Below are 72,089 nucleotides of genomic sequence, written 5' to 3'. Positions count from 1 at the left end.
CTCTGATAGAGTTTCTTCGTTCGGGAGTAACACCTGCCGATTCGGAAGAAGCTCGCCTGCTGTGGACGGTTCACCTTGATTGGGGACCAGCTTTATAAGAGAGCCTTCTCCAGGCCCCTACTCAAATGCGTCGGATCGGAATATGTCGAGTACATTCTATGGGAGGTGCACCAAGGCTCCTGCGGAGGCCATCCGAGCGCCCATTCGTTAGCTCGGAAGATACTCCTGGTCGGATATTTTTGGCCGGTCCTCCAAGAAGATGTCGCTTGGATGGTGACCACCTGCTTGTCTTGCCAGAAGTATCACAACCTTCCGCACCGACCAACCGAGGAAATGAAGGCGTCCACAGTATCTTGCCCGTTCAACTAATGGGGCATGGATATTGTTGGGTCATTCCCCATGGCGATAGGTCAGTGAAAATTTTTACTCATCGCAATGGACTACTTCTCGAAGTGGGTAGAAGTCGAGCCGCTTGCAAGAATAATCGAGCAAATAGTCATCAAATTTATTTGGCAAAACATCATTTGACGGTTCGGCATCCCACGATAACTCGTACCAAACAATGGGAGGCAATTCGCCGGTCAGAGGCTCAGAGACTGGTATGAGGGCTATTACATCCAACAGGCCTTCACATCGGTGGCCTACCCCCAAGGAAACGGACAAGCCAAAGTCGTCAATCGGGAGATCCTCAGAGTTTTACACGCTCGGCTTGACCACATTGGAGGCAGCTGGGTCAACAAGCTCCCCAATGTGTTGTGGGCCATTCGCACGACCCCAAAGGAGGCGACCGGTGTAACCCCCTTCCACTTGGTATACGGTGGCGAGGCAGTCGTCCCTGTAGAGGTCGAAGTAGAATCTGATCGGGTGCAATACTACGACGAGGGAAATGCTGAATGGAGGCTCATGGAGCTCGATTTGGTGGACGAAACATGGGCGAAAGTAGCTGTTCAGCTCATGGCGTACCGACAATGGATGAAACAGAACTACAATCGGAGGGTGATCCTGAGGTCCTTCCAGGTCAGCGATCTCGTCTGGAAGAAAGTGAAGTCGGTCGACGATGTCTCCAAGCTCGAAGCCCCATGGGTAGGACCTTTCAAAATTATCCAAAAGCTCCGTTCGGGCGCCTACTACTTGGATGACGAAGAGGGAAGGTAGCTCGAGAGGCCAAGGAGCATGAATCATCTCCAACCCTACAGGGTCGGATGAGAGGTGCGCGAGTGAATACCATGTATTTTTGTATGATTCCTGAACGCAGGGAAAAATGTGAATAAAAAACAAATTCCTCTTGAAATGTGTCTCCCTCAACGGTCAAGCGGCGACCTTAAACCCGGGTTAGCGTCAACAGTCGAGCGGCGACCTTAAACTCTTGTCTCCGCCAACGGTCGAGCGACGACCTTAAACTCTTGTCTCCATCAACGGTCAAGTAGCGACCTTAAACCTGGGTCTACAGCAACGGTCGAGCGACGACCTTAAACTCTTGTCTCCATCAACGGTCGAGCGACGATCTTAAATTCTTGTCACCATCAACAGTCAAGCGGCAACCTTAAACTCTTGTCTCCATCAACGGTCGAGCGGCAACCTTAAACTCTTGTCTCCATCAACGGTCGAGTGGCGACCTTAAACTCTTGTCTCCATCAACGGTCGAGCGGCGACCTTAAACTCTTGTCTCCATCAACGGTCAAGCGGCGACCTTAAACTCTTGTCTCCATCAACGGTCGAGCGGCGACCTTAAACTCTTATCTCCATTAATGGTCGAGCGGCAACCTTAAACTCTTGTCTCCATCAATAGTCGAGCGGCGACCTTTAACCCGGGTCTACAGCAATGGTCGAGCGGCGACCTTAAATCCCAGTGTTCGCCTAATCTTCCTCAACGGTCGAGCGGAGACCTTAAGCCCATGGCTTAGTGTGTGGGCAAGCGTCGATGAATAGCCAACCGTAAACTCGGGCTACTCAAAAAGCTCAAGTTTTCAAGATATAGTGACCGTTTGGCAATATTCTTCGAAATGCTCCAGGACCGATCGGAAGTTAGCATAATTATAATACCTCTGAATACAAAAAGGATCGATCATCTGGATAAACTAATCGTGGACGATCGGAGGCTACGAGTTCTCGTAATGCTCAAACAATGAGTTGAAGAAACATACAAGGAGATAAAGCTTGTCCGAACGGACAAGCATACATTAAAACTTCAAAATTTTCATAGAACTTTTACAGGGACTCTCGGCCTCACTCAAGGTAGTCTAGGGCATCATCAGGCAACAACGCCGTAAGTTTATCCCGGCTGATGATGCTACTGGTCAAAGCTGTCGGTAGGTATCCACCTTCTCTAAGCTGGTCGATCATCCCGTCAATCGCTAGGTCGAATAGGCGGAGTGCCCGGTCAATAACTTTGTCGTTGAACGCATCCGAGCGGATATAATACTCCTTCATCGCCTCGAACCAGCCGACCTCTGCATCTTGATAAGTTTTCAAGGCCGCTCGGGAGGCCTCCAGCTCATCCTTGGCGGTGGCTAGCTCATTGTTTTGGCCGCAAGTTGGACTCGAAGAGCAGCTTCTTTGGCCGACCGACTATTCGACTCGATGACCAGGAAATCCTCAGTTTCCTTGAGTTTTGGGGTGAGGGCCCGGGCCTCCTTATTCTTCAACTCGTGGTCTTCAATGGCCCGATTTTTCCTCGCTTTGGCTAACTCGATTTTATTGTCGAAGGTGACGACCTGTTTATTGAGCCAAGCCAGGAGAGTGACCTGCCTTGAACTCTTTTCCCGTTCGGCCTCGAGCAGTTTGGTGCTCTTCACCAGATCGGCTCGCAGTTTGGCCACCTCAACGTTTGACTGCTCTTGAGTGGCAGAGTATTGGTCACTCGACGCCTTCATTTTCTTTACTTCCTCCTCCAAAAAAGCGAGTCTTTAGCACATGACCAGACTCTCCACCCAGTACTGTAAGTAACAAAGAGATGGTAAGCGCCAATCAGAAATAGATTAAAAAGTATATACTAACTTACCCCAGTAGACATCTGGGTGTCGCTGTCCGCAAACGCCCTAGGAGGCATCATCGCCGCACGGACTCGAGCGTCCGCCTATATTTGGGCGAGCGACCCTTGGATGATGATTTGGTGTTCGGGGGCTCGGGATGAAGCGTCTGCCGACTCGCACCACTCTTCCGTCGGCAGGTGAAGAATCGTCGTAATGTGGCGTTGGCCGCTTGGGGCTAATTGTGCAGAAGTAGCTCATTCGAACGGCTTGGATGAAGACGTTGGACGGATGCCAGACTTCTGGGCCTTTGATTTTGGTGGCAAGAAGGCCACTGGTGGCGTACAGACTATTCTTTGATGCAGACCGGACAGGGAGGGGGTCCGATTTGACAACTCAGGAGCGGTGGACTCTTGGACAGGAGCGAGGGTCGACGTCTCAACCCGTTCGGCGGACCACGCCCCCGAAGTGGTGGAGCGCGATGAAGGCTCCGCTCGGCGCCTCTTGCGCCTGATCAGTGGCTCGGCTGAGGAGGTTGAGCCCGATGCCCCCTCAACTTCGACGACTGGGAGTCGTTCAGAAGGAAGTGGTGAGCCGCCAGTCGCTCCACCACTTGCCAAGGCAAGAGCCGCTTCGCTCTCATCCTACGGCTCTTCTTGGGAGCCGACCGGCTGTAGGCCACGGCTCTCCAATTCTTCCACAACAGCCGCATTGATCGCGGCATCTGCAAGCTTTGCCTTGCTGGTCAGACGGGCGCGTAGCATGACTTCGGCTGTAAAAGAGGAAGAAAAATCAGTCAGAATCAAAAGAAGGATTGAAATAAGTTTCATACCTAGGCTGGTCGGCAGCCAGGTGCGGATCGGACTCAGGCCGAAGATGTAGAGGGCACCCTCCAACAACAGCTTGTGGATGTCGTATTTCTGATCGGCCAACATCGAAGCTGCATTCAGGTAGTTCGACCGGCTCTTGTACTTCTTTAATGGAGGCTGCGTCGCCACGTCGAGCTACCAGGAGGGCCCACTTGGGCTTAGAAAAGAAAAGTCCCTAGCTCAGAAGATTTGGGATAATAAAAGTAATGAAAGTGTCGGGGAGTAAGGGGAATGTCGTGCAGGTGAAAAAGAACCACCACCCCGCACAGCAGTCGAAAGGAGTTCGACACTAGTTGATGAAGGGGGACTCAGAAATATTTACACACTGAGAAAAAAAAAAAGGTGGAGGGGAACCCGCAGACTGGTGGTAAAATGATCCCTAAAGAAGCAAATACAGTCGGGAGGCGGAGAATTTGGCTGATCGAAAAGAGAAGGAAGAACAACTTTGTATTCGGGAAGAAGCTCAAAAGCGGCTTTCAGACTCTCAGCATCGCCAGCGTCAAATCGGAACTCGGTAGTAGTGTACCAGAGCCTAGGGATGCCAGCGGAAGGTTGTGAGGAACTTGTCATCGCAAAACAAAAGCGAAAAGATGCCGAAAAGAAAGAAGGCTACTGGGCTATCGTCGGAACACTGAGACGCCGAAAAGTTCGGAAGATGAGAAAGTACATACGCCGGAAGATGAGAAAAAGGGGCGAGGGGGAGAAAGCTTACTAGAAAGGTTACCGGAGGAGCGAGAAAAAAGAACGTCGCCGGAGCACAGAGAGCGTTGTCGAAGAACTCGAAGAGACGTACGCAAAGGCGGCGACGCGCACTGGCTTATAAGCCTGAGGGTCGGCTGACCGGAGCCGTCCAATCTAGGTCGCAGAAACCCAGGCTGAGATCTGACCGTTGAATTTGAACCGTCAAACGTCACATCACAGTGGATATCTGCCTGTCACATCAGGCGTGGGGCGGCAGTGGGCAAGACATGTGGCGCATCACCACGGGTCGGCATTTAATGAGGGCATGGGGGCGTGCTCAGCCTTAATGTGATGAGATTTGCACGATTTTCCAGAAATTTGGGTGACGTAAGCCCGGCTCGCGCTCGCCCAAGACAGCCTAAGAAAAGATTTCATAAGTATAAACCTTCGTTGTGCTGATCGGATTGATGAAGCATACCTACAGCCGAACAACAGGCCGATCTGCAGGGAGCAATCGCATCCCGATCAGAAACCAAGTAATGTCGAAGGGCGATCGGGCGGAAAACTGCTTAAACAATTGCCCAGTCAGTCGGACTTGCAACCTCCTTCGACTAGACTTGAGGGGGAGGCATGTGATGCGGTGATGACGAGGGGCCCCACCCCGTGGCCACGATGGAGGTTAAAGTCAAGGCGACCAACGCACATATAGCATCGGCCGGTCGGGTGAAGCATACCCGACCAGGGAAGAAGGCCCCGATCCGCCATCACCTTCGACGCGGGGAGGAGTCAAAAGACCGACACTCAAAGGATTATTGGACGCCGAACGAAGGAGGAGACGAGGTGCATAAGCTGAGCCGAGCAGCTACCCCGCTTGGCCAGTCAGCAGAGCTTCATATGGGCAGAGTTCAACTTCGGCCGAGTGGCTACTCCGCTCGGCCCGGCAACAGACTTGACAGTGATAAAGTGGAGCTGCGATCGAATGGACACAGGCACAGAAGTAGCGAGGTCCTGGCTGACCGGTGGGGGTACCAGAGCGACGATATCCCGGCCGAGCGACCAACCCGCTCAGCCTAGCAGTACACTCCCTCTGATATCCAGCGACATCCTTTTGGGAGTTGGTGCCACTAACACCAGACATGGACAGCCAAAAGATAGTACGGCGAAAACTTCCACTGTCACTTCATATATATGCTCGGTCAATTAAGGTACTGTATCAGAGACACTTTACTGACAAGTATTTTCCCTATCCGCTCGGTCGGGATATCGCCGCTCTGGTGCCCCCATCGGTTGGCCAGGACCTCGCTACTTCTGTGCCTGTGTCCGTTCGACCGCAGTTCCACTTTGTCACTGTCAAGCCTGCTGCCGGGCCAAGCGGAGCAGCCGCTCGGCCGAAGTTGAACTCTGCCCATATGAAGCTCTACTGACTGGCCAAGTGGGGTAGCCGCTCGGCTCGGCTTCTGCACCTCGTCTCCTCATCCATTCAACGTCCAATAATCCTTTGAGTGTCGGTATTTTGACTCCTCCGTACGTCGAAGGCGATGGCGGATCGAGGTCTTCTTCCCCGGTCAAGGCATGCTTCGTCCGACCGACCGATGCTATATGTGTGTTGACCGCCTTGACTTTGACCTCCATCATGGTCGCGGGGTTTGACCCCTCTTCTTCACCGCATCAGGAAAGATAATAGATTTATAAGGGAAAGATATCTCTATTAGTATCATGCCTTTTGGGTTGAGTCCAAAAATAAAACTATGAGGGTTTAAGCACAAAATAAATAATATTATATCATTGTGTAGATATTTTTTTTTTATTCTAACATCTAGATCATATATGATAAATTAAAAAAATGATAACATTGAATTAAAAATTAACTTAGGTAATGCATGCGGGTTAGAATACTTAGATAATTTATTTTTAGTTCCTAAATTATGCTTAGAATGTTAAATTAATTTTATGATTTAATTTAGTTTAATTTTTATATTGTTAGTAAAATTAATTATTCCGTAAATTTTCTATTCATATTTTCTATTAAAAATTTTTTTGCTAACAAAATTTTTTTTACCGTTATATTATTTTTTTTTTTGATTTTTTATCGAAAAATCTAATTTTAATATTTAAAATTTTTTGAAGATTAATTTTGAAAAACTTAATTTTTTTTACTTAAAATCGTTATATTTTAAATGTTTAGAAAAATTAAGAGGATTTTTAGAAATCAAAATCTAATTTTGAGTATTTATATTCAAAAATAAATATTTTATTTAAAAATTATTTATTTGGGATAAAAGAAAAAAAAAATGTTTATGAAAAAATGTCTCTTTATTGGAATGGTTATTCTTAATATTGACAAAATATTTTATGATTTTTCAAAACTTAAAAATAATTATCAAATTATTTTTTAAAAAAAATATATAGAATTAATTGATAAAAAATTATTAACTTTAAAAATTAATTTCAATAAAAGATATGTTCTTGAATACATTGTTTAAAACCTCAGAAAAATCTCAATATTTTTTCTTATATTTTTTCATATTTTGCCTATTATTTTTTGAATGTAATTAAAGGGGAGAGATTAGGGATAAGTTGAGAGGGAGGTATATAATTTTATTTTATTTTTTTTATTTATTGCACATTTATTACTTGTAATAATTACAAATTTATTTGTTTACATTATTTTATTATTTATTTTACCCCTAATTAACTTGAGTTGATGCACATCAAAAATGAGGAGATTGTAAATATCCAGAGTTGATTTTGATGTGATCAACCGAGTTAAGTTGGCTCTGTGATTTTGATTCTGTGTGTCTAAGTGTGCAAGGACTTAGGAACACAAGAAATCGAGCGAAAAACGCGGCGAGCGAGAAGAATGACATAGGAAGCGAGTCGACGGGTTCGTTGCATCCGAGAAACGAGGAGCTGCGGAAAAATACACTAACGGACGAGAAGGATGCGCGCAGTGCTTTCGATAGACGAGAAGCAAGGAAGACTGCTTGAGGAGAATGTCGAAGTTAGGTTCTATTGAGCTCAATTCTGTACGACCGGAGAATTACCCAAGCGATCGAACAAGTCAACTTTTGAGTTGACCAGGTCCAGGCGCTCAGACCCAGGTGCCCAGACTCCAAGTGCCCGGACTCTGACGCCCAGACTTGATCCAGGCTCCCAGGAAGCCGATAACCTTTGGAAAGAAGTCATTATAGAGTGGATCAAGTCGACCAAGTTCAGGCGCCCAAACCAAGTCCGGACACCTGGAAGGTGTGACCAGTGAGCTATAAACAGAGATCTAGTGCTCAAAGTTTTAACAACACTCTATACTTGATTTTCATTTCTATTTCTAAGTGTTCATGCTTCACTTTATGTAAAAAACTGCTCTGCCTACAACGAAAGAAAATTTTAATAAGTTTTCATTTGCTTTGGATTAACAACTACTCCGATTATAACCAAATAAATATTCTCTCTTATTTTTATCTTTATGTTATTTTAGTTTAATTAACATGTGTTTATCCTGACTAAGCTCAATAACAAGAAAAAGTGCTAAATTTTTATTATAAAACTATTCATCCTTCTCTAACCGATCTACTAATAGTTGATGGGTGAGCTACCCTTTTAATTAAAAAATAAAATAAAAAAGAGTACCCCTTCTATGGTTCCAAAAGATAGGTACTCTTATAACTTTTGCCCTTAATTGAAAGCATACAAAGTTGCAAATAAAAGCAAATGAAAATACTAAATTCGTGCTTCCTATTTCTTCCATGTTTATCAAAGCTTTAGATGTCCACCAAATCAGATACACTATTGAGAACTTAGCTAGTGGAGCATTAATTATTTCAATGAGAAAAGCCTGATCCTTAGGGAGGAACACAATCACAAAAATCCTCCACCAACATCTCCACTATTGTTTCTTCTTCCCCATTATAACAGGATTAAAAGAACCATTCCATTTTCCCCATTCAAAGCAGTGGCATCAATCAAACGGTTGATTCAGATGTCAGAGTGGAATCCTAGAGTGAATTTAAAACAGTAAATAGCCCTTAATAAGTTGCAAACAGCAATCCAAACCTTTATATTACAATTACAAAGGAGATATCCAGAAATTCAAGTGAGCATAGTCTAACAGAACTTGGATCCTGACTTGAGCATCAGAACCTAGTAACACGCTTTCACAGTCTATTCAGAACAGCAAGCCACAAAGTATAACATATATGAAACAATTGATGACTAACAACCTTTCAACTTCCATTCACAACTACACTTACAGATTATCGCGTTCATTCTTGGCGACATGATAATGTGTCTAGTTCAGGTTCTTGCATTTCTCCATGGCCCTTGGAGCTAGAGAGAAGCATGGTTTTGTTAGTCTAAGATTTCGTAAAACAGAATATACAAGCAAAAGTAAGCAGCTTAATGAAAAGTTACCTTCACAAATTCACATGTAAGGATGAAACACATTGTACATCTGATCAAAAATCTAGAAAATGAAATGGCAAGGAAAGATTATGTACTAACCGACTCCAATAGCATCTGAACCTTTCATGATCCTCAGCTTCCTGCATGAGTTTGTGAACATCCTGAAATTCAAGATACATGGACTTAATTAGAAGCAAAATGAGGACACTTTCAACATAAAGCTTCTTCTGGGACATCTGAATATCTTCCATACAGAAGAAGGTGAATGGAAGTAAACAATTTTCCAATACAACTGACAATTCATGACCAAGTTTGCTTTCATTCTTCCAGACAGAAACACGAGAATTAGTGAAAAGGAAAATACATGGCGTGTAAACATATAGAGTCCAACATGCCACAGGTGGCCTTCCTTTTGACTAAAATTGATAACACTATGAATAAGCAGATATGGCGCTTACTCCCATGGAACATCACCCACAAGCATCCAGTCTCCATCCTTGTCTTCATAAGTAATGGCATAGCCAGAACCATTCAGAAGAACCATCAAATGATTCTCAGATAATCCCTCTTTGCCGGGTATTCCACAAGAACCACACTGACCTGAAAAACATTGAATGGAAAAAGAAGTAAACTCCTTCTAAACCTACAACATTATTAGAAACAACTGAGATGGAATTGAAGAGGAATTAGAAGGTTGAAAACACCGTAATATCATTCCCTCTACACTAACTTTCAACAAAACGAATTTGATGCGAGAAATGTCTAGATTCCTTCCAATATACTCTCCTGATAAAGGATGTAAGGAAAAAAGAGGGGAAAAGAAATCATTTGGCTAGACAGGCAGAATTCATGAATGATTGTATTGGTTTTTCATGGGAAAATTGAGTTAAGGCTTCGATATTTGTTATTACAAGATTAAATACAAAAGCAAGGATGAGAAATGTTGCAAATAAAGTGGATTAAATAACATTCTTAGTTAATATCTATTTCAAATAATAAGGAATAGCCAAAACTCACTAATTGTGAAGCCACTGAACATTTTCTCAAGTGCTGATGAAAGTTCCCTATAGTTTTTGTATATTTTCAGATCAACTTTCCTGAGATAAGGGGCTCCATCCATGCTAACCTTCACATAACACCCTAGCTCCTGTATTCCATCAGCAACATCTTTAATCTTAGTTGGATTTATAGTCATTGTACTCTTCCGGTAACTACGGATCGGTGGCCAACCAACCACCTGTGCCCTGCCATGAACATGTACATTGTTAACGCTTGGACTTCTTTCTGCATAACAGAAACTAACTAAAACTTCCATTTACATAATTAATCACATCTATGTCATACATGATCAATTAACTAGAATATAGATTGGTTAGTAGGCCTCTGGAAAAAATTATGCATCTCATATCTTTTGCAAGTATTTAAGCATACGATCCAAATAGTGACATCTAATGCTAAACTAGAAACCACATAATAAAATCTTCCTTTGCAAAGAGTGAAAAGAATTTAGTGAAAGACAGAACAAAATGTTCTAGGGTACAGCAACAAGCTTGAGTAAAGGCTTTCAGTATGATCAAAGCACTCGAGATACTCATTAAAATAAAATAAAATAAAAATGTTAATAACAAAGAGAATTTTAATATCTCAAAAGAATACACCATATTTTCCAAAAAATAGGAAAGAAAATTGCTTTAAAAGAAACAAAAAGAGAATAGCATGAATTAATGACTATTATGTTCATTTGTACTGTCTGACCAGCACAGCCATAGAACAGCAGCATAGAATTACATCCTTTCTTATTAATGTCATTTCATGGAAGAGACATTTGGAACCATTTAGAAATTAAATTTATGGGACTCAAAAACTATACTCTCTTCAATAGAAAGTATATTGATTTTCAAAGCAATATTGTATGGGTCGCATACTGTCATTTGTGTCAACACATGGTACAAGTCAACATCAATTTGACGTGACAACTTAAATTTCTTTGTTAAATTTGCAATTTATACATTATCTTAACAAAATTTAGTGACTTGTCAATTAACTTACTCTGAACTTGCTTTTTTGAACGAAAAAAAGAAGAAGAAGAATATATCTATCTATTATTTTGCAATTTATACATTATCTTAACAAAATTTAGCGACTTATCAATTAAGTTACTCTGAACTTGCTTTTTTGAAAGAAAAAAAACGAAGAAGAAGAATATATCTATCTATTATTTGAATTTATGATTTGCTTCATTAAGGTTATTGAATTTTTCATGATCACATAACTACTCCCATCAAATTACCAAAAGCTTCCAATTCATATGATATTCACAACCTCGCTTTTCCAGACCTGAAAAATTCCATAATTGATCTTAACTAAGCTACATACATATTTTATATATATATATATATATATATATATATAAAGTGAATTCAATTTGTAATTTCTGCTAAAAAAACTCATGTTTACTTTTTAAAACATATCAAAGATGTGGCGTCTTTTATATATATATATATATATATGATCCGGTGGTAAGACAAGGTCCGTCCGGTAGGAAATCAAAGTGATCAACATCCAGGGTAGGCGTCCGACCGGGCGAGATACCTTCCCGAGCGGCAGGAAGAATAGCCGACCCGGCATCTCGACAGCTCGGCCTGATGCCGAGTTTTTGACGCTCATACGGCAAAGTGGGAAGAGACGAAGGCCGAGCGGTCATCCCGCTCGGCTAACAAGGGACACGGCATCAACCCGGCAGTTAAGGCTCCCTCGCTCGCCAGGGTGGAGTCGGACATCAAATCACCGGCCGAGCGGACAGCCAAATCGGTCCGACCTTGGTGTCGCCTGGAGGGCGTTAGTCAATCGACTCCTTCGCTCGACCCGGGGAAGGCGATACCCGAGCGGTTCCTCCGCTCAGCCCGATAAAGGACAAAAGGAGCAGTTGGCGATATCTTCCTAGAAACCAGTGTCGCCGACAAGAGGCTTGGTCGGCGGCAGAAATCGCACGGTGGAAACTTCCACTGTCACGTCAGAGATATGCTCGTGCTATTAAGGTATGACATCAGGCATGCTTTTCTGATACATCCATTCCAGGTATGCTTTGAGGAGTGCGCGTGCCTCTGGGAAGCCTTATATAAAGACCCCCAAACTTCGACGGAGGTATGCTCACTTTTTTACTGTAGCTACAGTTCTCGTTTCTCCTTTGCTCTACTTTTTTCGACCGAAGATCTTACTTGAGCGTCAGAGGGCCATCGCCGGGGAACCTCTCCCCGGCTCAGCATTGTGCTTGCAGGTCCACGTCGGCAGAAGATCTACGTTTGCAGAGTCTTCAACGAGTCAACGGGAGAGCCACATCCCCAGCGTCCATCGACTCAGTTTTCGAACAGGAACAATATATATATATATATATATATATAAAGTGAATTCAATTTGTAATTTCTGCTAAAAAAACTCATGTTTACTTTTTAAACCATATCAAAGATGTGGCATCTTCATTTTCCTCAAATATCACTTTAGATAAGTATTTGAAAATTTGTTCTTGTGAAGTCCCAACTTTGAAGGAATCAAATTTCAACTTTGAAACATGAATGCAAACCTGACCATAGCTCGGAACCAACAGTTCAAAACCACTGGTTTGATAGTTCAAAAATTCTCAAAATCGCCGGTTACAGTTCAAAATTATTATTATTATTTAAAATAATATATTTAAAAATTTATAAATGTGAAAAAAATTTTAAAAACACAAATTTATTTAAGTTGTTGTCTATCCACTAAGGGTATAAGGGAATTAGAGTCACGAAGTTCATTAGTTTATGTATATATATATAATTTTACAAATTTATGACTGGATATATCATACAAGTCAAATAGTCTCTATAAACTCAATGTTGAATGGATAAAAAGATACAATAAGACCAATAAATAACCTAGTAAGAGAGTTAAATGAGATTAATAAATTTAACGAGTTAAAGGTAGAATAGTCCCACACTAGAAAATTCAAGGCAAATAGTTTGAAAAATTGACTGCAATAGAAAAGTAAAATAGTCCCGCGTTAAAAAATTTATAGCAACTGAGTTAATTTATATTGAACCATACCATTAATGTCACTAAAATATTATAAATATTATTAAATGAAAGGCTCTCATTGAAACAAAAAAATCTAAAACAAAATTAAAAACATAAATAAATAAATAAATACCGCAGAGACCAATTACGGGTTGGGCCACGGGTAACCGATTCCGGTTCTGAGTCAGGTACGAACCCGACCCATGGTCAGGTCTACATGAATGTGTAAGATTTCATTTATATTCTTCACCTATACTTAAACATATGAATGCGTTTGTATGAAACACATTAGATGTCACACATGCTTCCCTTGCACCAACCATATCTTCCAATTTGGCAAAAAATCTAAATCTCTTGATTATTCTTCCCTTCTTCCGTGGGCAATGGGTTGTTACCTAAATCACCATGGGAGTGAGTTGCAGTGCACTGTGGTTGTAATATGGATTGCTCCCTCAACAAATTTCGAATAAAAGATTGAAACTATGCATCCAAAGTCAAAGCACATGAAGACTTTTCGACCGTTGAAGTTCTAGCACACTAGGAGTTTTTTAAAATCACTTACTTGGCTGCAGGAGCAGTCGGACTATCGTTCCCGACGGAGCCACGGCCCTGCGTTGTGACCTTCCTCTCCTGCCCGGCCACTTTCACCGCTAGATCCTCCCCCACATTCCCTCGCCCCGAAATCTGCACTGCACTCTCTGCTGCGGCCGCAACCTCCCCTTTCTGCGAGAACAAACCACCTCCCTGTGCCAAGTTCATCCCAGATCCGCCCTCCTCGGCGGCGAACCCCCACTTCCCGCCCCCATCGTTGGCGTCGGAGAACCCCCTCTTGGAACCGGAGACGAAACCCTTGGGGAGAAAATTCAGGGTGAGCCCGACCTTCTCCTCGCGGTGGGGCGGCTCCGACGAGCCAGGCAGCCCCAACCTGAGCTCCGTCGCCTCGTGGTTGAGATCCCCTACCTCGACCCCGCCGGCGGAGGATTTCCGCTCCGAGCGGCCTATGTAATCGTGCTCCACCGGCGGCGACATCAACCTCTGCGTAGAGGACCGGAGATCATCTGAATGGTGGCGACGCAAACGTAGTGCAACAAACAAGGAGAAGGGCACGAGTAGAGTAAAAAAAGAAGACACTTCCGGTTTAGTTTCGGTTTATTTCGATTCGATTGGTTCGGTTCGGCTGGAGCAGCAGCTTCCAGAGGCCTATCATATCATGTCATAATACTTTGGGTCGGCACTGAGTATTAATTTAATATTTGAAATTTATATTAATGCGATCAGAGCAGAGGCAGAACGGCAAGTCGGCAACCCGGTACAGCCGGTGACGGCAGCGACGGCGACAGCGGCGAAGGCGAAGCGGCCAACCGGCACCTGTCGCGGCCGTACCGCCGACATCGTCTGCGTCTGCGGCCGCATCATTCCTTTTCCTCAATAAAAAAACCCAATACGGACAAGCACACGTGTAGGCCACGTGCGGCGGGCCAGGTGTTGATCCGCCAGGCGGGCGGCGTCGCTAAACAGCCAATGGAGCAAGCAAAAATTAAAAGTTACCCTAAATTAACAGGACAATTATATTAGAGCTCTGTTTTAAAATAATATAAAATAAATCTAATCTGCTCCTCATGATTTTATTCGGACGATATTCTTAAATTCAGTATTATTGCAGCAGTTATTTATAACATATAAAAACAAGTAAAGTTATATATTAATTTCTAGACGTTGAATCATAATTATATTATATTATATTTAAAATTATTATGATAGAAATTAACAACTAACTTCTGTATATTTTAGAAGCTACATATTGTTTTCAGGGCATAGCATAGATAGAAAGTACATGGTTCTATGGTTGAAAGGTTCAGGGGTCGATCCCCGAGGTGTCACTGCCTGGGGTTAACGTCTCCGTCATGCACTTTCCACCTGTGTACCTGTATTTACCTCCCTCCATATCCGTGAGACCGGCTCTAAAGAAGCCACTGATGTAACGATTCCACATTTTTAGAAGCTACATGCTAATTTTTTATCATAGTCAAATATATTCTTTGAAATGTAATAAATATAATTAAGTCTCACTCATTTATTTTACTTATTGAAATATTATTTTAATTATGTTGATCTTGCTTGAGAATGGAGTTGACTTGCCTACTATTGCTGCTAATTAAGAAAGTGATGTGGCATTCATTTTACAAAGAAGAAGAAGTACCATAAAATGAATTAGAATGATAACTAGGGAAATCTTTGGCGAAGTATTCCGATACTTAAGTCAGTTCTTTACAAAGAAAATAATGGTTACTGCATATCTTTGCTCATGAAAATTAACTACCTTTTATATGATCAAACATTTTCGACAGGAATAACATAATGCTTCAATGCTCTAATTTTTGATTGCTAGGATTGTTTTAGTTTAGTTTGAGAGAGCCTGGAACATGAGTTAAAAGTCAATAGTCATGAGCAATTAGGAGTTGGCCATCGAGAGTCGCTAAGAATCAGGAGTCGCTAGGAGTCAGGCATCGAGAGTCGCTAGGAGTCGAGAGTCGGGGGTCGAAAGTTAGGAGTTGAAGGTCGGAAATCAGAGTCATCTCTTGTTGACCCTGCACACCACATTGACTAGTTGTTGACTTTTTTGACCACGTAGCACTAAGGAAATACCTCGATATTACATATTATCACTCAAATAAGTGAAATCAAAATAATATAAAATCACTATCATAAAAGTTAATTTCTACACTATATATATACAAGAAGTTAGTTGCTAATTTTTATACGGTCAAATGATTAAATAACATATTACATAAACCAGATATTAACTTATACCCATTATAGAAATTAGATATTAACTTCTATTCCACTTAATAATCTTATAATATAAGAATATTTTTATCATGCCACTTTGAATGGAGTATTCATTTAACTTTAATAAAAAATTAATATAGCAAAAGAAGATTTGTTGGTCTTAATATTTCCGTCAATCCATCTCTAAGTTAACATAAATCGAAAGAAGTAAATCATGAATAAATATTAATCATTGGTGTCAGAGCTGACCTAAGGGTTATCAAGGTGGGGTCAGCGCACATAGCCCTACCTCTAGCGGGGCTCCTTTTTTTTGTAAAAAAAAATTATATATTTTTTTAAGTAAAAACTAATAAAATATATTTATTAGAAAAAACATTTATAAATTTTAAAATATTATAGATTTTTTTATAAAGGTATCACCTTAAAAAGAAAAAAATCAAGACAAGAGTAAACAAATCTTTTCCTATTTCTATTTCTCTAAATCTTAATCTTTCAGAATCCACTTTTGTTTATCCTCAAACTCTTTGCTTATACCGATAGTCATTGTCTAGCGTCGTCATTATCACATCGCCGCATCACCGCCTTCACCTATAGATACTATCTTTTGATTTAAATAAAATTTTAATCTTTCAGAATCCACTTTTGTTTATCCTCAAACTCTTTGCTTATACTGATAGTCATTGTTTAGCGTCGTCATTATCACATCGCCGCATCACCGCCTTCACCTATAGATACTATCTTTTGATTTAAATAAAATTTTCTTATTTAAAGAGGGATTTTTTTTTAACATCGGATCTTTTAAAATTTAGGATCCGCCCTGATTGATACAGTGGCCAAAGCATATGAAAAAAACTGTCCGTGCTAAATTTCGACCAAATAACTTAATACGATAACATTCCATGCATAGTACCGTTCCAAAGGGAAAACTTTAATAAAAAAAACTAGAACCTTCATCCCAAAAAAATATAAACAATTCTGCAGATCGTAGAGAGGGTTTACTTCCCCGTAAAGACAGAAGGACTCGTGCGAGGTCGATTGGCCTTTTCCATCTATTTTAATGTGGCTCGCTTCTCACTGTCTCGTGTGGGCCCACCCTGTCTCCTCACCCTCAACAAAGCGGGCCTCTCTTTAATTTCAACGTCGCACATCCACTTCGCTACAAGATAAACAAAGGACCGACAACTTGTCTTCCACTTTCACCTCTCCTCGCTCTGCCTGTACAGCTGACAAACACTGGTAACTACTCCGGCGGTGGACCGTGGACCACCCTACGACTAGCGACCTTAGGTGGAACGGCAGCTCCATGTAGGTGGTTTGTGGAGCAAAGTTAATGCACGTCCACTTCGACTTGCCTCTCCTTGTTTCCTCACTCATAATGCACCACATTCCATAGATCTTTTTTGTTCTTTGTTTCCCTTAATCTCGCGTGAAGATTCATCACTGCTTTTTGAAGATGGAGCAGCGTTCGATTTTAGTTGTTGCTTGAAGAGGTAAGTGCAGTGGCCGAACGTGTCAGCTAGCTAGCTCCATCTGGTTTACAGAACAAGCGAGCGACATAGTGGGCTCAGTTAACAGGTTCATGGTGGATAAAATGGTGCGAGGTCCGTTTGTTTGGATGGTGTGGCTGCAACAATCCTCCACCCTTCGGAGTGGCTTCTTGATTTCTGAAAAAGAAAACACTTCAATGGGCTCTCCACCACCATGGCATGTATGCATGCGCCACTAAGATACAAGAATTCCACCAATGATTCCACCAAATCCTCAATGAACAAAGAAAGAGATCATGAGTAATTAAGCATTTGAGAGTTCAGATACTGCATGCTGTTTCTAAGATGGCCTTAATGTCAGAGGAGGCCCAAGCTGCAAACATTGTAATAAAAGATGGTTATTTTTATCTCAAATGTCTTTCATAATTTGTCTTCAAATTTATAGAGATAAATTATATGATTAATTTATAGTCGACTATCAAATTAGTTAGAGGTGGAAAAAAAAAATTTTTCTCAAGAACATATGTCCGTCAGAAATTAATCCATTGTCCCATTATAGTAAAGCTATCATCCTTTAGTCATCTGGACATCATGTGTAGACACGAAAGCTGAAAATCGATTAATCATGTAGGTAATTAACTCGATCCTAAGAAAATTTCTTACCGGCCACCAGGATAAATCGATAAGTACTCATAGAAGCTTATCTAAGCAGCTATCTTTCTTAAGTTTGTCATCCCACTAGAGAAAAATCTCTACAGTGCGTCGTAGCTGAGATTCGAATCTTAAATATCTTTTATATATTATTACAGCAAAAAGGTGATAACTCTCACCCCGTAACCCCTCCAGGACAGCCTCATACGATCTATAAGAGAGGTAAATTATAAGATATTTCACCCAACACAGTGCCCCTTGCATAGGGTCAAGTGACCTGCGATACATGTCGTATATGCTGAGAATTGATTTCATAACCTATTACAGTAACACCAAATGTAAATATCAACTCATGGGGCACCTTTGTATATTCATGGTAGTAAAAGGTAGAATCTGTCATCCCAACGGCTTCACATGGTCCACCCCACAACTATATGTGAGAAGGAAAATAGAAAGATATAATTGACTATAAGTGCAAGGAGGGTTTTTTTCCTCGGCTTTGCCGAGATTTTAATCTTTATTTTATAGTAACAACTCTGCCCCACATTAACCAAGAGGGCTCTCAGCTTCACATGAAATGCATGCTCAGAGGTTGATGCAGGCCGCTGAGAGGTTGAACAAGGACAGAGTCTTTTAGATCAAAGAGATAATCAAAATCAAGGAGTGGGAAGAGAAATGACTTATTCATAAAAAAAAATTAAGGCAATTTGAAGTCAATAGAAATCCCAAGAGTGAAGAGAAGACTTTTTATTTTATTTTTAAAGTTGTACCAAGTGTTTTGGAAAATTCTTATTAGTTAAAATTTATATCCAAAGAATTCTAAAAAAAATCATGAAAATATATTGAACCTTTGGATACCAAAAGATTTTCATAGAGTTTTAAAAAATAAGTTTGAATACCACGTGACTTTTTAAAAGTCAATAAAAAACTAATTTGAATATCATTAGATTTTTATAAAGTTTATAAAAGTCTAGATTGAATACACCTAATTTAAAAATCCATAAAAATCATTCAAAGTAATTAAAAGTCATTGAATACACCCCTTTAGATTGAATGCTAATCTGGTCTATTTGTTTTCTCAATTATTTTTGGTGCTTGCAAATTATGGAAACAAACCTTTAACATGAATAATCATAGTGAAGAGCAAGTATAAGCAAAAATATCTTGGATATCAAGAGATTCATGCATATTAAAGAAGATGCTATAAAACAAATCACTCGATCACCTTAATAATAATAATTAAGAATAGCTAGAGAAAACTTTCTTAAGACCAGAGAAACTCCATGATACCAAAATTTATATTATAGGAATCATTTATTTAGTAATTACTTTTACTGAAGTAAAATATAGATACGAAAACTCATAAGGCGGGCTTGATAAAGTGAGTTATGATCTTTTACTTCACGGAAGAAATGGCAAAATTTTCTTTAAGCCAATGGTCCTAAACAATTTAGAGTTCATCTGAAAAGCCTCAACCGGTAGTCGCATTCATCAAAGTAAAGGGGCTTCATTAATGAAGAGGTGGTTCTTCCTTCTCTATAGAAGGTACCTTCTTCAACCAAAAGGTACGAGCAATCCAATGCACAACTACAAGGCACGCCTTGGCTCCGCTTCTAACCTTGTGTTGGCTCTTTTCAGTGACATCCGACTTCTCGGCCAAATTCCTGCCATCCAATTGTCCGAAAAAACAATCTGTTATCGGAGATAGATATATGGAGTATTAGCTAAATTTAAATACTCGAATTAAATTCAACTTAGAGATGAGCTGAGTTGATAATTTCAGACTACCAGCAGGGGTTGGTTTCTGCCAGGTGATGAAGACCGTCTGCACAGTGTGACAGAGCGAGCTGATCAGTCGAGCAGCAGAGCAACATGAGCGAGCATAGCAGATCAAAAAGGCCGGGCAAAGTAGTCATCCGATCAGAGAGACATAGAGTCTACAACGGCTGACCGTGATTCCACCAAGCACTGGCGGGCACGGTGAACTGAGTGACATCCGATTGTTATCACGGGCACTTCGTACAACAGAGGAGGAGGGAACACTAGTGGAGAGCTGCTGCTTTCTTTGTGTGTATTCTGCTTGTGATCGCAAGCTCTTTATATTGACATTCGACATGCGCAGGTTGTGCCCGCATACGAGTCAACATGATTCAATGCAAATCCGGGCCTTGGATTTGCACCCCCTGCGCATCCACGCGTGAGAAAGAGCCTTTCCTCATGTATTTGTTCACATCCTCTGTGAATCAATATAAACCAACCAACATGCCATGAAACTCCCAATGTGGGACTAAACTCCCAATGTGAGACTAAACTCCCATTCACAATGGAGTCTATTTCCTCTTCCACCTCTTCTCCATTCACATCACTTATATCCAACACCAACTTCTTGGTATCGATTTCTTAGCATCTGACTCAACATCCAACTTCTTAGTACTGATTTCTCAGCGTCTGACTCCTCGGCATCTGACTTCTTGGCTAAATTCTCGTCATCTAACTTCCTAGTACCGACTTCTCAATATCTGACTCCCTGGCATCCAACTTCTTAGCTAAATTCCCGTTATCCTACTGGGCTAAATTCTCGTCATTTGACTTCTCGGCTGAATTCCCAGCATCCAACTTTGAATGATGCTGATTTCTCGACATCCGACTTTCCAGCATCTGACTTCTAGGCTGAATTCCCATCATTCAACTTCTCAGCTAAATTCCCGATGTGCGACTTCTCGGGTGACCTTTCAGCATGACTTCTCGACTGACCTTCCAGCTTACTTGAGGAGAAAATTGTTGCTGACTCATCATCAAAGTCAACCGTCAAAAGGGTTGACCCATCTCTTATTCTCTGACCAGAACATTAGGGTTTGAAGTCGTGAACTTATGGATTTGAGAGCTTGGTTTGGATTGATTTGGTGCACTAGAGCTTAGGGAGGAGCTTAGTGGGCTCGTTGCTTGGAAAGAGCAGGTTGTGTGGACTCAAGAAGCTAAAGACCTAAAAGTATGATAAATATTACATTGAATGATTACAATCTATGTTTTTTTATAGGCATATAATATTATCTTATAATAAAGCTATAACTGCCTAGATAGTGGGTGATATGCTTAGGGCTTGATGATTGTGAAGCCTCGTGATATTAGGATACTCCCAAGTCATGTAGTTAACGTAGCTCAAGTCTTGAACCTTCGTATAGGTTACAATTGGTTGTAAACCAAGTGAAGGTAGACTATTTAATTTTCAATCCACTAAAATGAGATTCTAGTCAACGACAAATTACATGTAACTTATAGGTGGACATTATATAGTTGAGTACTTTCTAGCAATCAATTGCACAATCTTTTGCCCTTGTAATAGAATATTGGTCAAAGAGTCATTAACTTTCAATGATTATTTTTGGTACTCTAGTCAACTTTCCTAATTAGTTGGAAGTGGTTGAAAGGTGTTCACTTGGGATTTGTTTACAAGGGCATGATTAAGAATTCTATATAATTTTTGTTGGAGTCTCTAATATATCACCTTAATCACATGTCAAAAATATAAAAATATATCATTATCTTCACAATTAAAAAATCTTCCTATAATTTTTTTATGGGCCCTACATAATTAAATTTGTTTATATATCATTAATTACTAATTCCACCTTTATTATTAATTTTGAGATGACATAGTATATTTGAAATTTCACTATTACTCTTAAACTTTACCTCCATAATAGTTAGAATTTTTTTTCTTCAATTTTTTCATTTCACAAACCTCTTTAAAAATCTCCCATGGTAGATGCCCTAAACTCTTAGAATAACTTTTTGGACACTAAGGTTGAACAAAAACATATTCACACTCCTATGCATATCAACAATTTATCTCCTCTTCGGATAGCGGGGATCACTCTGGAGGAAATGTTAAGATGATGATTTCATTTTTTACTATTAATACCCTAACAGCATCCAAGAGCTTGAACAAGGATTGAATTGTTTAGGTCATCAAGATCTTGACAATTTACTTTCTTCTTTCCCTTCATATCTTTAGGAGAGGTACCACTCATTGTCAGTGAAATCCTTGTTAAGGGTCAAACTTATGATAACTTATGAAATCTTAAAGTTTTAATCAAGGTGTTATCCTTATATCAAAGATCAAGAAAGTAAAGCTTCCAATCAGATGTTCCTCTCCTTGTCCTCCAAAACACTCATAATAAATATACAGGAGCTTATTGTCAAGGTGACATGATATGTCTAACAGGATAGTTATTAAGAGAAAACACACTGAAAGACATTTGCAATAAGTGTGAAGTTATGGCATCAATTAGGTTGGTGTGGTCACTTGAGCTTCTCATGTAACTCTCCTTCACCTTTCATTAGTTGTGCAATTAAGGATATCAAAAATGAATTTGATTTATGGACGGAAAAATATCAGATTTTGATTAACTTAGGATTTGAGTTGGGGTTGGATTGAGATTGGAGATTTTTCTATTGTGTTAGGATCGAGTTGATCCGGATTAATCTGAATTTAGGATTTAAAGATTTTTTAGATTAAATTAAAATTTTATTTTAAAAATTAAGATGCTTATATACATCAATAATAGAATGTTAGTATAATAATGATGAAGTATTGAGATAAAAATGAAAAATTATAGAAAAATTAAAAAAAAAATCTTTTTTAATCGGGTAGATCGAGTTATTTAGATTAGTCGGGTTATCCGGATTCGGGTTTAGAATTTTGGATTGTGTTTGAGTCGGATTCGGATTGAGATTTTGTTATAATATTCTTGCTTCGACCCCACCCGATTCCATCAAACCCATCCAACGGTAATATAGTAAAACTTAAAGTAAAAAAAAATGTAAAATTTTTAAAAAATAATATGTATGGTTGATTTTGTTATTATAACTGATGGTAATATAGTAAAATATTAAACTAGGTTATCCATTAAAATTTTCAAACAAATAAATTTTTTATTACATTATCTAAATTAAACCAAACAATATTAGATTATATTTTATTCCCCATAATTTTAGTTTTGTGATTACTTGATAATCACATAAGTTTATACATCATAATTTGAACCAAATACATCCTTAGAGTTCATCTGAAAAGCCTCAACGGTTAGAGTCTAAGAGTCGCATTCATCAAAGTAAAGGGGCTTCAATTAACGAAGAGGTGGTTCTTCCTTGTCTAAAAAGGTACCTCACTTCTAATGACAACAAAGAAAATAGTTATGAAAAATAATCTCGAATTAATTTCAATCAATCGAAATTTATCATATTTGACATCATGATCAAAGATTGACAACAAAAGATAATATTTCTAAATTTATTATATTTACTACTAATATTCTCTATTTTTTTTAATTTCTATCATAGTATTAAAGTCGTGATACATTAAACCTATTTCTTTTCACTTGTTCCTCAATGCTTGTTTCTTCCCTTAAATATCTGAATTCCTCTTTTACTACTTCTCTTCTTTTAATTTTTTTCTCTTTTATTTTTTCTCCTCCATGTTTCTTTTTCTTTCTCTCTTTTCCTTTTTTTTCTTTCTCTGCCTTTGTTTTCTCCTTCTTCTTCTGTTTTTCACTTCCACGTTTCTTTTTCTTTTTCTTTTTCTCTCCTCCTTTCCACATTTCTTTTTTTTCCCTTTGTCGCTTTCTTTCCTCGACTGTCGACACCAAACAATAAGGGGTTTTGTCGCCACCCCTTCTCTGACTGTCTAACTCCATCGGTGAGTCGCCCCATCAATTGCCTTCTTGTTCCGGTGAGATATAGGCCTCAGACATCAATCATCACTGCCCAGTAACTCAGGAAACTGCTGGACAATTTCTGCCACTGCCCAACCAAGAAGTTGTGATCTCCTTGTGTTGCTGGACAGCAAGTTTCCAGCTGCCGAAAATTCTTTCAACAAGCCACAATAGTAAACAAGGTCTATTACTATCAAAGATGAGTTATTTTATTTTCGATGTCAAATACTCAACGACATCATGGTAGTCAAAAGTAAAATTTAGATCGATGTCAAATTTATCACATTGTTGGTTATAATAGTATTAATTTCTCTAGAAGATTTATTGGTCTTATAGTCAGAGAATATGTCAAATTTGTATCAAAGTTGAACATATTGGTATTCAATGTCCTAAAAGATTTGACTCAAAGTTTGCTGGTGGTATTGCAGCATTAGGACAACCAACTATTTCACAAAAAGAACCTGCATTTTCAAATCAACCACCACCTTCTTGGCAATCTACAACTCAGTCATGTCATTATTGAGCATTCTCACTTTCTATCTCTCCTAATATAGTTTCAACGACTCCTGAGAATCTAGGATGACATCCAAATTCTAGAGCAACTCATCATGTTACACTGGAGTATGATATTCTCACAGGCGTTTCGCCTTATCATGAACCCGATATGGTACAAATAGGTAATGGCGCAAGTTTGCAAATTACTCACCTTGGAAACACATCCATTCACTCATGTGGTCGAACTTTTTGTATGCGCAATACTCTTCATGTTCCTTCTATCACCAAAAATTTACTTTCTATGCTTCAATTTGCTCTTGATAATAATGTGTTCTTTAAACTTCATCCTCATCATTGTCTCATGAAAGATCATATAACAAGAACTATTTTACTCCAAAGAAGCATTAAAGACGACCTCTATCATCTTCAACCCACCTATACTAATCTTTTGTTGGAGAACGCAGTGATAAATTCTCTTGGCACGCACGTCTTGGTCATCTGTCTCTACTTCTTTTTCAAAATATCATTAATAAGTTTGATTTACCAATTTCTTTAGCATCTTCATCTAATCTATGTGAAGCTTGCATGAAAGTAAAATTTCATAAATTACTTTTTGTGTCTTCTACTCGCACCTCTAGTTTTCTTTTAGAAATTATTCATTCTGATATGTGGAGTCCTACTCCTATTCTATCTAATTAAAGTTTTCTTTATTATATTATTTTTATTGATAATTTTAGTAAGTTTACTTAGATTTTTCCTATGAAATGAATGTCTGATCTCTTTGATATTTTTTGTCATTTTTAAAACCATGTTGAGTGTTATTTTGATCGTAAAATACTCTCTCTTCATTCTAATTGGGGAGGAGAGTATCAATTCCTTCATCGCCATCTTACCTCCTTAGGCATCCTTCATCGAGTCTCTTGTCCCCATACTCCTTAACAAAATGGATCCGTTGAGAGGAAACATCGTCATATAATTGAAACTATCTTAGTTCTTCCTAATCATGCCTCAGTTTGGGATGATGTTATTCAAACCTCAGTATACTTTATCAATCATTTGGCCACTCTACTACTTCAAAACAAAAGCCCCTTGGAAAGACTTTATAATCGCTCTCCAGATTACTCATTCTTCCGTATATTTAGTTGTGCATGTTATCCTTGATTACAACCTTATTCTAAACATAAGTTAAACACTCAGTCTCAACAATGTATTTTCCTTAGTTATAGTAATTTACATCATGGGTATCTTTGCCTACATATATCAACTGGGCGGATATATATTTCTCAATATATTACTTTTGATAAATCTCTTTTTGCATTTGTAGTTGTTCCCTCAAACACTCCCTCAGATAATCAATACACTTTTATGATTGCCCCTAATAGTATACCATAACTATCACAGGTTGCTCCAACAAGACATACTCAAAGTACAAGGGAAGATGGAATTTTGCGCTAAGCTCCATCCCCACCAAATCTTGCAGACTCAACATATTGCAATGTTCCGCTCTCTAGTCCTGATTCCCATCAATCTAACCACTCATCTCCGAGTAGTTCCGATGATTATACTCCTCAACATATGCTTCCTCTAAGTTAGATTTATACTCGATGTTCACCAATTTCCACCTGTTATCCTCTTCCATGGGCTCTAATTATTTTTTCAAGTTTTGCTTAACCGACTAGCTTTACACAAGCAGTCAAAGACCTAAATTGGCGTGATGCGATGGCTACAGAGTTTGATGATCTTCTCCATAACCATGGACCTTAGTTCCTCGTATTCCGTCTATGAATATTATGAGCTCTAAATGAGTTTACCAAATTAAGTATCAAGCAGATGGATCTATTGAACACTATAAAGCTCGTCTTATTGCAAAATACTTTAGTCAACAACCAGGTATTGACTTCAATGATACTTTTAGTCTGGTTGTCAAAATTACAACTATCAGAGTGTTATTATCTATAGATATTAGCTCCAATTGGCTGATACAACAATTAGATGTTTCCAATGTTTTACTTCACAACCAACTTGAAGAAATTATTTTTATGGAGCAACCACCAGGTTTCATCCACCAGCAACTTTCAACATATGTTTGTAAACTTCAAAAATCTTTATAAGGTCTTTGACAAGCACCTCATGCATGGTTTCATCGTCTATCTAATTGGCTTCATATTCAGGGGTTTTCTGGATCAAAAACTGACTCTTAGCTTTCTATAAATGCAATGAAAAGTTTACCATATTTTTCTAATTTACGTGGATTATATTTTAATATTTGGTAGTGATCAAGAAGGCATCTCTTCTTTCTTCCATCTTTTTAATCAAGAGTTTCCGATTTGGAACCTCGATAAGGCTCATTTTTCCTTGGCATTGAGTTTCTTCCATTTGTTGAAGGTTGTCTTCTCTCTCAGAGCAAATATATCATTAGACTTCTTAAACAAGCTAAAATGGATGGCGTGCATCCTATCTCCACACCAATTATTGAAGGAGATTTTAATGCTCCTTCCTCTCCTTTAATGGTTAACTCCCAGATCTACCGAAGTATATTATTGGTGTCCTACAATATGTCACAATTACACTACCTGACATTGCTTTTGCAGCTAATCGTGTTTGTTAATTTATGCATTCTCCCACTGAGTGCCATTGGGAAAGTGTTAAGAGAATTCTTCGTTATCTTAAAGGCACAATTTTACATGATCTTTTTTATATCGTCAATTCTCATTAGAGTTGAATGCATATAGTGATGCAGATTGGATTGGATCTCCTGAAGACAGACGCTCGACTAGTGGATTTGTAATATTTCTTGGACGAAATCTTATTTCTTAGCTCTCGAAAAGTAATTTATAGCCTCTTGCTCTAGCACTAAAGCTGAATACAAATTATCGCTAATGCGACTTCCGAAATTATTTAGCTACAATCTTTTCTTTCGGAATTACATTTTTCTCCACCCGCTACACCCAAAATCTGGTGTGATAATAGAGGAGCAACTTATCTTGCGGTAAATCCAGTCTTTCATGCCCGTACCAAGTGTTGGTATCCCAAGGTAATTTTGATGTGATCAAAAAAGTTAGGTTAGGTCCTATTGTGTTTAACCCTGTGTCTAAGTGTGCAGGAACTTAGGAGCGCAGGACGTCGAGTAAAAGATGCAGCTAGCGACAAGGACGGCACGGGAGAGAGCTAGCGGGTTTGGTGCGTCTGAGGGACGAGGTGCTACGGAAGAGTACGCGGATGGACAAGAAGGAGGCGTGCGACGTTTCCGAGGGATGAGAAGCCAGAAGTGGAAGCTTGCTCAAGAAGGCTAGAAGTTGGGTTCGGCTGAGCCCTATTCCGGATGAAAAAAATCACCCAAGCGAGCAGAGCTAGAGCGGAAGACCCGGACTGATGCAAACGGAACCGGAGCAAGAGACTGGGACCGAAAGTCAACAAAATGTTGACTTTTGGTGCTCGGGGTGCCCGGACCAGTCCAGACGTCCGAAACCCAAGTTTTATCAAGATCGACGTGGCCTTTGATCGACACATCGGGGATAAGGTTTTATCCCATTCCAGGCGCCTGGAATGCTTCTAGGTGCCTGGAACGCTTCCAGGCGCCCTGAGCAGAGCTATATAAGCAGCCCTATTCCAGAAGCTAAGAACAACGAGAATTATTCAAGCAACACTTGTACTCGCTTTCTTTTTCTGTTTTAGCTTCATCTTTTCTGAGCTTCATTGCTGTAAAGAGGCTTCTCCACCTGAAGGAGAAATTAGCGCAACTTTATTTCTTGGATTAACAACCTCCTCGGTTGTAACCAAGTAAAATTCTCTGTGTCTCTGTTTTTTTAGTTCTTTATTCTTTTATGCAAGTGTTTATTTTATTTAAGTTATAAGTTCGAGGAAGGTTTGTTTTGCTTGATTTGTGCAGGGGCTATTCATCCTCATCTAGCCGACTGCCAAAGGCCCTAACAAGTGGTATCAGAGTCAGGGCGCTTCAGGAGGACTAACCGTCGAACTAAGCACACGAGATGGCCGAACCGAGCATCTACCCACCAAAGTTTGAGGGAGAGTTTGTGAGCTGGAAAAAGAGAATGGAGGTATTCTTTAAAATCGATTTTGAATTGCTTTTAATAATGAAATTCGGTTTTGTAGCACCTGAAGGCAAGGAAAAATACCAGTGGATGAAGAAGGAGCAGGTCGACTTCATGGCAAATGGAAAAGCAAAGTTTCATCTGCTGAGCGTCTTACCGCCACAAGAAGTCAATCGGATCGGCGCCTACGACTCAGCAAAGGAGCTTTGGGAGAAGTTGCTTTAGCTACATGAAAGGGCATCCGAAGCCAAGCTCGTAAGACAAGATCTGCTAAGGAACTAATTAAGTAACATCAAATTGGATGTAGAAGAAATCGTTGCACATCTTCACTCGAGAATGAAGGAATTCATCACCGGACTCATGAATCTCGGAGAAAAGGTAAACAACCGAGATTCGCTAAGGTACGCGCTAAATGCATTTCTTAGAACTATAGCGTGGGCATCATTAGTAGATACTTACTATATATCTAAAGATTTAGAATATGTTACCTTAGAGGAAATGTTTTCAATATTTGAAATCCATGAATTGAAATATGCAGATCCAAAGATGGAGTCGAAGCACAATGTTGCCTTTAAGGTAAGGATGGACAAACAAGATTCAGAATTCTCTCTCGACCACGAAGAAACGACAATGATGGTAAGGCGATTTAAAAAATTAGTTAAATCTAGAAAAACTAACCATCTGCAGGGTAGAAAGAAAAGAACAATAAGATGCTACCACTGCAATGAAGAATGGCATGTTAAAGACAACTGCTCTAAGTTAAAGATCAAGGACAAGGACAAAGTAAAGAATAAGAAGCATGTCCAATCGAACAAATACAAGACTCTAAAGGCGACGTGGGACGAAACGTCGTCCGAGTCGAAAATTAAAGTCATTGCCAGACTTGCGTTAGTGGCAAGTCATCAAGAAGACGAATACGAAGTAAGCTCGTCTGAAAATGAGCATCGAGAGCATCGATGAAGAGGGAGCTACATCGGAAGAAAGCAGCAGTTCAGGGGGAGCTACGGATAACGGGATCGACAAGGTAAGTCAGGTACGATCTCTGCCTCCCGATAAATTATTCAAATTCATTAAATTATTATCTAAAGATTGTTGCAAACTAGAAAAAGAAAATAAAGAATTAAAGTTAATTTTAGCCAAATCTTGTCTATTAGAAGATTTTGAAAAATTAAAATCGGAAAATGATAAATTAAAGACACAAGTAGAAAACTTGAAAATCATACATGTTCAACTGTTCAAACTCAAAATTTTAAAAGACTAAACTGGTATCTTAGATTTCACATGGGTCAAATTAGAAAAATACTCAAAAGTTATGTACCCCTCAAATTTCTGATTAATCCTGCAGGAAGGAACACCTATATTGGTCCCAAAAACTTATATAAATTAAAGTTTAATTGGACTTAGGGCTTTAATTCAGATAGTAGATTAAATGTTTGATTTCCTTAAGAAGCTTTGTCTATAAAGTGGTTGTTGCTCCAATAACCAAGAAGACTTAGTGTCTCACCATAGCCTGAAAGTCAATTAATGAAATAAAATGGTTAATTGACTAATTGATAAAGTATTTAATTGTAATTAAATAATACTTTAAAAAGTTACTTAAATATTTTTTTGGTGTTTTTAACTTAGAATTTTTTTAAAAAAAAACTTAAAGTTTTTTTTTATTTGTCTATCAAAGTTTTTTTTTTGAAGTATCAGTTTTACTTTACCTAAATTATTTCACCAAAATTACTCAAATATTTTTTTTGTTTAACTTAAGAAATTGTATTTGCAAAACTTAAAATTATTTACGTTGCAAATTATTTTCAAATTTTTTCAAAATTTTCAAAAACTTGATAATTTTTTTTGGAAAATCAGAGTTTTTTTATATTTATAACCATTTTGAAAAGTTACCCTTAGTTTTTTTTAGGTACCCCATTTTTGTTTTATGTGATCAAAGGGGGAGAAGGGAAGATTAAGTCTAGGGGGAAGTAGTTTAAATTTTTTTAAATTTTTTGTATTTTAATTGCAAATTTATTGCCTTAACTTTATGTTGGTTTACCCTAACTTAACTTGGGTTCTCACATCAAAAAGGGGGAGATTGTTGGTACCCCAAGATAGTTTTGATATGATGAAACAAGTTAGGTTAGGTCCTATTGTGTTTAACACTGTGTCTAAGTGTGCAGGAACTTAGGAGCACAGGGCGTCAAGCAAAAGACGCAACTAGCAAAAAGGACAACACGGGAGAGAGTCGATGAGCTCGGTGCGTATGAGGGAAGAAGTGCTGCAGAAGAGTATGCGGGCGGAAGAAAAGGAGGCGCACGGCGTTTCCGAGGGACGAGAAGCCATGAGCGGAAGCTTGCTTGAGAAGGCCGGAAGTTGAGTTCGAGTGAGCTCTATTCCGGATGGCAGAAATCACTCAAAGCGAACGGAGTCAAAGCGGAAGACCCGGACCGATGCGAGCAGAACAGAAGTAAGAGATTGGGACCAAAAGTCAACAAAATGTTGACTTTTGGTGCTCGGGGGGCCCGAACCAGTTCGAGCCGCCCGAAACCCAAGTTTTATCAAGATCGACGTGGCCTTTGATTGGCGCGTCAGGGATAAGGTTTTATCCCATTCCAAGCACCTGGAACGCTTCCAGGCGCCCCGAGTAGATCTATATAAACAGCTCTGCTCCCAGAATCTAAGAACAACGAGAATTATTCAAGCAACACATGTACTCGCTTCTTTGTCTGTTTTAGCTTCGGCTTTTCTGTGCTTCATTGCTGTAAAGAGGCAAATTTATTTTCTTTAAGTTATAAGTTCAAGGAAGGTTTGTTTTGCTTGGTTTGTGTAGGAGCTATTCACCCTCCTCTAGCCGGCCGCCAAGGATCCTAACACCAAGCACGTGGAGATTACTTTTTATTTTGTTCGTGAATGTGTGACGACTCGATAACTTTTGGTTTCTTACGTCTCTATAGAAGATCAAATTACTAATATATTCACCAAGCTATTATGTAGACAATATTTTACCAAGTTAGCAATCAAACTCAACGTTCGGACACTCCCATTAAGTTTGTCGGAAGGTAATGACAACAAATAAAGTAATTATGGAAAAAAATCTCGAATGGATTTCAATTAATTGAGATTTATTATATTTGGCTTCATGATCAAAGATTGACAACAAAAGATAATATTTTCAAATTTATTATATTCACTACTACAATTATTATTATTATTATGATTATATGTCATATTTAATATTTCCATTATTATTTAAAAATTTATATAAATAAGCCTTTGGCATCATCAATAATATCATCCAGAAATAGTTATTCTCTATTTTTCTTTATTTCTATCAACTTCTTCAACCAAAAGGTAGGAGCAATCCAATGCACAACTACAACATTGCTACTTTCATTTCCATCATTCTCTATTCATTACTCACTCTTTACCTGAGCGTCTGAGGTGTAATGCCAAGGCACGCCTTAACTCTCCTTCTAACCATGCACTAACTTTTTTCAATGACATCCGACTTCTCAGCTGAATTGCCATTATCCAACTTTCTGGTGTCAATTTCTTAGCATCCGACTCCTCGACATCCGACTTCTTGATATTCGACTTCCTAATACCAATTTCTCAACATCTGACTCCCCGTCATCCAACTTCTTGGCTAAATTCTTGTAATCGGACTTCTCAGTTGAATTCCCGTGCGACATCTATCTTTCTAGTGTTTTCTCGACATCTGACTTCTCGTTTGAATTCCCATCATCAGACATCTCGGCTGAATTCTTGATATCTGACTTCTCGGGTGACTTCACAGCATATGACTGTTGCAAGTTTGTAAAGCATGAAACAAATTCTATAAAGAAATTATAAATACTTACAGAGATCTCCCAAGACGACGAGCCAGACCTCTACAAGTTCTTCTTACTTATTGTCAGAAAAGTAATCATAAATCGAAAAGCTTTTTGTGACTCTTAATTGAAATAAACGTTGAGAGAGATGAATCAATCATCTCGTTGCAAATCTTTTGCAACGTCCAACAATGACTTCTCGACTAACCTCCTGGCTTACTTGAGGAGAAAATTGTTGCTGACTCATCACCAAAGTCAACAGTCAAAAGAGTTGACCCATCTATCATTCTTAGACCGGAACATTAGGGTTTGAAGTAGGGCCGTCTCAAGATTCCTTGAGGCCCTAGGCCAAAAAATTAAAAAAAAAATTAATATATTTTTAATTTTCTTTAACATTTTTCATTTAGATTTGGGACTGAAAATAATAATTAAAAAAAATATTTTTAAAATTAGTTATTAAAAAGAATTAAATATTATTTTTTTAAAAAAACTAATTTTTGATATAAAATTTTGTTTTCTGACGGGTATTTTGATAATAATTTTATTTTTTATTAATAAAATTATTAAATTATTTAATCTTTTTAGTTAGAATGTCAAATAGACTTTATTAATTTTAATTTTAAAAAATTTATTTTTGCTAATGCATTTTACTTTGTATTTTATGATAAAAAAAATCTCTAATTCACATTATTATCGAGAAATAAAAAGAAAAAATGAGGAAGAAATATTATCGGCAAAGGAAGAGAAGGACGTTTTCTCCTAGTATCATCGGTGCAGAGTAAGGAGAAACATACAAAATCGCTGATGAAAAAAAGAAAAGGGAACTATTAGGATTTTTAAGAAATATTGAGGAGAAAAGAATTCATTAGGTTTTATAAGAATAGTATTATTAATTGCAAAATAAAATGGGAATCGGAGTAATAATAAAAAAAGAAAGAAATATGTCAATTTAAAAATGAATTATATTTAAGGCAGAATAAAATCTCATATAAAATTATGGTAGGCAATTAATGAGGAAATAAAGATAACTAGGAAGTGGAATCGATAATGAATTAATTGACAAGGTGTCATTAATGAATTAGTAATACATTTATAATTAATTAATATTAATGATGCTAATTTAATTTTTTTTAATATCTTTAATTAATTAATTAATGGGCCTCAATAAAATTGGGGCCTAGGCATAGGCCTTAATGGCCTATGCCTTGAGCCGGCCCTGGTTTGAAGTCATGAACTTATGGATTTTGAGAGCTTGGTTTGGATTGATTTGGTGCACTAGAGCTTAGGGAGGAGCTTAGTGGGCTCGTTGCTTGGAAAGAGCAGGTTGTGTGGACTCAAGAAGCTAAAGACCTAAAAGTATGATAAATATTACATTGAATGATTACAATCTATGTTTTTTTATAGGCATATAATATTATCTTATAATAAAGCTATAACTGCCTAGATAGTGGGTGATATGCTTAGGGCTTGATGATTGTGAAGCCGCATGATATTAGGATACTCCCAAGTCATGTAGTTAACGTAGCTCAAGTCTTGAACCTTCATATAGGTTACAATTGGTTGTAAACCAAGTGAAGGTAGACTATTTAATTTTCAATCCACTAAAATGAGATACTAGTCAACGACAAATTACATGTAATTTATAGGTGGACATTATATAGTTGAGTACTTTCTAGCAATCAATTGCAATCTTTTGGTCTTGTAATAGAATATTGGTAAAAGTCATTAACTTTCAATGATTATTTTTGGTACTCTAGTCAACTCAAGATATTGTCAAGATAACAGTTTTATCTTTACTGTCAATAAGTATCTTAACTAATAGCATCCAAGAGCTTGAACAAGGATTGAATTGCTTAGGTCATCAAGATCTTGACAATTTGCTTTTTTCTTCCTTTCACTTCATATTAAGGATGATAATGGATCCGGATTAGGACGGATTTGGTCAAATCCGAGACCCGCTCCGTCTCTCTTTGGGCCCATCCCGTCCCGTCCCGTGAACCCGGCGGGGAGGATCCAAATTAGACCCGCTAGATCCATCATATTTTATTTTTTTTTGAAATAAAAAAAAAATAGAAATTAATTAAATATTAAATTTATTTTCAACATTTATTTTAATAATATTTTATAATCAAAAAAATATTATCACAAATTAAAATATATCAATTTGATTCAATTAAAAATTAAAAATTAATTTTATAAAAAATAATTATTAATTTTATAAAAATTAATAATTAATATAAAAATAAAAAATATTATATGAGACGAGTCTGATTAAACCCGAAATTCACCCGGATCTACCTTTAGATTTATTTAGACCGGTCTAAATCTATCCCATCGAGACATATTTATTATGAGACTGAGTTTCAACTCCTCCCATTATTATTCCTATTTCATATCTTTAGGAGAGGTACCTCTCTGTTTTTAGTGAAACCCTTATTAAGGGTCAAGCTTGTGACAACTTATGAAATCTTAAAGTTTTAAGCAAGGTGTCCTTAATTAAATCAAAGATCAAGAAAGTAAAGCTTCCAATCAGATGTTCCTGTCCTTGTCCTCCAAAATACTCATAATAAATATACAGGTGCTTATTGTTGAGGTGACATGATATGTCTGACAGGATAGTTATTAAGAGAAAACACACTGAAAGACATCTGCAATAAGTGTGAAGTTATGCCATCAATTAGGTTGGTGTGGACACTTGAGCTTCTTATGTGACTCATAAATAAGGATGTCAAAAATAAATTTGATTTATCATTCTGATATGAATTGATATAAAAAATATGAGATTAAGATTAGCTTCGGATTCGAATCGGGTTGGATTGGGACTAGAGATTTTTGGATTGTGTTATGATTGAGTTGATCAGATTAATCTGAATTTAGAATTTAAAAATTTTATTTGGAAAATTAAGATATGCAAAAAGTTAATATAATAATAATAATAATAATAATAATAAGTACTGAGATAAGAATGAAGAATTATATAAAAATAATAAGAAAAAAATTTTAATCAGGTTGATCGAATTATTTAGGTTGGTCAGATTATCTAGAATCAAGTTTAGAATTTTTGAATTATGTTTGGGTCGTATTCGAATTGAAATTTTTTATAATATTCTTATTCCGACCTCATCTAAATTCATCCAATTTATCTGAATTGACAATCTTATATGTAATTCTTATATACACAGTCTATTATTATTATTATTATTATTATTATTATTATTATTATTATTATTATTATTATTATTATTGTTTATTTATTTATTTATGAGTTTTGCTATATGAAACTATATTTAAACTCTAATTATACCCAAATATGGTTTCGAGAAGTTGGTTTTCATTATAACATGAAATAAACCTCATTTTTTTAATAATCATAATAAAGTATCAGGTTAGATCAAATTGCATACGTTTAAATTTAATTTCAATCACGGATTTTATTTAGTTTATAATATATTAAACATTCGAATGGAAAAAAAGGATCAATAGTGGAAAGATCCACTGTGAGAAAAAATATATTAGCTATGAATCAGCCAAAGAGAAAAATATATTAGGTATGAATCAGCAAGTAGGAAAGCTAAAGAAAAAAAGAAAAAAAGAAAAAATAATAAATAAAGAGAAAAAATCATAGAGAAAGACTGCAGCAAGTGTCGCGGCTAGCATCGTCGTTGTGGTCAGACCTCACCTATGTGAGTCGCAATTATGTAGGACAGCCAAGCACGGGCGGATCTAGCCGCCGGGGGACATCGGCGGTCGCCCTCCTCCTTACCGGCGGTGGAACCTTTAATATTATAAGGTTCTAACAATAGAGATAGAGGATATCGTCCCTTATTCCGTATAAAAATTATTCCTCCATACTTAAATTCTTGGATCCATCACAGCAACCAAGGGTAAATCTATGTACATCTGAGGGACAGCTACCCCTCTCAATTTTTTTTTTATCTGTATCATTATATTATAATTTTACTCCCTTTAATTAAATGTTTTGTTTAATATATGTTTAATAGTTTTATATATTTTTTAAATCCCCACATATACCTACTTTGCTACAATAAGATAATGAATCAATTTCTAGTGAATACATACTCTCAGGGAAAAAAAACTTTCTTCCATCCTCTAACTATTTGACGATCTGCTATAAATAGATCCTGTGATTTACCTCCCTTCACATATGATCTGGTATTTAAGATGCATCCCTCTAGGATGGGTCAAAGTCCAAGAGACCGACATATAGGAGTCAAAGTCAAAGGTAGTCAACATTATTTGGAACAAGAGATGACCCGGCTGAACCTTCGGGCCACTGGGCCATGAGTTCCAATCTTGTACGCGGACGGAGTGTTAAGCTAGGGGCTCGTCCGATCAGGTCCTCCGGTCGGTTTGGCCTTAAAGCCTGATTTCATAATCAATGATGAAGCATGGATCCAAGTATCAATTACTCCAACCGAGTGCTCCAGTCGATCAAACGTATGGTCTGATCGAACATGTTAGACACCTGGTTGCGTACAATTCAAACAAAAAAATTGAGTGAAAGCTGAATCGCCGACTGCATTCATAAATATTGACCGAATACTTCTTGGAAGTAAGCGTCGATCGGACTATACTAGTAATTCAATTAGTTGGTTAAAGTAGTCTATTATAGGCTCGTAGCCTAACAAATTATTATATTTTTTTTAGCATTTTGTGTCACGGAGGACAGAGTATATTCTGCAAATAAATCACACTTTCGAACTTCTAGTCTATCAAATCACAAAGATTTACGGACTCATTTTAAAAAGATATCAGAGTCACTTTATGACTTGTCTTTTCATTAATTCGTGCATAGACACAATAGTGACATTATAAAAAAGGGTTTTCATCCATATCTGGATGTATGCGACGCTATATAATTTTACACGCTCGTTGCTACAGGTTTTTTTCACTATTTCTCTCCTAAAATCGATTATTAACTTGAGCATCGGAAGGTCAACATCGGAAACCTCTTCCCTAGTCCGACAACTAATGTTTTTTGTGACATACAGGATAACGAGAAGTCTTCATCTGATTATCACCAAAGTCATGTTTCCAGTCAGCCACTTTCACTGCTTTCAAATAGAATTAACATAACCTGAAGACGAATTACTAGGGATATTTAGGGTGAACATAATCATTTTTTATTATAATAATTTTATATATTTTTGAATATTTGTATGACTTCATAAGAAAGATATTTTTAATGAAATTTACAATGAACCTATTATGTAACTATTTTATATCATGACTTCTAGTCAACAACTATTATAATTTCAGGATAATTTTTTTTAAAATATATTTATTGACTATTTTAAAATTATATATCATTGAATTTTTTCGATAGGACGGAGTCATAAATTTAATGTTGAAAGGTCAAAGATATTTATGTTTCGTTGATGGACAGCCGTGTCGTCCCCTCATTCGCTCTTTGTTTTTGTACCTCTACAATTCTTGCACTGCAAAATTGAGTTCGTCGCCATCGCCCCCGTTTCCTGCTTGGCCGCAATTATTTCAAATAAAAAATAGATGAATAAAAACTTTATATAAAGAAAAAAGATTCCCTAATTTGTCCTTCCAATGATTTCAAATAAATAGAGAAAAAGAATAATTATTTAATAATTATAATATTTTTAATAATTTAATTAAATTTATTTATCAATTGTTGTAATAATTTTAACTAACTACTGAATTACTTTAATTAATTTAAAATAATTTAAAATAATATTCATTAAATTATAAAAGAATATCTTAATATAGTAATGCTCTTTATACAAGAATTTTAATTAAGTTTTTTTTAAAAATATATTTTATATTTTAACAAGTTTAGTCAAAATGGAATCATAATAAATTTTTTATATAAAACCGGCATTCAAATTTTATAACTCAATTAATCTTGAAATAGACGATAACCCATTGATCAAATTGAACCATAATAACGGTATAGCGGTTAGACTGGTTAAGTAATTAATAGATCTATCAGTTTATTCGTTGAAGAATTAAATATATGAAATAAAAAAAATGGAACATAATAAAGAAAGTGGGGTAGGAGATTTTTTTTTTTTTCCTTTCTAATTTACCTCAAATAACAATTTAATAAAAAATAATCATTGGACCAAACATTGTACAATCTAATAAAAGCAACGTAACCTATGGGCTACGGCGGGAGGACTCTGCCATCGGAATTATAACGTAGCGATAGAGTATTTAGAGTGTTACTCATGTATCTATAGTTCTAGTCTTAATTATGATGAATTTATAAAATATTTTCCTCCAAATGGGATGTAATTAAAGGATGTTGAACTCCTGAGTTACCTACTACGAGCGCTTCCTGATTATCTTGATGACCGATGAAAAATTTTTATGAGACTGGATCGATCATCTCAAGTTTAATATTATTCAGCCTGATTCATCATTTTTCTTTTAGGACGAGAGGACTCTAAGTTATTATCTATATATTTGTAATTCGATTTTCAAGTTAGTTACGATATCTTTAGAGTAATTTTTTTTAAAATAAAGTATATAATTATAAAATATTGAGTTTTTAATTACTATGATAAGTATTTTAAAATTTATCTTAGTAATTAATGAAAAATTTTAAAATCATTATGATCATGTTTTTTTAAATAAAAGTAATCTATTTACTTATGAATTTACGATCGATTCTTAATTATAATATATTTATAAAAAAAAAATCTATATAAATTATGTAATTATACGAGATGCTAGATCTTAGATGGTGATAAAAGATGAATACGATAGCCTCCCTTTCGTTAATCCGTCCTAGGGTCAACACGGAAGAGGTAAATTATGGACGACTACTAGCCTTTGGAATAATGGCTAGCACATAAGGGAGATATTTATCTCAGTTTTATCGAGATTTGAATCTCAGACATTATGATGATAATACTTCATGCATTAATCATTAGATCGTTCCGAGATGACGGTTCACCAATATGGTGGCAAAAGACGAATACGTTCACCCCCAGCGCCCCCGCCAATCCATCCCAAGGTCAATACGGAGGAGGTAAATCACGGGTGACTACTAACTTTTGGAGCAGTGACTAACGCATAAGGGAGGACGATTCATCAATATGATGGCAAAAGGCGAATACGCTCGCTCCCAGCGCCCCCGTCAATCTATCTCAGAGCCAACACGGAGAAGATAAATCACGGCACATAAAAGAGGCATTGGACGTTCCCAAAACGGATCGGGGCGGGTGAATTAGAAAATAGACAGACGTCTGTTGGCATACGCATTTTTGCTATGCTACTAATACTTATACTTGCTCCGCTATTCTACCCAAGTCTGGCTGAGGAAGAGTTACGGGGAGTAAAACAAAAATATGTTGATTCCAGACTTTATTACTATATGTAATCGTAAAATCTTTTACGATAAATAAAAAGAAAAAGTAAAGTAAGGACATTCCATTTCGACAAAAGATCATACCAAGTTCAATAGCTTTAGATCCACTATCCCGATCATAATTTTTCTACTTCTACCAAAGGAAAAGGCCCTTCCAACAGAAAAAACTCGTGATATCTCAATTTTATCAAAATTCAAACACTAGAACTTACAGTGCCAATATGGTCCTACAACCGACAGAAAATTTTAAGTAAAATCGAATCCATTAATATGGGATGTGTTCATCAATTTTTTTGGTTAATAAAAGCAACGTATTTACTCGAGGATCTATCCGTACTGTTGGGAGATCCACCTAAATTTTACGGCATTCTCGAAGCCGCACGGCGCCTGCTCACTGACGCCCACCCCGTGAATCCATTATCCATGTCCGAGAGCGCACGGCGGAGTCAGCTCTCCTCTCCTTTTCGCTTTCCTCCGAGCCGCCATTCGACATGAGCACGATTCAAGCCGGTCGCTCCCCCGTCATCTTCACAACAGGAGAGTGATCTAACCGGCAGCCTTATCCACCGAGCAGCTAGGCGTGGCGGCTCCTCCTCCTCACAAGTTCATCCCCATGTAGGCCGCAGCGAATCAGCTTCCTCAGCCATTCATCATCATTGGCGAGTCTGTTTCAGGGCGAGAGGTAAAGTCAGTCCACCTTTAGCACGATCGTGGCCGCGGAGAGGGAAAGATAGCGCCGGGTTTGTCCATCTCAGCATTCTTGCACTTGCTCGCGCCGCCTCTCCTTCCGATGATCGAAAGGCCGGGAATCAGATGAGGGATGGAGGCGATATGGATGACAACGCGGCAGCGGTGGGAAATGGGGTTTTTTTTTTCTCTCCTTCCCCCGACCGTATATTCTGTCCTATTAGAGCGTTCTTTCTGTGCATCCGTCTCAGTGTGCTTTGCAGTAACTGCTGCTCGCCTAGGTCACGAGATCTTGGAAAGCTGCCTTTTTTATTCGTTTCTCTTCCTTTCCCCCCTTCTATCTGGTTCTGCTTTCGCCGAAAGATAATTCTATCTGGTTTTGCTTTTCGTTTTGTTGAAAGATTACAGATTGTGAAGAATTATCTTGCTTCCGATTCTTATATTGTCGTACCAATTCGTTTCAGGCCTGCTTGATGCTCCTAGCGTGAAAACTTGGGTAGGTTATGCCAAAGATTGATTTTGGGGATCATATCTGAAGACCTACATAAACACCAGATCTGGGGGTTTCTAAGTGCTTTCGTATTTATTGATTTGTTGCTGTTGTTTTCAGTTGTGCTGAGCTCTGAAAGTTCACATTTGAGAATGCTGTAGAGAAAGCAGGTATTTGTTCTTGATTGACTCTGTAATGGGGTGTTTCTATTCGAGAGGCTGTCTTGGGCAAGTGCCTCACTCCCCGACAACATCTTATAGCAAGGGAAATAGAATAAAGGGTGTGGAAACTGGTGATACTTCTTCAGATAGTGATGCAGAAAGTGAAGATCAATTGAACCAACTGAGCATAACTAGAGATTCTGATGTGGGCATCAATCGTCTCTCGAGGGTTTCATCACAATTTCTCCCCCCTGAAGGGTCAAGGAAAGTTAGAGTTCCTGGAGGTAACTTTGAGTTGCGATACTCTTACCTATCTCAGAGAGGATACTATCCGGAGGCATTGGATAAGGCCAATCAGGACAGTTTTTGCATTCACACTCCATTTGGTACAAATCTGGATGATCATTTCTTTGGCGTGTTTGATGGGCATGGAGAAAATGGAGCTCAGTGCTCGCAATTTGTGAAGCGGAAATTGTGTGAAAACTTGCTTCGGAGTAACAAGTTTCAGACAGATGCCTTCAAGGCTATCCATGCGGCTTTTCTTGCAACCAATTCACAGTTGCATGCAGATAGTTTGGATGATTCAATGAGCGGAACCACTGCAATTACAATTTTGGTTAGGGGTAGAACAATTTATGTTGCAAATGCAGGTGATTCTAGGGCTGTTATTGCAGAGAAGAGAGGGAAGGATATTGTAGCTGTGGATCTCTCATTAGATCAGACTCCATTTAGGAATGATGAACTTGAGAGAGTCAAGAATTGTGGAGCCAGGGTGCTGACGTTGGATCAGATAGAGGGCCTAAAAAACCCAGATGTGCAGTGTTGGGGTACTGAAGAAGGCGATGATGGTGATCCCCCGCGGCTGTGGGTTCAAAATGCAATGTATCCTGGAACAGCATTCACACGAAGTATTGGAGATTCTGTTGCAGAATCTATTGGTGTTGTTGCAGCCCCAGAGATATTTGTCATGGAGCTTACTCCACTCCATCCCTTCTTTGTGATTGCTAGCGATGGTGTCTTTGAGTTCCTTTCCAGTCAAACTGTAGTTGATATGGTGAGTAATTCTTTCTGAGCCTTAGTTACTTGCAGATTCCAACTTGCATTTGTGAATTTGTTATCATCAAGAATGGTAACGTCTAAATGTTATCTTTGTTAGTGAGAATCAAAAGTTAGTTGTATGGTTATGAAAGTTTAAATTAAATTTCTAAATTGATCCACTGCGTCATCAGGCCTCAACTTTAGTTATTTAATGAGTAAGTTGAAACTTTCTAAAACTCAAGCCCATGTGTTGTTCAATGACAATCATTTTACTCTACCAGCAGCGTGGTCCACAATAGCCAAGGTCTTCTGATTTTATTGCTTGCATATTATGGAAATGTAATTGATTATTAAGAAGTAAGACCATTCAGTAACATGTCTGATAATTTCCTGTACAAAGAACCTTTGATCATTCAGGTTGTGGCATTATTCTAATAGCAATACTCACTGTAGTTTTCTCCTTTGTACATACCCTTAAATATTTTTGCTCATGTTTCATCAATTTCTTACAGTCTCTTTCCTTTATTGTGAATGTGATTAAATTTTCAGGTTGCCAAGTTTAAGGATCCTCGTGATGCATGTGCAGCAATTGTTGCTGAATCTTATCGACTTTGGCTACAGTTTGAAACTCGTACAGATGACATTACTATCATTGTTGTTCATATAAGTGGGATTCCTAATGTATGAGGATGTCTTTCATTAGTCATTTGTGAACTAATGCTCGTTGGACAATTTGTATTTTAATTTGAATGTCTGCTTTCATCTCTATTTTTTTCAGGCAATGTCACCTAAAACTGGAGCTGATATGCCTCTGAATCCTTCAGAACATGTTCAAGATATAGGTTCTGAATCCCCACTCACTTTAAATTGGAACGCCAGGACTCATCGTGCAAAACAGGATCCGTCACGCACACGATTAAAAGCTATTGAGAGTTATCTTGAGAATGGATATGCTTGGGCCCCTCCCTCTCCATCAAATAGAAAAACGTGGGAAGAAGAGGTAACATCTATATGCTTGCCATAAAAATAGATATCACTTCATTGTAAGGTGAAACTTGCTTAATAGTTGGGTTGTCAATACTTCTATTCAGGCGCATATTGAGCAGGCATTGCATGATCACTTTCTCTTTCGAAAGCTTACAGATTCACAAAGACATGTTTTGCTTGACTGCATGAGAAGAGTTGATGTGAAGCCAGGAGATGTTGTCGTGCAACAGGTAGTCTTTCTATCTCAGTGAAAAATAACTGAAACTTTTGAATTGAACTTTTGGAAGAAAAATTATAGTTTTCAGATAACTTAATGATGTGTCTTCATTAATACAGGGTGGGGAAGGTGATTGCTTCTATGTTGTTGGAACTGGAGAGTTTGAAGTTGTAGCAATTCAGGTGCTTGTTCAAGTTTATGAATCTATGATGTCATGATAAGTACTTTCTTTTCTTTATAATTTGGACATTTTTTTAGTTTCTCTCTCTTTTGTTCAGAATTTATCCATTTCTATAACACACTAGGCATAGTCCAAGTTTCTCTTATGAATATCAAGGGTGAATCAAAAAAATGAAATCTAGAAACTAAGGGCATTGATGAGAGTTCTCAATTAACCGAGCAATGGAAGAAATACGTAATAAAGTGAGCATGGGAGAGGAGATCTTAAATGACTATCGAACTATCAAAATTGAAACATAATATGTTGGAATTCAAAGAGAAATACATGCAGTTGTAAAACTGGATGTAGAGTCAAAAGTACAATGTTCAAATTATAAGTTCCATACCTGAACTCTTACTACAGCCTTTTTCTTCTCCTTCTGCAATTGGAAAAATCCTTTCCTCTGTTTCACCTTACCGTAGGAAGTTCCTTAATTCATTGTTCTTTTATCATGACTAAGCTGCAAAATGTCATCACCAGGGCAGGATTAGTAAACAAAACAGACCTTATCATAGTTGTACATTGAGGATGGGATTACTTCTAACCTCACACTCCCTCACAGACTGCAACGAAATGAAATCAGATGGATCTCCTCGACTTATTATTTATTCATTTCTAAACCTTGCAGAATAAATTTGACATGACATGTCCATCAATCTTATGTCATGAAATACCCATGGTCTCTTCTATTTACTCAAGTCTTATCAGTCTTAGTGGGAAATTTTAAGTTAGCATGTATCTTAGCCAAAAAGAGAGACTAAATTTCAGATGTATCCTCATGGATCTCTATTTCTTGGTGAGGTCATCCATGAACTGGAACCTTCCTTTAACTAGAAGGAAATACACTTGGTGCAATCGTGTATCTGTCTAGACTCGATGAAATCTCATTTGTCCGGTGACAAATTTATTCATTTTGAGAACTTTTAGCCAGGGGCATCTTCCTGGTCATAAGTGGCGATACCCATTGTCCTACCTGCCATCTAAATAGGCTGCACCTAGTATCTAAAGCAACATTCTATTGCACCAGCTAGTTAAAGAGTGGGAGAAGACTCATGTGTTAACCCACCCAAACAAGAGAAAATGCATTTTTACTACAAGAACTTCACTCATTAGAAAGCATTGAAGAATCTACAATATCACTTCAATAAAATTAGTAGTGAACGACCTCCTTCAAGCCCTAGACAATCATTGGACTGCCAAAAGAATCTATTAGCTATACAACAACAACCAAGTCTTTATCCCACTAAATGGGGTCGATTATATGGACTTGATCCCCTACTATATTTTTATTTATATTTAAATGAATTTTATCTTATATTATCGTTGCTAACTAAATGTATATATTTTTCATGATTTTATATCGCTTAATTGGGACATTTATTGGACACCTAAGTACATGTCCATATTATCTTAAATGTATCTCTTGAAGGTTTTCCTCAATAAGCGTAATTCCGATTTTCTTTTTATTATTCGCATTTCTTATCTTGTCCATTCTCGTATGTCCACACATTCACATTAACATCTTCATCTTTTCAAGTCTCATCTTTTACTTTTGTGCTCGCTTTAAAGCCTAACATTCAACTCTATATGACATAGCAAGTCTAATTATCGTTTTGTAAAACTTTCCTTTAAACTTTGGAGGTATCTTACAATCACAAAAAACACTTGACGTCCTCTATTTCAATCATCCTATCTTATATAAAGCATCTCTATCAACCCCTCCATTTTTTTTGCACTCATCTCCTAGCTTAACAATCCTAGATATTTATGTATGAATCCATCAATCTATTGGCTATAAAGATTGCAAAAATAAAGTGGATCAAGCTGGGTGACAGACCCATTGTTCTTCCATACCAAAGCAAATGGACTAAAAATGAAAACCTTCAATGCCTCCTTCCTTAGCAAGGATTAATGATGCTTTCATGGATCATTTCATTTACATAATGGCTACATTCATTCAAATGGTAGAGATCAATTAGATTTTTTTTTTTTCTAAAAAGATGTCTCACTTAGAGGATCCATTATCTCATGTAAAGATTTAATCAGCAGTCTTCCACTTTGGAATTTGGAAAAAAACAATGTCTACAGTTTCAGATGGTTTTCTATCAAAAAATCTGGTGGTGATTTGATTTCACAATTGCTCCCTTTGATTGCAAAAATGAACTACCTACCCAAATAGCAGAGTTTCCTATCCTGAAAAAGAATTACAATTTAAACCTCTATTTGATTCATTTTGTAGTAAGATCACCTTAAAGTTTCGACAAACAAAATGAAACCTTATTTACTTAGATTGTTGAAAGATTCCAATCAACATTCATCAAGCGCATGTGGATTGGCAAGGCTTTCAAAATATCTCTCATGGTACTACACCTATGCAAAGAAAATTCACCTCCATGCTTTGCTTAATAGCAGACTTTGTCATGGCTATACATATCTTTTCTTGGATGCAGTCTTAGTATCTTTGTGAATGTTGGACTATGGGACAAGATTGTGTTTGCAAATCCTCTCGCTCTTCAAATTAGTAAATCAGTTGCACATCAGCAAATAGGTGGGATAATGGCACACTAGTTAAAAAGGACTTTTCAGACACCAGCTATATACTTCTACCTTTTCATGTTCTTGTTTTTGTTAGTTGGCACCAGCTATCCAACTTATGCTAACTAATCTTGGAGGTGACCAACCCGACCCTACGGAAGTTTTCCACCGGCCACCAAGGTAAATCGAGAAGCACTTGCGGCGCATAAGCCAAGCATTCTTAGGTCAACTGCCCATTAAGGGAAATTCATTAGCTAATTCGCCAAAGCTAGGACTTGATCCTTAAATGCCTGGGAAACTAAGAAAGTGCTCTGCCGCTACACCATTGTCCTGGGGGCTACCTTTTCATGTTCTTATTTCCACTGTTCATTGCATCCCTTAGATTTGTTGTCAACATTAAGTATTTATTCATTGTTGCAGAGATAGAGGGATTGACATTTCTAATGTTAAGTGTTGCTCTTTTACTCTGTCATTATAAAAAGAACCAATATGATGCTTAAAATCTTTGATATGGCTACTAGGTTACAAATAAACTACGCCAAGAGCATGTGTAATTACACTTGATAAGAAGGATTGATGATGCAACAAAATATCATCCATTTTGTTTGTTTAGTTAAGTCTTCCACAAAATCTGGGTCTATCACTTTCATCATCATCTCAAAAAAGAATAGGGCAAACGACAGACTTGCCTTTTAAAGTGATACACTCCCCCCTTGCAGACTGCATTTTGTTGATCAAGTGTTCCCTCATCCATTCTTCTTTATTTCATGTGTTCAAACTTACAACTTGGTCATCAATGCTATAACTGGTTACAGATGCACCCATTACTAAGCCTTGGTTGTGGCAATTCAATTCTCACCTTCTTGCACAGGTTCTTTGTCTCTTTGATAAAGTGATTACATATTACTTGGATCATAATAGCAAGAAAATGTGATTGGATGTGGCTGAAAAATTACAATATTTTGAAGGATTAAAACATTTTTTTTGCTTCCCATTGTTAACTACTCCACTGTAAACACCATCCTGTACATATCTATTAGTTATCCTAATGGGTAGGCTTCGGGCCTTCCTTCATAAAAACATTCATAGTGCCCTATATTTATTACCAAGGAGAAGTGCAAAAGGAACCTGACTATAACGATAGGTAAACTCTAATTTTTGTTTTTCTGAATTTCTAGATTGTAGGGTTCTCATGATCAGCTAACATTATTCTTGCAGTATTAATGTGGCATATTTACTTAAAATTGTATGCAATGAATATTTAGAAGTTATTTTTCTTGTGATTTTAATATTGAAATTAGGGTAGGCTCTAATCAGATATTGTAAGCAGGAAGAAGAAGGGAAAGAAGTCACCAAAGTTCTACATCGATATACAGCAGAGAAACTGTCATCCTTTGGAGAACTAGCTCTAATGTACGTTGCAGCTATAGTTTAATGTATCCTTCTAAAATCATTTCCACTCCCATCTGGATGATAAAATAGTATCAACATCCTCTAGGGATATTACTGAAATTCTCACATAAATGCATTTTTCACAACATACTCCCAATATCTAGTTATTAGGCAATCATGTTATTCAATTGTCCATAAGAAAGAAACATGAAACATTTTGCTTTTTCGAGATGTAGATTCACACTAGTATATGATCAATAACTGTCATAAGCCCCCATGAGACTTATGTAGCCTTTCACCAACTAGTGCAATTACAATAAAATTCTTATTCATAAACTTGAGCAAGATTATATGACTAGGATTTTGAAGAAGATTACAACCTTTAATAAATAAAACAGCCTGCTGAATTACTTAAAGAAGATAAAACTTTTATCCATCATTACAGAAGGAAAGCACATGGTTGGAACTATAAAAAAATATGTATATGGTTGGCAATTATTTTATTTTTTTTTTCTTGTTGGAGGTGCACGTGTTTTGCTATTAATATGATGTAATGAGAGCATGAAACAAATCCAATATTTTGTTATGTTATCCACCATTAAATAAAGGTCTTCTGTGTTGTCTTCTATGGAGTCGTAAATGAACTAAAGGTTCATGAGAAAGTTTAGTATTTGGCTTGGTAAGAACTTGTTTAAGTTAGTTCAATATGCACAAGGTGAGCTAAATGAATATCCTTGAACAACTCATTAAATAAAGTCAACTAAATGAACAAGCTTGAATAATTTATTAAATAAATGAACAAGCTTGGACACATATATACATATATGTTCAGCATGTCGATGATTGTGAAGAGATATTGTAAAATGATAAAATGTTCATAAGAAATGTCCACAAACAAAGCCTATGTACCATTTTTATCAACAAAGCTCAAATTAAGCTTATAAATATACTTGTAAATAAATAAAGAAACTCTCAAAAGAAACAAACAAGCTTGCAATATAATGCTCGTTAAACTACTAAACTGGCTTTCTTGTTGTAAGATCATTCGACTAGAATTTACCATAAATTGACTAACCTTAGATATGTCAACTATCTAGTTGATTGAGGCATGAATAAAAACATTTTGTTCACTTCCTTTCACTCTTTCTCTACTTAGTTTGCCTTCTTCCATCTGCTATCAACACTACGCCTCAATGTTCCTCGTTTTGTTGTTCCTCGTACCATCCTTCCCCGATCTCTAGTAGACCCTGAGCCATTAAGCCGACCAACTTGGCGTTCCAAGTCATGCTCCAATATCATCTCAATGCTTCTTATCTTGCAGTCTCTTGGATACCTCATGCACTCTCCTCCAAACTTCATCTGAACTCGAAGTCATTGAGCGTGTTGTCTCGGCCATACCAAATCATCATCAACACTTGACCTCGTTGGATCATGAGCTTTGCAAGCTCTACGTGTGTCTTACCAAGTTCGTGCACAACTTAACACACATGTGAAGTACAAATGCAAGACTAATTTAAAATCTTTGCATAAATATCCAAACCAAAGGTTGATATTGGCAACATAGGACAGGATTGCACTAGCATAACCTAAATAATACTAATTTCATTCTTCCACAGAAAATTATGTCAATCAAATAAAAATTATATCCCCTGCAAACAACCTCTTTCAAAAAGCAGGTAAGACTGCTTACAATGGATCCTTCCCGAGACCCTGCATAGCGGGAGCTTCGTGCACCGGACTGTCCTTTTTAAATAAAAATTATATTCATCATACAATGCAAAACACAAAATATACAATCAATGTTTATCAATCGTGATGCATTTATTTAAAATATAGATTGCTTATCACTTGCAAAACATGTGTTTAGAATAACACTTACAAGTTATGAGCTACCGAATAGGACACACTTTGGTTTTAAATCAATTTGGTTCCCTCTAAATTGGTCCCAATGGAAATTATGATATATTTTTTACACCACATATGGCTATATGTGGTCACACTTTTTAATCTGCATGAGCAACCACTGGAATCCAGTTCCAATCTGCCTAGCTGCTGCATTGGTGACTGAATTGACTACTTGTTAAAATCTTGACAGTAAGCACTGCTAAATTTTAGATTGTGGCCTCACATGATCATATTTTCCATGTCTCATTGCATTGTTAATTTCTAGAATTTTGCTATATTATGCTAATTGGTGCTTGCTTGGAAGTTGGACATGGTGTCATATTCATTTGTCTGGGGACTATGCACAATTATGCAACTCATCTTAATAAATTTTTATTGAATTTCACCTGGAAAATTTTCATTTTTGGAATAATTTTGTATTCAAGAATTGTGTGGATAATCAAGACATTTTTGTTAACCAAGACTGCTTCTCATTGTCATTCATCATATTAGCTGGATATGTCTTTGATACTTCATGTGCTAACCATCAAAATATATTTAATTAGGATATAACCCAATTTTGTGCTTAACTGTTCTCTCATAGGTACAACAAGCCACTTCAGGCATCAGTTCATGCAGTTACTGCTGGAACTCTTTGGTGCTTGAAGAGGGAAGACTTCCGAGGAATTCTTATGTCAGAGTTCTCCAATTTGTCATCGCTAAAGTTGCTCCGATCGGTTGACCTATTCTCCAAATTGACAATCTTACAACTAAGCCACATTGCGGAGGCTCTTATCGAAGTTTCTTTCTCAGATGGACAACAAATAGTGGACAAGGTCCATAGTTTTTGATCTAAAGTGCATCTATTTTTTCTCTTGTTGTGAGTTAAATTCTTTGGGGAATGAGCCTGCATCAATTATGTCTTAATCATGGCTATACGAATCTGTAAGCAGATGATAGATGGTTTAACTTGTACACCAAGCTGAAGGACACAAAACGCTTATTCAATCTCCTTTTTCTTTTTCTCTCATCCATCTATTCCCCAAGATCTGATTTGCTCCCGCACCTTTAGTATATTTTTTGTTTACTCATCGTCTCAATACAATTATATATCTTGCAGAATCAACATCTCTCTTCACTGTATCTAATCCAAAAAGGTAAGGTGAGGCTGACATACAGACCAGAGCTGTTGAGTCCAAACGCATGCAGTCTTCTTTCCACTCTTTTTGATCAGGGTTGTCACTTTCAAGAAAATGGTGAACATGTAGTTGAGATCTCGGAGGGAAGCCATTTTGGACAGTGGACTCTTCTTGATGAGCATATTAATTCTCTCACTGCAGTTTCAGTTGGTAAGGTGGTCTGTTCAGTTTTTACAAAGGAAAACTTCGATTTGATAGTTGCTCCTTTGACAAAAACTCAAAACAATCATCGCAAGTACGTATTTAACAAAATAAAAATTTTGAAATTCTTTTACCTGGTTATACGAATTGTGTTATGGCTTCTAGGTCGAAGGATTTCCAAGATTCTATGAAAGAAGTCGAACCAAATTCTGCTTCTGGTGCACACAATATTCAGTTCTCTGATTTGGTAAGCCATCAATAAATAAATCTTGGAAGGAAATTGTAGACAAAATGGAAAGTTTGAATGTTGAAGTTGATAACGGCATGTTATATAGGAATGGAAGATGAGCATATACTCCACTGACTGTTGTGAGATTGGCCTCGTCATTTTAAATTCATCTGGTAGGCATCTTTTTTGCAAAAAAAAAAAGAAGTAATTATTGTAGATATTCCTTTTCTGTTGATCACCAATTTGTGTCAAAACAAAGTGGATTTAACTATGGTAATTCTATGTTTGAGCTCCTATCAGATACTATGCGAAGCTTAAAAATGTTCTCTACGAGGAAGATCAAAGATCTTGGGAAGGAAGAATGTGTCTTGAAAGAGAGAGAACTACTGAAGAGTTTGAGCTTATTGACATTTGTGCCAAAGGTTTTATGTACATGTGCTGATGACTCACATGTTGGGATACTGCTCGATTGCTGTCTCGCGTGCCCGTTAGCTTCTGTAATTAACACACCCTTGGATGAACAATCAGCACAATATTTTGCAGCTTCAGTTATTGTCGCACTAGAAGAATTACACATGGTTAGACACTTCTTTCCTAGTAGAAAGTATTTTTATCAATTAAAAGGATCCTCCTTTTGTTTTTGCCTATTAAATATTTTATCTTAAAGTTAGAATAAATAGAATATTAATAATATCCGATATTGAAGATCAGAAGTCTATCCTCTATAGAGGTGTTTCGCCGGACGTTCTAATGCTCGATCAATCAGGGCGTTTGCAGGTAGTTTTTTTTTTCTCTATGATGAATAAGTCGCTCAATGTATGACATTTAACACTATTCCATTTGTCCTTAGCTTGTAGATTTCAGATTTTCAAAGAAGTTAGATGGAGAAAGAACTTTCACTATATGTGGCAATGCAGACTACTTAGCGCCAGAGGTTATCTTGGGAAAAGGACACAAGTTCGCCGCCGACTGGTAAGATACTCTTAATGTCTCAGCGTTTCACGATTCTGGCCTCAATTTTGTGATGCACTCAGGTGGGCTTTGGGAGTACTGATCTATTACATGCTTCAAGCTGAAATGCCATTTGGCTCATGGAGAGAAAGTGAACTCGAGACATTCGCAAAGATCGCCAAGGGTCAACTTACTTTACCTCAATCTTTCAGCATAGAAGTAGTTGACCTTATCACTAAGGTTTCCCTCTTTTTCAACTTGTTTTTTTATCCAAGTTGTTTTTTAGCCATATTTTGTACTTTAATAAGAACTTTTCATCAGCTACTTGAAGTTGACGAAGCTGCACGATTAGGAAGTGATGGTCCAACCTCTATCAAGAGCCATTCTTGGTTTAATGACATCGACTGGAAATTAATCGCAGATGGCACTTTCCCAGTGCCAGATGAAGTTATTACTCGTGCCAATTCGTACATCGAAACCCATGCAGAGGCTGCTACATTTCCTGTGTCCTCCCCTCATGATCTAGCTGATCTCAATACTCCAGAGTGGCTGGAGGGTTGGTGAAGCTTTCGCAACAGGTCTCATCCAATTCTTCGACTCGTAGCCGGATTTCCTGGACCATTTTTCAAATGATCCATCGGCTGCAGATGATCATGCTCCTCGTCCGTATCTTCCTGCAGCTAACATTTCAAATCTCAATCTCCGCTTCAGAGTCATGTTCCAGGTAACCCAAACTTACCAAGGATTTAGATTCATTCGTAGAGCGATACATAATGGAGGTGTACTAGTTTTTAGCTGTTAATAAGACTGCAAGCAGATGGGTTATGATGATTTGTGAATCCTGTTATATACATATATATATAGTTTTGAAATGTATAATCTCCAAACAAAAATCTTCTTCTATGGCATTCAGTATTAAATACGAACTCATGTATAAGATTACGAAACCGAATTATACGTTGTAATGTAGCTTTGTCGTGTGATATATTATCTTTTTAACTAAAAGCGCAAGTCTTTTGTTGAGTATTGTTACATTTGTACAAGACAGGCAGACAGGCAGCACATATACAAATGTGTGTGCAAACAAATCTTCCAATCTTTAAATGCTCGAAAGCACTGTGTTTGACTTGTTTAAAGATCTTGTCCTTCTCCGGAATGCATTGATTGAAGCTTTGTAACTATCTTCTTCTGTTTTTTTATTTCCTTCTTACAAATGAAAAAAGTAAGATGGGTTAAAAAAGAGAAAATTACATTTTCAATCATGTAACTTGTATCTTTTTTTAATTTTAGTCCTATTATGAGTTAATTTATGTTCTTAGTCCTGTAACTTGTAATATTTTTCAATTTCAATCTTTTTTCTTCTAAAATTGAAATTTTTCAACGAAAAATATCTAGTTTGTAGTTGAAATATAAAAAGCACATAGGTCATAACAAATTAAAATCTTCAAATTCAATTTACAACTCATCATTTTCTGTTGAAAAATTTCAATTTTAGAGGAAAAAAGACTGAAATTGAAAAATATTATAAGTTACAGGACTAAAAATATAAATTGACTCATAACAAGACTAAAATTGAAAAAAGTGTAAGTTACAGGATTAAAAACATAATTTTCTCGGTTAAAAAATTTCCAAGCAATACTTTCACTACATTCCTTTGAACCAATGAAGAAAGTAAATAAACATTTTAATAATCTTTTTCAAGATTTAAAATTTCGATCCGTGCCGAGACTTCGATCCTGGATCGGAATAATACGATTTTGGTACCGTATCGTGCCGTGTCGATATAATTTCGATATTTTTTAAATATAAAATATATTAATTAAAAATTAAAATATTTAACATAAATATTTAAAAATAAATATGAAAATAGATAAATAAATAAATAATTTATTATAAATTTTAAATTAAAATAAATGGAATATAAAATTAATTAGATAATTTTATTAGGGTTTAATAAAGTCTCTTTAGATTATCTCTATCATAACTATAAGTCGATTAAAAAAATTAACCTAAAATTAATTTTAAAAAATCTGAAATCTGATACCACTCGCGAACCCGCACGACTTCGGTGTTGTCGCAGGATTGCACGACCAACCATGCCCACAAGGATTGCATAACTCCTTCGATGTGACCACGTTGATCATACAACCCCTCTGTAATGATCACAAAATCACACGATGTCTCCACGACGACAACGAAAGAATTATACAATCTCTCCGCTACTGTTGCAAGATCACGACCCCTCTATTGTGACCACAAGATTATACAACATGTCACACTTGTCGTGAATATGGTGCCAAGGTCGTGCCGATACTAGTCGCCAAGCAAAACGAAATGCTTCATCCATTTCGACCATTTCGACACAACACTTTAAACTATGAATTTTTTTTATATTATTTTCATCATGAAAAACTTACTTTTGCTCATGGCATATTTTATCTAAGAAAAAAAACTTGTAAAATGAATATAAATTTGTTTTTTCTCTCCAAATCTTATAAAGCAATTAGACACTAAAAAGTTAGTACAAAATGAAGACTTAGATTAAACCTTCTGCATACAGAAATTTAACAGATGCAGAGGCGGCAGTGTCGGTTTCTAATCAACAACATAATTTGGAGCCACTGCTATAATTCGATTCTCACTTGATGATCTTTTTGCTTGGCCATCACCCTCAGCAGAAGCTGCTGCTTCTCCATCATCAATGACAATCAGATGACCTTCCCTTTGTATCAATCTCTGCATGACATGGAAAGAACATCTCTGAAACTCTTCCCAACCATTAGGGTAACATTGAGTATTTTTCATTTTGGAAAAAGGATGTGTTATTGTATAGAATTGAGAACTAAGTCAACTTAGGAGTAAGGAGCAAACTGAAACCTCCTATAATGTCTGGCTTTACCTCAATTATGGCTTTGATGCACTTAACCTCCTCACGCACCTCGTCAGTGTTCTGATAAGCACCTTGAGCATTCTGCCGCTCTACATACCATATAATTAGATCTCCTTGCTTCATTCCTGCTAAACCACTTCCTGCAAGGCCAAGCTTGCAAGTAGGCATCGAGTTTACATTTTCAAGGAATACATGTAGTTCTCTAGGTGATTGAACTAAGTATCTATTGAAAAATGGATCTCGTAACAGTCACAAATTATCCATCAGTTATTCTGGCTCAAGTTGGTTTACAATTCAGAAATTACCTCACATTTCATTCTATAACCACTCAGGGTAGTCATCATTCTTCCATGCATCTGAGTGAGGACTCTGAGCCTAATGTAGTCAGCTTTTTTAAATCATTGTATAATTAAATTTGTTTTGTGCAAAGGATTTCAGGTCTTTCTCAAAAATAATAAATTTTTTTGTGAAACGTGTTGAGAAATGAAATTTTAGAAATCGAAAATAGGAACAGTGGACTGTTTTTGTAACCAAATTGTAGGCTAACAGGAATGATTCTAGGCTTAACATCTTGATCCTACAAACAAAACAAGAGTTTGAATGCTAATATTAAGCAATTTTACCTTCCCGGGAAACTGATTCCTCATGCTGTCGTAAGCACATAATAAGAGCTTGAGTAACTCTCTGAAAATGCTCCTCGGTGATAACAAGTTTCTTTTTCTGATGACTGTCAGATTGTTGTTCGTGACCTGCTTGTCATTCATCCGGTTAACTGAGATAGATTCTCTTGCTAATTGAATTACAGGACATATTACCTTTCTTGTCAGGTGTTTGAATATTCTCTTCAGGCGCTGGCAGATTAGCATCTTGGTCAGGAACTCTCTCTGGAGTACTATCTTCATTCTCTTGAAAATCAGAAAGATCAATCTCACTCGATTCAACACTGCATATGCATTGATTTATTTAAAAAAAAAACATAAAGAAACTAAAGCATTGTTTTTGTATATCTGAAAAAAAAAACCTGCCTGATGATGGATGTTTTTAGTAGTTTTACTGCCATGCGAACATGGGCTGGAAGAACCTACGAACATAAAACATATATTATCTTACCAAATTAGATTATTATCACATATGTGCCTTTGTTGCTTTAGAAGAAAGAGTTAGCAACTTTGCATTAGTTGGCAGAGAAAGTTAGTTTGATACACCATGGATAAATGCTTACCACTTTCTCCAAATGGCTCCTAGCAATGGCTTCAGAAAGCCTGATCAATGCCTCGAGCTGCCTAACTGTCATTCGGTAAGCAACTCTGGTTCCAGGTGTACTATCACCTCTCCGCAGTGCTACATATGATTGTACGAGTACCTTTCTTGCTTCTGAACTAAGCTGCATTCAGGTAGCCCACTTAAGAATCAAATGATGATGCTCACTTTTGCGATACAAAGGTAACACTTAGTAAGTTCATGAACCTGAGGTTTTATAGACTTGGCATAAGCTATATATCGCTTCAACTGTGCAGTCGTGAATGCAGGAGCAAGCGCATCCTCACGCCTCTGACGAACTCTCACAATGTGATGGGCAATGTGATAATCTGTGTTCTCGTCTGGATCATCGATCATTATGTACACCAGATCAAAACGCGAGAGAATAGCAGGAGGAAGAGCCACATTATACTGAAAAGTTGATATGAATACAAATATTAGCTTTCATTATTTGAGATAAGAAAAGATGAAAAAGTCTTGAGTCGTAGATATAATGTTGAACCAACATGACTGGTTAAATTACCATCCTAGCAAGGTAACAAATAAACTACCAACTGTACCAACATTTCGAACAAAATTTCAGAATTTCAAAAAGGGAAATTCACCTTGAGAGGTTTTGACTTGTCATACCGCCCTCCAGCTGGATTCGCTGCTGCCAAAATTGATGTTCTTGCATTTAGTGTAGCTTGTATACCTGCTTTTGTGATGCTTATAGTCTGCTGCTCCATTGCTTCATGTATAGCAACCTTGAGTGTACTCAAGTTAGTGCTTCAAATATTTAGACTGCCATACAAATATAGGAACTGGAAAAGATCTACCTGGTCCTTGATGTCCATTTTATCAAATTCATCTATGCAACATATACCATTGTCTGCAAGCATTAAAGCTCCAGCCTGCAAAGGGAAAAGAGAGATCATTTGAAAAGCAAATGATGAGAAATAATGAGATTGAGCAATGTCAAGTATCAGCAAATTGATCTTTGACAATGTTTATTTCCATTATCAACATCGGTTGTTCAATGTAGGACTTCAACTGATGCAGGACAATAGAAAGAATTAACTCTTCCAAATTTTATACTTAAAAGTCCTGCTCATTAAATTCCAATTGATGTTTCACAAATATTAGTCAGAACCACCAGCCAACCAGAAATTCAAAATTAAGTCATGATTTACAATTTCATGAAATATTGAGCGCAAATTCTCAGTGTATTCCTGAACAAGATATTCCAGATACTAAAAACTAGTCCAATTGAACTTTTTTCTGTTTATTGAAAGAGTACACTAACTGTAATAGCTAGAGATCTGCCCCACAATGCGGCAACAATGCCAAATTTTTTCATTGATTAATTCCATTTTGGTACCAGTTAATTTATATTTCTTAGTTTGTTCATCAAATTTTTGGCTTCAATATGAACCCTAAAGTTTCACAAACAATATGGCACAATTCAAATGCTTCCAAGCCCAGCTACTGTTTCCCTTCAACAAATGAAATGTTTCATTTTATTTAGATAAACAATATACCAAATCAAATTTATTGAAATCATATTCTTTAAAAAGGTAAATACTTGAAAATGCACTGTTGCAAATATAAATGAAATTGAGACAGAAATAGGAGGAAAATTGAGAAAAAAGTCAAACTATTGGATCCAAAATAAGATTGGTTTGTTTCTCTTAGAGATGCCCAAATGTCAAGTGTTTCTAAATCATGCAAGGAAATTAACAAAGTGTTGGCAATGCAGAATATTCAAACAATTATGCAAGAGTAATTATTTAAAATGATGGAAACAAAATCCAGTATTTTAAGTTATGAAGCAGTTGGAGAGTTGTACTAAGCAATTGTTGAATGATCATCAGTAAACTATTTTAATGTTTCTCTTGTAAAAGAGTAAAACCATCAATACCTCAATACAGAATTCCCCAGTCTCGGGCTCCTTTGCCACTGTTGCCGTTAGACCAGCAGCCGAAGAGGATTTGCCAGATGTATAAACAGATCGGGATACGAGACCAACGGTGTACCTGTTTAGTTGAGAATGTGCAAATTAAGCTTTCAAACTATAGATGGATGGGAAAAATCAATATTTTCCATTGCAAATTCAATTTAATAAAAATAAGCAAAAGTTAGAGCATACTTCAGAAACTGAGACTTTGCACAGCTCGGATCTCCTACTATGCACACATTGATATCACCTCTAAGGTTAATTCCTTCATGGGTTAACTTGTGAACGCCGCCTACTAGCATAAGAAGAACGGCTCGCTTTATTTCTTGATGACCAAAAACTGTGGGGCATATGCTATCAACTAATTTATTGAAAAAATCAGGGGTGTCCCTCATCTGCATCACCTCTTCTTCTTCTTCTGGCTACAACATATACCATTGTTAGAAAAGGCTGACTGTAAGTCAAATAGATGAGAATGACACCGTCATCTTCAATTACTTTTGTTAAGAATGAAGAATCAATATTCATGCTTTTTTTATTGGTAAGGTAGCAAGTAAAACATTAGACTACACAAAATTTGGAAGCAATGGAAGGAAAACTTGAGTAACAAAATCATATTCAAGTAGCAAGCAATGTATGAAAATGGTTATTTCATTGTTGCGTGAACATATCATCATCATTCATGTAACACATACTCAACATGGGAAACTTAATAAGCTAATAGTTACTTAAAACAAGAAACTTACTGTGAACTCCTGTTTATCACTATCATCAATGTCCATCTTCCTGTCTCTAATGTCTCCATCCCCTCTACCATCTGCTATCTAAACAAAGCGAGCATGAAATGCTTTTTAGCAATGCTTGGATATATGAGGACATAGGAGCAAACAATTTTCAAAGGCTCAGAACGGATTGTAACCTGCACTGAGTTTGCAATGAAAGCAAGGCGATATGACAGATCCCTCACGCCCAAAGATTTAAGACCTTTGACACCTCCATGACCACTAGTTATATTCTGACGCTGAGGAGCTTCACGCCTGCATTCTGCTCTTTCACCGGGTGAAGTCAACGCCATTACATCCGGCACAGCAACCAAAGAGCCTGTGAAGATAACACTGGAAACACCAAGAACAAGGATAACTAAAAGATGACCACATTTCTATTTGCAATGCATCAGACTAAAGTTTGCAGATAAGCTTACGTGTCTCCAGCCCTTGCCTTCTCAACAATCTCATGCCGCAGAATAACATCCAAGGAACGAGGAAGAGACCCAGCAGGTATTTCATTAGAAGTCTCCTGCATTCTTACCCTCTGCCAATCTGTGAACTTGCTCTCTTGCCGAAGCAACGCCCAATTATTCCGCGATGCACATGTAGCATTCATGCATATAATAGGCTATATAGAATAGCAATCAAAATTGTGTTTAACAAAAGCATCTTTCATCATACAATGACTAAAAGAGAGAGAATGGAAATGAAATTGCAGTAAAAGAATATTGGAATGATGTTCAAGCAAGAGAAAAACGAGTATCCCTCACCTCAGTGTACTTGTACTGCTGTTCTACATTCTTAATGACTCCTCCACATTCGAGGCACTTAAAGGTTCCCTGCAGGAGCTCAGGCCGGACCTCGCTCGTCCGAGTTACGACTCCCATTACAGAAGTCAACCTCCCAATCTCTGACGTCGTCAGTTCCCTTAACCTAATTGTGTGCATTTTCATCAATCATGTGGAGTGCAGAGGAAAAATCATCTCTTGGACTAAAATATACAAGGCAATGCATCAAATTAACGAGAGAACGAAACTTAAAGAACATACAATACCTCTTTAACAGCGGAATGTTGTAGAACGCAACATTTATATCACGATTAGGATTGTCATCAGTTATGATGGGTTGTCTATTCTCGCTCGATTTATGCTCCGTTACGAATCTCTTACAAGCATTTCTTAGATAGGGCTCGAATCTGGCAAAAGTCACGACTTTATCGATTTGTGTAGTCAGGATCAATAGGAAGGGGCGTCTGACGATGGCCTACCTGAGGTATTCCTCTGAGATAGCTTTCTGAAGGACATCGTTGAAGCGCATGACATGGGAGAAATCCACGTACATTGTGGTCGATTCCTTGTGGCGCATGGCCTCAATCTCCGCCTCATAATAGGGATCCACCGCGTTGGTATCAAGCTTGAATCTTGGGGAGGGCGTAGAACAGACATAGACCAAATCAAACGGAAGCCCAAATTGAAAGGGAGAAAAAAACCAAGAAAAATATGACATCGAAATACCTCTTGAGAAACTCAAGGAAGATATTCTCCACCCGCACCGCCTTCTCGTCCACGAAGAATCCTCCGAAGGCATCCATCTCGCTTCTTTCGATTACAGGCGAGCGAGCGCTCTCTCTCTCTCTCTTTTCTTCGGTGCTCGGAGATGACAAAGGGAAATAATGGGGGCAGATTTTGGCGGGAAAAGTAGGAATTGGCGCCAAGAAACGAACCTGCGCGCGTTGAATCGGGGATTCAGCTGCGTGATAGGGATCACGGAGCACCATGAAGAGCCACTAACTGCACTACACAAAGTGGGGCCCACTATCTCTGCCTGCCCATTTGCCAATGATACTGGTAGGCAGTTAGTCACTCTGTATAATTGATTATAAAAGGGAAAATGTATTAAAAAATAGATAAATTATTTCCACACCTTACGTAATATTTCGCTCCAGTTAGTGGGTCCAACGGGCGAATCCAAAGAACGGGGCGGTCCACCGTTCTGTGGAGTTGTAAAATTTCCAACTCATCCAATGATCCAAAAGGAATTGTGGGTTAGACTTAACTTGACCTCGGACGGAGTCCTGCTTGGACCTAGACCTGGATTCAATCCGGGCTTGTAATTGGATCAACGAGTCGATTGTCCGTTGACCTAGGTCGCCAGGTCTAACCAGAACCTGCCCGATAGGATACAGGGTCGGTTCCGATTCTAGGCCTCCAAATTCGATGAATCGTCGATTTTACTTCTTTTTTTTTGTGGTAGTTGGAACCAGCAGTTCAGCCGTTGGAACCGCCAGTTAACCGGCAGTTCCTAATTGTTGAGGGAGGGTGGAGATGATTTTTTGGATTTTTTTTTAACGGTTAAGATTATTTGACCATTTTTTTATGAATGACTATAATTTAGAATTCGTTATTATCTAAACTATTTAAAAAGAGAGTTCATTTCATAATTTTCATACATATTTTCTTTACTTGCATTTTTAACTTTGTATTCTCTAAACGTTTTCGACTCCAAGTTCTATTTTCTATGCACTTTCATTTTCGATTTTCAACTACAATGAAAGAAGGTCGTGAAGATTCATTATCTCGATTTCATAGGGGAAAAGAAATAGTAAATATGCATGAGAACCTCAACATTCAATCAACCGATGATGAGATTGAGAGTCTTTCGATTCCGACACCTGAAACATAAGGAAGTACCGATGTAATTACTTTTAAGGTTCGAAAAATTCCTTCTCTCAAATTTTCTATTTACACTAAACATTTTAAGAAAATCACTCTTCCATCAAGAGATTTGTGTGTAAAATATAAGCATTGTAATGCTTCCTATAAATTCTAAATCGGCGGCGGCTATGGGTCATTGAAATGACACATAGAAACGAAGGACCCGATAAAATATAGACTCGATCATTCTCAAACACAATTATCTAATTTTTTCAACTAGCGGTAGTACTGATTCCGATTTATTTTATATTATAATAATAAATTAAGAGAATCATTAGCTAAATTTATTTTCATATAACATCTTTCTTTGTAATTAAATGCACATTTAAATATTTTTTGTAAAGAATCTCTTAATTCATGTACTAAACGTGTTCCTAGGACTACACTTACTAGTACACTAAAAAAATAGTAAAATAAAGAAAAAAAAATTAATTAATAAATATAGTAAATTAAATAATAAAGTTTTTTTTTATGTTCCCATATTTGGAGTGATTATTGGCAAACATATTCATATATGGGTATGACTTGTCATTAGATCGATAACTCTTGGACCTCAAAAAAAAAATTGTTAGTTTATAGAATTTTTAACGAATCGTATACTGTTCATAACATTACACAATTATTATATTTAATTTTAGAAAAATATGGATTAACTAATAAAATATTTTCAATATTATTAGATAATGCTAGTTTTAATACCGCTTGTATACCAGAACTATAATTTATCTATCAACCTGTTATTGGTGATTAATTTTTTTATATTCATTGTCTATATCATGTTTTAAATTTATGTGTTCAAGATATATTAAAAATTTTAGAAAATCATATCAAACCAATTAAAACTGTAATTTATTATTTATTGTTGCATCCATCTATAATGAAACTAATGAAATGAGACTAAAAAATTTTTACGACCAACACGTTAAAATTCAAAATATCAATTATTACAAGATTCATTTTAATATAAAAAATTATTACGTTTATTTTTAACATAAAATACCAATATTAATATAAATTTATTTTCACAATAATGAAATATTTATAGTAATATATGTAAAATTTTAAAAGTACAACTTTTGATACTTATTATCTCATTACTTATTTAATTTTAGAAAAATAATAATAATATAATATTAGTTTTAAATGAATATATTAATAATAAATTTTTATCTATGTTAAATATGAAAATTAAATGGAAAAAAATATTTTTATATTATTCCTAAAATTTATTTAATTTTATTTACTTTATATCCTAAATTTAATTAAAAGTTAAAAAATTGTTAATTTGTATTATGACGCTTTAATTCTAATTAAAGATTATTCTTCTCTTCATCCCGTTAATATTATATATAACGTTAGACTTTATTTATATGATATTTATAATCAATACTAGTAATCGTGCATACGCGTCGCGTGTGTAATATAATACATTAAAAGTAGAGTCATTGGTAAAATCATTAGGGTAAAGTATTTAGATTTTCAAGTGTCACCCTTACGGCTTCCCTATGAAAAAAATTAATTTAATTTAATATTATATTTATCTTAGTAAAAAAATTAAGAAAAGTATATTTTTTAACATTGTTAGGCTAAAATATTTATAGAAGGTTCTTTGATCATAGTGTTGTCAATTCTAATATGTGGGACTAAAAAGAACTATATTTTTTTTATATAAAAGAACCAGAGAAAATTAATGATGAGAAAAATTCATAATAATATGCCGCAGCTGAGTCTCGAACTCTAGATCACTGATTGTTGCGCTTGTGGAATTACTAATAAACCTTGGAATTATTTTTAGTGTGAATGGAAAAAAGTATATTAACGTAAATTCATTTTAGACTTCACCAAAGTTAGTTAGTAAAGGGGGGAGATTTTTAATAAAATAGTAAGATTATGTAAAATATAGAATACAACCTAATATTTATGAAATACAACTAACTAGTAGTAGTAATTTAAAATTTATAAAAGCAGAATGGATGAAGTATTCACGAGGATCCTCAAGTTCCATACAATAACTTGAAAATTATTTTACGACTTATTTTGATTTTAGTGAAACAGATAGTGAAAATTTTGATATCATAAAGTGGTGGTCACAGAAGACTCAAAGATTTCTCATCCTCTCTATGACCGCTAAAGAAATTTTAGCTTATCCAGTGTCAACTATTGCTGTGGAGTAGACATTTAATGTTGGCGATAACATATTAGATGAACGACGATCAATTGTCTCCCAACTAATTGGAAGTTTAAGCATACTCGACAATTTAACCATAGCTGAGAAAAGAATCTAAGAAATGTAACTTTCTGATTACGAAGTCAAAGATTTTTATATTGAAAAAATAAATATAATGGGAACAGAAAAATGGAAACGAGTAACAATGTCACCTCCTAATGTAAAAGGGTAAAATTATAAAAGAACTACGTAGGTTTTAATTTCCGAATACCCTAACGGGATACGTAGACAACTTAAATAAATACAAATAATTTTTAAACAAATTTTAATTTTTTATATAATAATCTTGAACCGTTGTGAATCGTGAATCAAATAGTGAATCGGCGATACTGAACCATGAACTTTAACCGTCTTAGATAGTTACAGTTAAGGGTCAACTTGTCAAGACCATCGAATCGGCGGTTCCGAATCGTGATCAGATTATATATAGGATCCATGATCACACTAGTCAATTTGTCTAAGTCCATCTTTAAATAGATTGATAAAATTTTAATATAATCTATTTAAATTATCTGATGGGTGGATTAAGCCCATGAGTCCTACTAGAATTCACTCACGACTACAATTAATCCCTAAGCTCCTCGAAATAATAATAATAATAAAAAAAGAAGTAAATGAGCTAAGCCAAGACAAAATTTAACAGTTTAAGTTTATTAATGAATTGAGTTAGTTTAAATTTAAAAAATATCCACTTTATGATTTATTTAATCATTTTTATCCAGAATTATTATACGAGCATAAATTAGTCTAAATTCATACTTGGACACTATGGATATGTTTAATGGTTTCTTTTTAAAAATTTACATTGATTTGGACAATACCAAGGGCACATTTGATTCAAATTATTAGTTGTAATTTTAGTTATGTAATTATCAAGTTATCATATAATAAAAATTATGAGAAATAAAATATAACTTAATATTATTTTGTAAAAAAAATATTTATTTGGAGTTTTTAATGTTTAAGCTAGTTATACATTTACTATAGTGCCCCTATTCAATCTAGATATCTTTTTAACAAAATTAATTTGATATTTAGTTAATTTTTTTAAATAAAATAAAATAATAGTAATTATAATAATAGATTGATCGTGAGCTACATGGATTTCACCTAATTTAATATTTTTCTTTATTTTATAAGGCAAAGTAAAAAATGTACCAGCAAACAAATTTTCAAGATAAAAAAGTACATTTTTGGAAAAAAAAAAAAAACAAAGTAAAGATTCTCCAAAGTCTCCATCAAGGTTCAAGTCTTCTCCAATTTTATTTCACTGTTACATCAATTAAACTTACGATTCAACTAGTCCACTCCCACGGGCAAGCAGATAGATACTGATGCAAAATAACTCAACTTTTCCAAAGAAAGTATTCCTACAAAATATAAAATATTGAATCTCTTCATTATTATACAATGCAAGTGTGTGGAGAAGAAAGAACAGAAGTCATATTTGGCACTCCTTATCAAGATCATAAGGTTGAAGGTGATTTCACCCAAAAAAAAGTGATGAAGGTTTAAGCATGACATAATCATCACAAACAAATTTCTGGATGATTCTGTTTCATGATATACACTAGCTGAATGGCTTCAGACCTAAATTTCCTAGAGCTAAAAGCTTAACTACATATATCAAGCAGTAAATTACACCAGGCTCTATCTTTTCTATGCATATTTGAGCTCAATGATCTTTACTCTCACTCCAGCTGTTCAGCATCATGATGCATCACCGAAGGATGTAGAACCTTGCTCGCTGCTCACTTACTAGCAACCGGCACCGGCGAGTGAAAGATGAGGATTGCATAATGGCAATCAAACTCACCACTGGCTGAAATCATGAAGAGAGACTGAGCTGCTAGTCCTTTTCTGATGTGAAGAAATAGACTCCACCTGTTTTCTTTCTCAAAAAGAAAAAGAACATGTGATTCTAGTAAAGTAACCAAACTAGTGCTTATCCTAGAATTTGTACAAGACAACAATTAGTAGTACTAACTTCTTAAAAAACCAGCAACTTCTTCAAAACTGAAATGAGTATAACAAAACTTAATAGCATACTGATCCTGTCGGGAATCTATGAGTCAGGTGAAGTCCGAATGAGGTGTTGCTGGTACTGACGAAGGAGAGATTGTGATATTGCAATCGTGCAAACTTTGGCGAACAGACCCCCACGTGGCCTTGAAGGACTACTAGGCCTGAGCCGGCGGCACTAGAATTCTGCGCACGCTCAGACAAGCACACGGAACGTTAGAGACCAATAACCAAGGAAAAAGTCCCCGGATCAGTCTCTCCAACGCTCAAGTCAGGTACTTTTTTCCCAGAAGAACAGTGTACGAAGGAAGAAGAAAAGTAGATAAGTGTGCGAGTGAGCATACGCAACAAGGGAGAGTGCATCCCTTTTTATATGACAGTGCGTACCTTTTGGAGACTGACTCATGTCAGAGAGTGTCGGGTGTCAGGACTTGTCGGGTGACGGAGGACACGTGACCTTCTCCTATAGACTGGAGGAAGGTTCTTCTTGCAGATGACTCGAACCGCTAGTATATTTCCTGACATGCAGCAAGTATTCTCTGACAGGTGGTTGTGATTCCCTGATCTGTTGTCGCGTAATGCTTACTATCTTGCCGGGGTATGGTCGAGGTCGCGTTGGCTGATCTGCTACGTGCTAATGAACAGGCTGGACGAATGGGGGGGGGGGTGCAATCGGAGTCCGTCTCTGCCAATTTTTGTGATTCAGGCCTGACCGAAAATAACAAGTTTGTTTACGCGAGTTAGCTTGAGAAAACCGACCAGTAAAGCCAGGTCGAGCTTTGCTCTGATCCCGCGTCTTGCTGTATATCTGGTTTCCTGACCGTTAGATATCGCCCTGACTTTATACGCCGGTTGCCCCCTCAGAGGTCCCACTCCGTATATTAACTATCATGTTCCCTTAACTTCTGGCTGTCACATCTCTTTGACTTTTGACTGTCACGCCCCCTTGACTTCTGACTGTCACATCCCCTTGACTTTTGATTGTCACGTCCCCTTGACTTTCAATGATCGAAACCTACCATCATATACCATATCACATACTATCATCAATATAAGCAAAAATTGTATCTGATTTAACGAGCAATACAAACAGAAAATGACATACTATTGTTAAAACTTAATAAAATTTTTATTTTTAAACTAATTCAATCAGCTCTATGATTGTTGCTCCTTCATTTGCTGCAATAATTAGAGAGCAACAATCATGAGGTGCAAAGTCCATACATATCTAAATAAATGGAAAACAAATCAAGCAAAAAAAGCACTGCTTCATAGAGAAAAAACTGGAAAACATCTTCTTTTTTATCAATGTGATTCATTATAATATAATTTTCATAATTATTAATCTCACAAGCTTAGTTATCTTTACCATCTAAATAATTATTCCATAAGTTGTCCTACACATACATGAAGCAGATTGTATCAATCCAATATTGTCAAATGTCAAGTAACCATATTCAGCTGCCAACAAGTATGAAGAAACAACATCATAAATCCCAAGTACTTAAGGTTGGCTACATGCATCTTGTCATAACATAGAGTTAAATATAAGATTATGTTGCAAATAATGCCTGAGGCATAAAAATCAATTCTAAATATATTAAGTAGAGTTCTCCATCTCCCATTCTTTCGCCCCTTTAATGATAACCAATTCAACTTAATAACAAACATGTTAAAATGCAATGTACCAATCACCAATGTTGGGTAAGCCGGTAAGGACATTGTCAAAGTAAAAGAACTATACTGAAAAACATAAATATAACAACAAAACTTAATAACATACTATCATCAATACAAACAAAAATTGTATTCGATTTAACCAGCAATACAAATAGAAAATGACATACTATCAACAAAACTTAATAAAATTTTTATTTCTGAACTAATTCAATCAGTAATTTTGATAAATATAAAATAAAATATCATCCAAGTTCAATAAAAAATGACATTCATCCAATAAGTTTTGTTCAAAACTGTATCATGATTGTCCAAAAGTATATCAAAATATAAGTACCAACAACCAAATTCAAATATCTAATACATTTTGGATGGATTTCATTGAGCTAATTCACCACATAATTTCTCCTAAATGCCTTTGGCAATGCAAAGAAGTTGTTAACCTTGTGTTCATCATTAAAAATATACTCCCCAACATCCATAATTTCTTACTCAAAGAATTCAGAAAGTTCTATTAACTCATCATATATCTTTATTTTTCTATCACTACTCTCAGTTTGTTTTTTTAAGTAGGTGAAAATTCCCTTCATCTTCTCATTAACCTCATTAACAACAATAACATATTTATGAATCTCTCTCACCGAGTCACCTAGAACATCATCAGCCTTCCCTTTCTCTTTCTAGTGGTTAACTTCTTGTTTGACGGATAAATTGGTGAATCTGGAGTCTCAGATTTTCTTATTGCTTGGTTGATATCATTAGATTCTTCATCTTTGTAACATTCAACAGGGGGTTCTGTATTAAACGTGTCAACCTCTTCATCGCATAAATTTATCTCTTCTACTGCATCAGCAGGGGTTTCTGCATTAGCTCCTGTGGCACGATCTTTCCCCCACACAGACATCAAGTCATAAAGGTAGGGGAACTCTTTGTTCATTAAACCAATAGCAGCTGGATGACTCTAAATTAAAAATATATCATTAGTAAAAAAACTCACAATCATCAAAGAAATGGAAAAACACAAAATAGAAAAAGTTACCTTAATCCAATCATCAAAGACATATTTTGTTGTAATCATACACTTTTCAACATCGTTCCACCCAAATCCACTGCTATGATTCAACATCTTGTTGATAGCATGGAATCCTCTTTAGTAGCTTTTACCTTGACTCGATATGAGGGGTAGCCTTCAAATTGCTTGATGACAATTTAGCAACCATGAGTTTTTCCAAATGCACTAAGTACACAGTTCGAAAATCATTCTTGCTCTTCCAAGTTGAATCTTTGCTCAACTCAACAATGCAATCAACTAATGCAGCATCCTCTTTTTTTGTCCACGAGTATTTGGTGCTTTGAGTTTTTCTTTTGAACTTCGGTGGCATTGAACTTTCTACTTGTTCAACTACTTTTGGCATCTTTTGGCTCTTTTCTTCCATTGAAAACTGAAATTAAACCATCCAAATAACACATTGTTCTTGCATAAAGCATAATCAAATTGTTCAAATGACTAACATACAAAATGCTGATACAATTAAATAGTTCAAACTTAATCAAATTGTTCAAATGATTCAAATGGATAATAAACTCAAATACAACATAATCAAATAGTTCAGTACATGGAAATGAAACCTAAATTTCAAGAAAGAACATTAAATTTAATTAACTGATGATTGTCAACTCATGAACATATCATCTACAAACTTGTCTCTCCATTCGGTTCAAGCAGAATTGGTCTCACAATGCCTAATCAAATCATCATTATCATTATCATCATCATCATCATCATCAGCGGCGATAAGGAAGAGCTTACCTAGCACCAGTCAATTGTGACAATGTAGGTCAAAGTCAAGGCAGTCAATGCCGGAGCTTAAGTAAGGCTCGACCTCACCCGAGCGGGAAGCGGTTCATCTGTCGATCAGAGGGATCATTGTCTGATCGACTATCTGAGTAAACCAGTTTCTAGTCAACCCGGGCGGCAAGAGAGCAAGTTGAGCGGGCTAGAAGCCCAAGCCGAGTGGGCCACCTGTCCGACTCGAGGTATGTCGTTGGCATTATACACATAATGAACCAATAAAATAATAAAAGAGGAAAAGACAGATAATTAATATGGGAAAAAGAAGATAAAAGAGAGCACTCCATCTATCATTAAATGAGAAGCAGCCAAGATAAATATATCTTCCGTCAGTAATTAATATCATTAAACCGAGGAAGATGGAGGGTCACCGAGAAAGGTATGAAAGAGTATGCCAAGTATCAAGAAAGGCAAGTTGAATCTTTATCCCTAGTACTTTCGCTTTCTCTTCTTCTTCTATTTCTAACTTGAGCGTCGGAGGGCCAACGCAGGGACTTCTTTCCTGGTTTGGTTTTATTTTGCAGAGAGGAGTGAGATCTTCATCCAATCAGCGGCACTACTACCTCCTCGGCTTTCCAGCTTCACGCCTTCAGACAGGATCATTTTGGCGTCGTCTGTGGGAACGTAGCCTGCATCCGAACGAGAAGATGGAAGACGTTGGATCATTTTGGCGTCGTCTTGTGACGCTGGCACAAGAGGATCTCGACACACTAATACAGGCTCGAGTGACGAAGATATTGGAGCAACAACAACAATAAGCGCTGGCTGATCAACAAGTGCAGGAGCCTGCAGCTTCCACGGTAGGTTGCCAGGTTGAGTGAGGAGACCGAACGAAACAACTTTCCATTCGGAACCCGAACAAGAGGTTGATCAACACCTATGAGGAAGCACCTTATGCGTTGGTCCCCTTACACCAAGTGTTGTTATGGATTCCAACAGAAGAGAGGGCCTGAGCGGACAAAGACTAGAAATCTTCCTCGGATGAAGCACCCGCTCGAGATATATGGAAAAGAAAGGCATCCAAAGAGGATAATTCGCCTGAGCGGGTCAATCAACAATTTTCAGAGGAGATTCTAAATGACCCTCTGCCGAAACATTACACTCCACTGACAATCGGGGAATATAATGGAGCGACCGACCTCGATGACCACTTGGGCAAGTTTGATAACGTAGCCACACTTCACCAGTACATGGATGGGATAATGCCGAGCCTTCTTCACCACGTTATCTGGATCGGCACAACGCTAGTTGAAATGGTTACCGAGCAACTCGATCCACAGTTTTAAGGACTTCCGAGCAGCCTTCCTGCATCACTTCACTAGCAGTCGCCACCACTAGAAAACAAGTGTGAATCTATTCTCATTGAAGCAGGGGCCCTAAGAGCCATTAAGGGCCTATATCCAACGCTTCAATCAGACGGCGATGGGTATCCTGCTGGTCTCCTCGGACATGTTGGTAAACACCTTCACCCAAGGGCTCACCGAAGGAAAATTCTTCCGTTCGCTCATCCGGAGACCGCCGAAGGACTTTGGCCACTTACAGAAAAAGGCCAACTAATATATCAACATGGAAGAAGCCCATACGACAAGGAAAAAGGAGATGCATGTCGAGCCTGCATGAGTAGCTAAACGGCGACAGTCGAGCAGCCATCAACCTCCCAAGGGGCCTCGATCAGGAGGAGCCCCGTCACATGAGCTTAGGATACATGTTGTACAACATGTGGAGGCCGCTCGTCCAAAGGCTACAAAAGGAAATGTGTGGATGCCGATGTTCTGCTCCTTCCACCAATTAACGACGCACAACACTCGGGACTACTATGACCTGACAGCTAGCAGGCCAACCCATCGAGGATATCACCATCGATCATCGTCGCCTGATCGACGATAAAGGTGCCGATCAACCGTCTGAAGGGAGGGAGAAAGGATAACGCCCGAACCACGCCACCATCGGCCTCAGCGTGGGAACAATCCAAGTATTGCTTGAGGCTTCGCTGAGTAGAACGAACCGTTGGCACAAGAGGAAGAGAATTGGAGTAACGCCACTTGGGGGGAGATCGGTATGATTGCAGGCGGGTCGACCGACAGAGATTCTAACCGAGCAAGGAAGGCGCATGCTCGACGACTCGAGATCCATGCTATTGGCTGCAGCAAGGAGAAAGCGAAAGGACCCGAAATTAGCTTCGACCCTAAAGCCTTAGAGGGAATAGAGATGTCTCACGATGATGCACTGATCATCCGAGCGGTAATTGCCAATTATACAATCCATCGAACTTTTATTGATATAGGGAGCTGAGTGAATATCATATACAAAAAGGCATTCGACCAGTTGCAAATCGACCAGAGCGAACTGCTGCCCATGACGATCCCGTTCTACGGTTTCATGGGCAACGAAGTGTTGCTGATTAGTCAGACCAAGCTAGCCATTTCACTTGGCGAGGAACCCTGAAGAGGATAAGGACCATAAACTTCATTGTGGTAGACGCACCGTCAGCATACAACGTTATATTAAGCCAACGGGCCTTAAATCGAGTGGTGGTGTCCACCTACTGCCAGAAGATTAAGTTCCCGGTGGACGACAAGATGGGAGAGGTCAAAGGTGACCAATTGGCCGCTCGGCGATGCTACATCGAGATGGTTAGATCAGAAGCAAGGACCGCCCAGAAAAACCCGCACCTGAAGGTTAATGCCATTATTGAGAAGCCCCTAGCGATGGTTTATGAAGAAAAGAAAGAAGTCCAGATTGACTCGAATCGATTGGATGCGACCACCTTTATTGCTGCCGATCTGGAGAGAGAGGAAAAGGTGGAGTTGTCCCTATGCCTCAAGTGGAATCATGACGTGTTCGCCTGGTCGACCCATGAACTCCTCGGAATCTCACCGAGCGTCGCCCAACATGAGCTTCATATCCGACTGGACGTCTGACCTGTGAATCAGAGGAAAAGGGACTTCAGCGTGGAGCAGAACCAGATCATCTGAGCAAAAGTCGAGAAATTACTGGAGGCTGGTCACATATGGGAAGTCTGGTTCCCAAGTTGACTCGCTAATGCCGTGTTAGTCTCCAAACCCGGTAACAACTGGAGGGTCTACATTGACTTCCGTAACTTGAATAAGGCATGCCTAATGGATTTCTATTCGTGACCCCGGATAGACTAGATGGTGGACTCTATGGTGGGCTGTGAGCTGATCTGCATCATTACAAGAAAATAGGACATCAGAAACAGAATTTTAACACGAAAAAAAAATCCGTTTGAAATTTTAATAAATTATAAACGAATTTGCT

At 37.2% G+C, this 72,089-nt stretch overlaps 4 protein-coding genes across 9 annotated transcripts; 1 reads left to right on the top strand and 3 right to left on the bottom strand.

The window, feature by feature from the left end:
- Positions 1-8,545: 8,545 nt before the first annotated feature.
- On the bottom strand, positions 8,546-14,112 carry LOC122045378 (auxin-responsive protein IAA21-like). Its single transcript, XM_042605578.1, has 5 exons — positions 13,530-14,112; positions 9,935-10,161; positions 9,376-9,517; positions 9,017-9,078; positions 8,546-8,842 (listed from the first exon to the last, which is right to left on the bottom strand). The coding sequence occupies exons 1-5, from the start codon at positions 13,994-13,996 to the stop codon at positions 8,805-8,807; spliced, it is 936 nt and encodes a 311-aa protein (XP_042461512.1). The 5' UTR covers positions 13,997-14,112; the 3' UTR covers positions 8,546-8,804.
- Positions 14,113-39,680: 25,568 nt separating this feature from the next.
- Positions 39,681-52,470, top strand: LOC122045377 (protein phosphatase 2C and cyclic nucleotide-binding/kinase domain-containing protein-like). 6 transcript variants are annotated; one of them, XM_042605573.1, is made up of 17 exons: positions 39,681-40,302; positions 40,486-40,517; positions 40,632-41,726; positions 42,260-42,391; positions 42,489-42,710; positions 42,802-42,927; positions 43,034-43,096; positions 47,000-47,082; positions 49,550-49,781; positions 50,066-50,379; positions 50,451-50,532; positions 50,621-50,687; positions 50,815-51,092; positions 51,226-51,291; positions 51,365-51,486; positions 51,549-51,705; positions 51,787-52,470. In XM_042605573.1, the coding sequence occupies exons 3-17, from the start codon at positions 40,707-40,709 to the stop codon at positions 52,027-52,029; spliced, it is 3,207 nt and encodes a 1,068-aa protein (XP_042461507.1). In that variant the 5' UTR covers positions 39,681-40,302; positions 40,486-40,517; positions 40,632-40,706; the 3' UTR covers positions 52,030-52,470. The 6 variants fall into 6 exon arrangements, with proteins under 6 accessions (XP_042461507.1, XP_042461511.1, XP_042461508.1 ...); XM_042605574.1 differs by having other exon boundaries at positions 39,682-40,186; XM_042605576.1 differs by having other exon boundaries at positions 39,682-40,198.
- A 1,456-nt stretch (positions 52,471-53,926) lies between these two features.
- LOC122045376 (DNA replication licensing factor MCM6-like) lies at positions 53,927-59,970 on the bottom strand. The gene is made up of 18 exons (XM_042605570.1): positions 59,833-59,970; positions 59,586-59,738; positions 59,373-59,513; positions 59,089-59,251; positions 58,753-58,946; positions 58,471-58,666; positions 58,298-58,375; positions 57,744-57,973; positions 57,516-57,630; positions 56,434-56,508; positions 56,221-56,361; positions 55,823-56,026; positions 55,578-55,739; positions 55,381-55,436; positions 55,171-55,298; positions 54,979-55,104; positions 54,365-54,495; positions 53,927-54,201 (listed from the first exon to the last, which is right to left on the bottom strand). The coding sequence occupies exons 1-18, from the start codon at positions 59,907-59,909 to the stop codon at positions 54,061-54,063; spliced, it is 2,511 nt and encodes an 836-aa protein (XP_042461504.1). The 5' UTR covers positions 59,910-59,970; the 3' UTR covers positions 53,927-54,060.
- Positions 59,971-67,607: 7,637 nt separating this feature from the next.
- Positions 67,608-68,394, bottom strand: LOC122048170. The gene is made up of 3 exons (XM_042609765.1): positions 68,123-68,394; positions 67,998-68,067; positions 67,608-67,919 (listed from the first exon to the last, which is right to left on the bottom strand). Exons 1-3 carry the CDS (start codon positions 68,392-68,394, stop codon positions 67,608-67,610), a joined length of 654 nt encoding a protein of 217 aa, XP_042465699.1.
- Positions 68,395-72,089: the final 3,695 nt, after the last annotated feature.

The sequence above is a fragment of the Zingiber officinale genome, chromosome 2B (genome assembly GCF_018446385.1).
Source record: "Zingiber officinale cultivar Zhangliang chromosome 2B, Zo_v1.1, whole genome shotgun sequence".
Lineage (NCBI taxonomy): Eukaryota > Viridiplantae > Streptophyta > Magnoliopsida > Zingiberales > Zingiberaceae > Zingiber > Zingiber officinale.
This window is presented reverse-complemented; position numbering and strand designations above follow the sequence as displayed.

Excerpts from the sequence above, each read along its gene's own strand:
- LOC122045378 (XM_042605578.1), bottom strand. The coding sequence starts at position 13,996 with ATGTCGCCGCCGGTGGAGCACGATTACATAGGCCGCTCGGAGCGGAAA. Across the intron at positions 10,162-13,529 it reads CCGACTGCTCCTGCAGCCAA|GGCACAGGTGGTTGGTTGGC; the intron begins GTAAGTGATTTT and ends TGTTCATGGCAG. Across the intron at positions 8,843-9,016 it reads TTCAGATGCTATTGGAGTCG|CTCCAAGGGCCATGGAGAAA; the intron begins GTTAGTACATAA and ends GCTTCTCTCTAG.
- LOC122045377 (XM_042605573.1), top strand. The coding sequence starts at position 40,707 with ATGGGGTGTTTCTATTCGAGAGGCTGTCTTGGGCAAGTGCCTCACTCC. Across the intron at positions 43,097-46,999 it reads TTGAAGTTGTAGCAATTCAG|GAAGAAGAAGGGAAAGAAGT; the intron begins GTGCTTGTTCAA and ends TATTGTAAGCAG. Across the intron at positions 51,706-51,786 it reads TAGTTGACCTTATCACTAAG|CTACTTGAAGTTGACGAAGC; the intron begins GTTTCCCTCTTT and ends ACTTTTCATCAG.
- LOC122045376 (XM_042605570.1), bottom strand. The coding sequence starts at position 59,909 with ATGGATGCCTTCGGAGGATTCTTCGTGGACGAGAAGGCGGTGCGGGTG. Across the intron at positions 59,739-59,832 it reads TTCCTTGAGTTTCTCAAGAG|ATTCAAGCTTGATACCAACG; the intron begins GTATTTCGATGT and ends GCCCTCCCCAAG. Across the intron at positions 59,514-59,585 it reads ATCTCAGAGGAATACCTCAG|ATTCGAGCCCTATCTAAGAA; the intron begins GTAGGCCATCGT and ends GACTTTTGCCAG.
- LOC122048170 (XM_042609765.1), bottom strand. The coding sequence starts at position 68,394 with ATGGAAGAAAAGAGCCAAAAGATGCCAAAAGTAGTTGAACAAGTAGAA. Across the intron at positions 68,068-68,122 it reads ACCCCTCATATCGAGTCAAG|TGGATTTGGGTGGAACGATG; the intron begins GTAAAAGCTACT and ends GAATCATAGCAG. Across the intron at positions 67,920-67,997 it reads TCTTTGATGATTGGATTAAG|AGTCATCCAGCTGCTATTGG; the intron begins GTAACTTTTTCT and ends TTTTTAATTTAG.